Below are 72,089 nucleotides of genomic sequence, written 5' to 3'. Positions count from 1 at the left end.
GCCAAAGTCATTGAGGTTTTTTTTTTGCACAGCCAGAGTTCTTGAGCTTTTTTGGGGGAGCCAAAGTTGTTGAGCGCCAAAGCCTCTCTCACACTGCTGTGCAGCATTTCGTCACCCCCCTCGAAGGTGACACCCAAGACAGTCTGCACCCACCACACCCGCCTAGCTCTGCCTCTGCGTGCAATGTTTTGCCGTCGTTTTTTAAGTGTCAGAAAGAAAAAGAAGTCATTTCTCCCTCTTGAAGACACCCACCCACCCTTTGCTTTGAAGTATAGCTATAGCATAGGTGATAGCAGCCACAGTTTTAAAAAATTCTGGCACAATTTAGACAGCGAGCTTTTCCTCTGCTCAGCCTCAAGGACTTTTTTTTTGAATTTTGTCTACCTTACCATAGAATCCCAGAATTGTAGAGTTGGAAGCATGACCCCCTAAAGCAGGGGTGGGGGGCTTGCGGTCCCCCACAAGTTGTTCAGCTGCAACTCCCATCATCTCTGACCCATACCCTCCAACATTTCTTCGATGAAAGTAGGGACATCCTATTCCATAACAACAATAATAATTTTATTATTTATACCCCACCCACCTGGCTGGGTTGCCCCAGCCCCTCTGGGCAGCTTCCAACATATATTAGGTAAAGGTAATGGGACCCCTGACCATTAGGTCCAGTCGTGACCGACTCTGGGGTTGCAGTGCTCATCTCACTTTATTGGCTGAGGGAGCCAGCGTACAGCATGACTAAGCCGCTTCTGGCAAACCAGAGCAGCACACGGAAACGCCGTTTACCTTCCCGCCGGAGTGGTACCTATTTATCTACTTGCACTTTGACGTGCTTTCGAACTGCTAGGTTGGCAGGAGCAGGGACCGAGCAACAGGAGCTCACCCCGTTGCGGGGATTCAAATTGCCGACCTTCTGATCGGCAAGTCCTAGGCTCTGTGGTTTAACCCACAGCGCCACCTAACAAAACATTAAATATTCAAAAACCTCTCTATACAGGGCTGCCTTCAGATGTCTTCTAAAGGCTGACAGTTACCTATCTCCTTGGCTCGGGGGTTAGATAACTCTATACTAGGCATAGGCAAACTTGGCCCTCCGACTACAACTCCCATCATCCCTAGTTAACAGGACCAGTGGTCAGGGATGATGGGAGCTGTAGTCCCAAAACAGCTGGAGGGCCGAGTTTGCCTATGCCTGCTCTATACCCTCCATCATCAAATCAGAAACTGGAGCGGCTTCTGTAAATCCGGGACTGTCCCTGGAAAACAGGGACACTTGGAGGGGCCGCTGGCCTATGCCGGCGGGGGCTGATGGGAGCTGCAGTCCAATGCCCTGTGGAGGGGCATAGGTTCCCCACCCCTGATCTAAAGATTAGAGCAAATAAGAGCCGAGTCTAAGATTATACAACTGCCCCGCTGAAAGCCATGCCGAACAGCATAAGGTATCACTGCAGAGCCAATTGCGCAGGGTGTGTGTGTGTGTGCATGCATGCCCACCTTTCGCTTTTGCTCTGTTCCCCACACCTTTGAGCCCTTGCTGCTGGCAGCCGGGAAAGCCTTTTGCAAAAGCAGCTGCCAGTCGCCTTCGACAAGGCAGGCAGGGAGGTCGTGCGCATTCCCACTGCTGCCCACACTCCGGCTGCATTTGCGACGTGTTCTGCCGCTTAATTGCCTGCAATGGTCTTGATTTACTCTGATGGCATCCAGACGAGGGGCCTTGATGGAACGCGCCTCATTAACCATTCTGCAAAGCACTTTGTATCTTATCAGTCGGCAATGAAGCTGCCCGAACACCAGGCAGATTTGCAGCGTTATAAGGACATGAATAGCTGGGATCTTACAAGATGGTTGCGGGGAGGTGGAGAACAAAAAGGGACTCTACATAGTGCTTTTTTTTAAAAGAAAGATTCACCTTGGCTGATCCGAAGGAAGAGAAACATCGGTGTTTTTGATGAGCTCTTCTCGCTTGAAATGGATTAGCCCCAAATAACCCATCAATTCCCCCTCAAAGTCAGGAAATAGCTTGGGTTATTTCCACAGCATCTTTCCTCCCACCTTCAAACTGCTTTCTCCTTTCTGTCCCACAGCTGGCAGTTGCTAAAGCAGAGCTTATCCACCTCCAGATGTTTCGGACTACAACTCCCATCCAGTGGCGTAGCGTGGGTTGTCAGCACCCGGGGCAAGGCAAGTAATTTGCGCCCCCTAACCTGTGGATTTGCGCCCCCTAACCCGTGGATTTGCGCCCCTAACCCTAACCCCCAGATGTTGTGCCCGGTGCGGCCGGCCCCCCCTGCACCCCCCACGCTACGCCACTGCTCCCATCAGTCCCACAGAGCACAGGCTGTGGTAGAGGAATGGCAAGCAAATAAGCAGGTGGAAAGGAAGAACCGAACTCAGGAGGGTCATTCCCAGACGGTTGGAATCAGAGTCTGGGAACAACAAACTTCAGCAACATCTCAATGGACCTGGGCCTTAAGCCATGGCTTTTCCTTTGGGTTTGGGGGCAAATCGTGCTTCATCTGATTTGCAAAGTGTGGCAAGCTATGGTTACTGTGAACCAGGGAGAGCACATCAGGGAGGAAGGAGAGGTGAAGGATCATGTGTGCAAGCTCATTGCTTGTTCTAGTTGGCCAGATCATGTTTTGGATGTAACATGTCAAGTGGGCCAAAGGCTGCTTCCAGGCAGTGGCGTAGCATAGGTTGTCAGCACCTGGGGCAAGGCAAGTAATTTGCGCCCCCTAACCCGTGGATTTGCGCCCCCTAACCCTAACCCCCAGATGTTGCGCCCCATGTAGAGGTAGCCCCATGTAGAGCGCGTTGCAGTAGAGAAGACATCCCCAGTCCTACCTGGATATACCAGGGTTTGAACTTGCGACCTTCTGCATGCAAAGCAGTTGCTCCACCACTGAGCTACTGCCCTTCCCTGCAAACAAATCAGAATGAATGCTCAGTCAATAGCTGATGTCGTCTAACCTCCCTGCAAACAAATTGGAACGAGGGCTCAATTAACAGCTCATCTGGATGGAGCCGAAGTCTTGGGACTTCCTTTTCCTATTTGCAGGTTCCTGCTGGAAGGGTTGCCAATTTCATAACAATAAAAATAACATCAACAATAGACTCAGTTCTCATTGAACTGTTTTTGGAGGTCCTGTAGAGGATTCCCCAAATATTTTTTTGGGTGTTTCTGAGTATGATAGAACATTCGTCTTGTGAGCGGGTGGTATCATTTAGGCTACATAAGGAATGACATTCAGAGATTTGAGTTTGCTTCTTAATAAATATAAATATATGACATTTTCTCCAGGGAAGTCAAGGCAGCATCTAAGATTCTCCCTCTCCTCAGTTTTATCTTCCCAGCTGGGACTGGATTTTCGTTGTTCAGGAGATGAGATTAAAGGCTCTTTGAAGGGGAACTGCAATCAGAGTCAGTCCCAGAGGCAAGTCGGCAGGATGAGCTCATGGTTTCTGTGTCCTTTGTATCTGAGGATGTTCTGCTGCCATCCTCTGACTCCGAGGACCCTATTGCAGTGGCCCTCCGTGAAGTCAGAGTCTCCCCTGCTCAGTCAGAACAAAAGATTGCCAGAGCTGACTGGTTCTTACCTATCAGGTTTAGTCCTGCTGGCCACATGACCCAGAAAGATGTCTGTGGACAAACGCCAACTCCCTTGGCCTGAAACAAGATGAGCTCCGCACCCCATAGTCAAATTTGACTGGTCTTACCTTTTTACCTTTACCTATCAGTAAAGGTGGAGTTTACAGTGGAAGCAGAACTGCTGCTCCTGAGACCTTCAGCCAAAGGCCACATTTACACCAGACATTTAAAGTCCTATCATACCATCTTAAGGAGTCTTGGCTTTGCCCAAAGAATTCTGGGAGATGTAGTTTGTTAAGGGTGCTGAGAATTGTTAGGACACTCTACTCTCTCCCTCACAGAGCTACAATTCCCAGGGTGGTTTAACAACCAACCCCTTTTCCCAGGGAACTCTGGGAATTGTAACTCCATAAGGGGAATAGGAGTCTCCCAAGAACTATCAACCCCCTTAATAAACTACAGCTCCCAGGGTTCCTTAGGGGAAGTGACGACTCCTTGAAGTGGTATCTGACCCTCCCTCACAGCAGGCTGCCAGTAATGGAAAAAACAAGAAACTCTTATCAAGGTATTTTATTCAATATTCACAGAGATAGACGTAGGAAGCAGTCTCTCAGATAATGGCATTGCTCTGAGTAAAGTCCCACCCCCTCCGTCTCTCCTATTGTATGTCATCCCTGTGTCAATTGATCTGTGCTTTCTGCCTCTTAGCTTTCTGTTCTCCTACTTTCATTGCCGGCCAGATACTATGTGTGTGTGTGGGGGGGGGTGGGGTCAGGGACGCTTTCTGAAGACACTGAGTCTGTCAGCTGTCTGTCCCCTGGTTCTTCTTCTTCCTGCTGCTCTCCCAATATTTCCCAGATTCTCCCTTCTGCAGCCTCTGAACTATGACCTTCTGCAAATCACTGTCGAAAATCTATACTGTCCTCTCCCCGAGAAGGTTCAGGAGGAAGGGGGCAGTCCTCACCTTTCCTCCTTAGGCCAGTCCCTAACATCTGGACACATTTCGAAACCTTTCTTCTGCCCCTGCATGAATTTGCAATGTTCGGATTTCAGGCGACAACAATATATTCCCCCCTTCGACAGTCTCACACCTGTTCATATTTCAACTTTCATGCAGTTGTTACACACTGCTCAATTCTGCTTACAAGTTTGGAGAGCTGGGGGAAAAACCATTCCTATCCATTGATTTTTTTTTAAAAAAGAAAACCTCTAACACACCAGAATTTCTCTTTTCTGTCTCCTCTCTCTCTCTCTCTCTCTCTCTCTCTCTCTCTCTCTCTCTCTTTTTTTTTTTTAAAAAAGCAAAGCAGCTCTGCTCAGACAGAATAATCTTGTTAAAAAATCTCAGCGGGGATTGAACATAATTAATACGAGCAAATTCTTTTTGGAACAATCCCTCATTCACCTGCAAAATAAATCCACAGCTGTCACACAGTTCATTTCTCAATCACAAAGGGTGAGATTGCACCCTCCCCTTCCCACAGACTGAAAAAAAAACAATAAATCAGGGCCATTTCCCTCCAATGCTGCCAGGCCAGATACAATTAACACAGACAAAAACTGCAAGTACAATAAATCCTCCCTGATCCCAACAGGTCATTGTGCGGCTGTTTGCTGGGAGGAGGTGGTGGAGGTGGGAAAAAAGGATTTTCTCCCTTGTCAGAGCTATTCGTTGTTCCGAAAGAGCAGCGATGGGCAGCCATTTAAAGCCCAACCTGTCCTTTCTGATAGTTACTTCTTCCGTTGAATGAAGTGGCGCCACAGCTGCCTGACCCTCTCTGTTGCTTCACAGATGAAAAGCAGGTTAAAAATAAAGGTAAAGGACCCCTGGATGGTTAAGTCCAGTCAAAGGCGACTATGGGGTTGCGACGCTCATCTCGCTTTCAGGCCGAGGGAGCCGGCATTTGTCCACAGACAGCTTTCTGGGTCATGTGGCCAGCAGGACTAAACTGCTTCTGGCACAACGGGACACCGTGACAGACGCCAGAGCGCACGGAAACACCATTTACCTTCCCGCCGCAGCTGTACCTATTTATCTACTTGCACTGGTGTGCTTTCGAATTGCTAGGTTGGCAGGAGCTGGGGCAGAGCAACGGGAGCTCACCCCGTCACGGGGATTCGAACCACCGACCTTCCGATCAGCAAGCCTGAGAGGCTCAGTGGTTTAGACCACAGCACCACCCGCATCCCTTTTAAATGAAAATATAAATCTGCACATAACATGCCTCTTTTTCTCCCATGGATCATGATGTGCATTGCCTCGTCCATAATCACACATTGCCGAAGGCTTCACTCCATGTCTGTTTTGCTGTACATTGGGAAGACAACAGAGGCGGCTGGTCCATCAGAGCCCAGCAGGTGGCGCAAGCAGTCAGCTTCCTCTTCCTTAGTCTCTGTGTTGTCCTTATGGAGCTCAATAGGGAGGATGATGGAGACAACACAAGAATTAGTGGGCTCCACCTATCAGTAGCTCTGGCGCCACCTACTGTTGGCCTTCCTGGGGCCTGTTGCAGCCACAGAAGAGGCTGGCAGGGCCGGCTGTGGCTGCAGGTAGGCCTGGTGAGGCCTGTCACAAGTTCTGGAATACTGAGGGGGCCCGACCACTCCTTGAAAATTTTGGGGTGCCTCAGCCCCTTGGCCTTCCCCTAGATGGCATGCCTGCCGCCTGCCCTGCCATCACCAGTATCAACCCTGATTTCCGGCGAGATCTTGTGCAATTTTGGTGAATTGAAGCTGCTTCTCTGCCAGTGGCAGTGGCAGGTTGTAAAGGTAAAGTTAAAGGTACCCCTGCCCGTACGGGCCAGTCTTGACAGACTCTAGGGTTGTGCGCCCATCTCACTCAAGAGGCCGGGGGCCAGCGCTGTCCGCAGACACTTCCGGGTCACGTGGCCAGCGTGACATCGCTGCTCTGGCGAGCCAGAGCCGCACACGGAAACGCCGTTTACCTTCCCGCTAGTAAGTGGTCCCTATTTATCTACTTGCCCCCGGGGGTGCTTTCGTTGTCAGGCGCTGGGACCGATCGACAGGAGCGCACCCCACCGCGGGGATTCGAACCGCCGACCTTTCGATCGGCAAGCCCTAGACGCTGAGGCTTTTACCCACAGCGCCACCCGCGTCCCTAGTGGCAGGTTGTGTAGGTCAGCATTTCCCAACCTTGGGCCTCCAGCTGTTTTTGGACTACAACTCCCATAATCCTTAGCTAGCAAGACCAGTGGTCAGGGATGATGGGAATTGTAGTTCGAAAACAGCTGGAGGCCCAAGGTTGGGAACCACTGGTGTAGGTCACCCATAGGGGAGGGATTCACCACACCTAATGGCTGGGCGCCATCCGCCACTGCGTGTGGAACCTTTTTGCAGCTCCTTTCTGAGCATAACTCCATACCCGCCAACACACCTGATGAAAATAGGGACGTCCTAAGGAAAAGCAGGATATTCTGGGATCAAATCAGAAACCAGGACGGCTCCTGTAAATGTGGGCCTGTCCCTGGAAAATAGGGACACTTGGAGGGTCAGAAATGGGCACACTTGTCCAAGTTAATTAGGCCACCCGTACAGTTAAACTGCACCTCTCGAATATTTGCATACCGCGCAAAACAGAAGCCACCGAGAAGGAAAAAGGCGATTCTCAGTGCTGCAAAAGAAGACAGAAAGAAAGAAATAGTCCTGATATTGAGTAATCGCCCCAACAGGGAAAAGTAATCAATCAACCATGTGACAGATCTATTATGTACACAACACATCTTGTTATAAGTACATCTTATAATATATTGCAGGGTGATAAAACCATGATATATAAAAGACAGAGCTATGGCAGTGTAGTTATAGCGCGCATATAATTGATCTGTCACAAGGGTTATTTTAATTTATTTTTCTCCTGTTTGGGTGATTCTTCAAAATCAGAACCAGGGCCTGCTCTCCAAGACGCAGAAGACCAGCCAGAAGAATAAGGGGATAAGTATAAAAGGGCCATAAAACACAAAGCGAAAACCATATTGGTGCCAAGCACAGGAAGTTAAGGAACCCCTTGGGGGTTCCAGCAAGGGAGACTGCGAAGAGATCTAGGATGGTGTGATAACTAAGAGTGCCAGATCTAGGGGCAGATGTAGCTGCCCCCATCTTTTGACCTGACCTACCTGGCTGGGCTGTTGGGAAGATGGAAGGGGAGACTCATGGACCTACATGTCCGGGGAGAAGGAGAAAGAGACATACTGATAGCCCTCTTGCCAGGAGTTTATTATTTGCAATATTGCACTACCAAAGCAGCACACAGATTCCCTGCTGGCATCTGGTACTGATTTGTTGGTGCTGAATGCCAGGCCTTTTTTCAGGTTTCCCCCCTGAGTTCACAGGAACTCAGTTCCGGCACCTCTCAGGTGGGTTTGGGTACCTCTCAGGTGGGCACCATTGCCATTCAAAAAGAACAAGGGAGGTGTTTATAGTGGGCCCTGGCACCTCTTTTTCTAGAAAATAGCACTGCCGAATGCCACATACAGTGGTACCTCGTGTTACATACACTTCAGGTTACATACGCTTCAGGTTACAGACTCTGCTAACCCAGAAATATTATCTTGGGTTAAGAACTTTGCTTCAGGATGAGAACAGAAATCACGTGGTGGTGGTTCGGCGGCAGCGGGAGGCCCCATTAGCTAAAGTGGTACCTCAGGTTAAGAACAGTTTCAGGTTAAGAACAGACCTCTGGAACGAATTAAGTTCTTAACCCGAGGTACCACTGTATATTTGTGCATGTTGATGTTTCATTGTGATAGCTTTCTTGCTTTTCCCCCCTGAGCCAAGGAGATACAACCTTTAGAAGACAACTGAAGGCAGCCCTATATAGATTCTGGCCCCAGAAAAAGTCCTTTTTTGGTGGGAAATCGTGGTGTGAAATCTCATGAGATCATGGCATCAAAAATGGCCGCTGTTCTTTTGTGAGAAAAAACGGGATGTCCCTTTTTTTCCAGGACACCTGCAGGATACGTGAAGCCTGAGAAACCATTGCTGCAGCTCGAGAACTCACCAGTTCTGCAGAAAACCCTCTCCTGCCTGACAGAGGTAATGGCACAAAGTAGCAGTATTAGATTCCTTGGAGTCCAAAGTGTGTGTTTGGAGTAAGCACACTTGAAATGCTTGCGTGACTGATGCCGGTTTTACTCTTACTCTGGCTGTATATCGTGAAAGCAGTTATACCTATTAATTGTTGGCTGATTTTTATCATATGTGGTGGGACTGCAGTAAGATTAGAAAATTTTGGGAAATGATATACAGTATAATGAGTTGAAGAAAATGTTCCAATTAACATTTGTTAAAAAACCGGAAGCATTCTTGTTAGGGATTGTTGGGAAAGACCCGCCAAGGAAATTTAAGAATATCTTTATGTATATGACAACTGCGGCAAGAGTCTTAATAGCACAAGGATGGAATAATGAAGAAACCCCGACTAAAGAAACTGTGGCAAGAGAAACCGATGGATTACGTGGAACTGGCGAAATTGACACACAAACTGTGGGACGAGGACAACTGTGACTTTAAAGAAGAATGGGAACCTTTTACAAAGTACTTAAAGAAACAAGAAGATGAATCGCACTCCTTGGCAGGTTTTGAATAAACACTCACAAATTTATTATTAATAATACATAGACAAATAAGTTAAGGATCTTTACAATTTTACAATATGCAGAGAATTATAAGTATGGAAAAATCAGAGAGAGGAGCTGAGGGAAGTCCAGGGGGGAGGGGAGGGTGGGGTTTTTGGGGGGGTGGGGGGAGGGAAAAATTAGGGGGGAACTTTTGAGTGATATGTTTTATTGTTAAAATATGTTGTTATGCTCAATAAAATTCTTTTTTAAAAAAATTGTTGGCTGATAAAGGCAGCGGAACCCATGCTAGAAAACAAGGTGGTCACCCGAGTCGTTCCCTCATTCCCAGTGGCTGTGCATGGTCTTTTGCTACAAGGGCAAGAGATGGGAATGATGGCATTGTCATGCTCAGGGGCCAGGGGAGAATGGTTTTTTGTTAGGGTGAGCCCATTACTAAAGCGGGCCTGGATGCTTTGCAACAATTAATGAGCATCTGAGGAACGCTGGGATGGAGATAGCCAGAGGTGAGACTGGTGTGTGTGTGTGCAGAAATCCAAATCTACTTATTTATCTATTGGATCGACCTATAGAGAGTCTTGGGTGGATCTGCTTCACCTTCCTAGCAAAGCTGTTTTTCCTTGTCAGGATTGGACTCTTTCAAAAATTCACTTTGATATATCCCTCTTGTCTATCCCACAGTGGATTTTTGTGTGTGTGTGTTGTGGGGAGGGCAAGGGGAGGAGAGAGACAAGGAACCCCCTGTTGAGATCTTAAAGAGTTACATTCATTAAAATCTTTCTCCCATGGATACCAAACAGCTGGAGAAGCAGGTTTTAATTACAGAAACAAAGGGTCGGACTGCACAGAGATTTCAAGTGCTTTTTTGGTTCGGGGACAGTCTGTTTGCCTGGAATTTTCCGAACAGAAAACTGCTGTGAACAAACCACCACCACTTTAAAAACATTTACATTTACTTTCTTTAGCAATTTATACTGCTACCTTTTCTAATCATTCGAGGCAGCAAACAATCAAGGGAGAGGCAGACAAGATCTTCCTCTCTCACACAAAAATATTCAGGAATGTGCATATGAAGTATTAGTGGTGAAAATAATAAAGAAAAGTGGCAGGAAACATACACTGTCAACAGAAGGAGTGGCAGCCACTGCTAGACCCACTTGAATTTAACCCATTAAAGTTGATGAACATGACTATCTTTGGCTCATGCATTTCTATTGGTCTACTCTGAGTAGAACTAGCATTGAAGAGCACTGATGGTGAACTGCAACTCCTGTCACCGCTGGTCATTGGCTATGATTGCTAAAGCTGATGGGAGTTGCAGTTCAGCCAAATCTGGAGGACCAAAGTTTCCCCATACCTGTTCTAATGAGATCAAAGACCTACCTAGTCTAGTATGTTTCCCACAATGGTAACCAGCATCCTGTGGGAAACTCTTCTGAGCCCAAGGGCTGCATTCTCTTATTGCAACAAGCCACTGGTGGGTGGAGCCAGAGGCAAAACATGCAGACTTTACCTTTGTACAGTCACCTGGTTTCTGCGCAGACTCACCTGGCCCTCTCTGGCCTCCACCCAAGCAACCAAGAGGCAATTTCAGAGTTCAAGGATACAACCAAACCAGGCTAAATCACATGAGGAGAGTGCAAAGAATGGCTTGGAAAAAGAGGGTCTACCTGGGGTGTACCATAAAGAAGGCTGATCGCCGAAGAATTGATGCTTTTGAATTATGGTGCTGGAGGAGACTCTTGAGAGTCCCATGGACTGCAAGAAGATCAAACCTCTCCATTCTGAAGGAAATCAGCCCTGAGTGCTCACTGGAAGGACAGATCGTGAAGCTGAGGCTCCAATACTTTGGCCACCTCATGAGAAGAGAAGACTCCCTGGAAAAGACCCTGATGTTGGGAAAGATGGAGGGCACAAGAAGAAGGGGACAACAGAGGACGAGATGGTTGGGCAGTGTCCTCGAAGCTACCAGCATGAGTTTGGCCAAACTGCGGGAGGCAGTGGAAGACAGGAGTGCCTGGCGTGCTCTGGTCTATGGGGTCACGAAGAGTCGGACACGACTAAACGAATAAACAACAACAAACCTGGGGTGTGTTCTTGGGGGAGCACACAGGTGGCACTGTGGTCTAAACTACTGAGCCTCTTGCAGATCAGAAGGTCATCGGTTCAAATCCCTGCAATGGGGTGAGCTCCCATTGCTCAGTCCCAGCTCCTGCCAACCTAGCAGTTTGAAAGCATGCCAGTGCAAGTAGATAAATAGGTACTGCTGAGACGGGAAGGTAAACAGCATTTCTGTGTGCTCTGGTTTCTGTCACGGTGTTCCATTGTGCCAGAAGTGGTTTAGTCCTGCTGGCCACATGACCTCGAAAGCTATCTGTGGACAAACGCCAGCTCCCTCAGCCTGAAAGCGAGATGAGTGCCACAACCCCAGAGTCGCCTTTGACTGGACTTAACCGTCCAGGAGTCCTATACCTTTTTATCCTCTTGGGGGAGAGTCTCGAGGGCCTGATGGAGAGGCTTGGAGGACTGTATTTGGCCTCCAGGTTTGAGGTCCCCCAACCCCAGCCATAAACAGAGCATGGAGACAAAAGCTACTCCTAGTTTTGCACCCCAGAAGCTGGTATTCAGTGGTGCAGTGCCTAATTTAATTAAAACCCCAATTAAGCATGTGGTCAGGAGGGGGAGGAGGAGAAAACAATGTTGATGGCTGCATCTTTAATTAGGGACTTTGTATGGGCCCTCAATTTTGTCTGAGGCCCAGATCAGTCCACATCAGAATGGAGCTTGCAGTGGAGAGACTGAACTCCTGGACTCCTTAGTGAACTGGAGGTGCTTAACCACAAACTTGCTCAGCAACCCCCTCAAAAAGCCCTGTGATGCATGAAGGGCCAAAATAATGGGAACACTAATTTGCCAAAGGTAGAAGATGAAACAGATACTCTCCCTGGTAAATAGAGACATTTGGAGAATATGGTGTGGCTATCCAAGGTCTTTTGCCCAACCCTGGAGTTGAATGTGACGGATCCTCTGTCTTGGGGGAGTTTCCTGTTCCTGCCTCTTTCCCCTCTCAACTTGTATTGTCTTCTAGATGAAATGTGTCAGGCTGTATTAGCAGAGACTTACCTGATTCCCATCCAGGGAGCTTCCGTTGCAAAACAAATAGTCCGGCATCAGCAAAATGTCCGGAATAATAATGATTTGGATGTATCATTTATTGTTTTAAGTCTGTTTGAAGAAAGTTCTGTTAGCAAAGCTTTGAAACCATATCTACAATTGTTATTCCAAGAGGAGCAAGTTTTTATTCATCCTATTGCTTCAAGCTGCACAATATTAATATCTGTAATATAATTGGTAGGAATGGGTATGTCAAAAGGAAGGCCTAAGGTGGCTTTGTGTTTTATGGAGGGCAGCCTCCTATTTGAAGGGAATATTTAGCCTGGAGAAGAGAAGACTGAGAGGTGATATGATAGCCATCTTCAAATATCTGGAGGGCTGTCACATGAAAGATGGAGCAAGCTTGTTTTCTGCTGCTCCAGTGGGCAGGAACCAAAGCAATGGATTCAAGTTGCAAAAAGGAGATTTCAGCTAAACATTAGGAAGAACTTTCTGACACTAAGAACTGCTTGGCAGTTAACAGGTTACTTTGGAAGGTGGTGGGCCCGCCTTCATTGGAGGTTTATAAATAGAGGTTGAATGGTCAATTGTTGGGAATTATTTAGGTGTGATTCCTGCATCGCAGGGGGTTGGACTAGATGACCCTTGGAGTTTTTTTTACAACTATGCAATTCCATGATTCTATGAAGAGGAAAGGAGTCTTCTGTTTGAAGGGCTGGCTGATCCAAGTCTGGAAAAGAACTGAGAAGAGAGTGCAGGAGGGGCGTCAAAGTTGCTCATTGACAGGGACTCTGGACTGAGCAGGCAAAGAGGTCACCTGGTCATGCAGTCTTCCCTCATATGAGATGGATTGTATTTCTATTAAAATCATCGCAATTGTTTCTCATTGTACATCCATGCACATATATGGGCTCCTTTGGGAGGAAGGGAGGGATATAGTTTCAACAAGAGGAAATTTATACCTACAAATTAGTATTTGTAAATTACCGTATTTTTCGCTCTATAAGGCGCACCAGACCACAAGACGCACCTAGTTTTTGGAGGAGGAAAACAAGAAAAGAAATATTCTGAATCTCAGAAGCCAGAACAGCAAGAGGGATGGCTGTGCAGCGAAAGCAGCAATCCCTCTTGCTGTTCTGGCTTCTGTGATAGCTGCGCAGCCTGCATTCGCTCCATAAGACGCACACACATTTCCCCTTACTTTTTAGGAGGGAAAAAGTGAGTCTTATAGAGCAAAAAATACGGAATATGCAAATCGTACAGACTTTTGCTGATGGGTAAATGGCCCCCCTAGGGAAGGCTTTGACTCTCAGGAAGGAGAACAAAAAGTAGCAATGGGTGTGTTGAATGGAAGGTGAGAGCAGAGGTGAATTATCTGGTAGACTCTGCCTTTGCAAGATGCAACATGGGACTCACAACACTATTCAGAGCTGGGGATTACTCTGGGTGCAGTATTTTATTTATTTAGATAAAATCTTGGACCACTTCCCCAGCTTGCTTAAGAGTTCTCAAAGTAACTTTTTCCCCTGGAAATTTTTAAAAGCATCCATTAAATCAGAAAACTCTTAAAACTGCTGAATGGCAAATTAAAATAACAGCAGTCAGCAAAGGGGAAAGAAACCACACACAACCCCTTTTAAAAACACAGTGTTAATCAATGGAGAGAAGTGGAAGCTTTTCCTCTATTATGTACTATGCACTCTGAGTATATTTCATCCTCCCTCCTTTAAAGAAGGGTCTTAAGGATTGCAGGAACAGAAATAGCAGCCCAGCCCAGCTCTTTGAATGGGCTTATTTCACTTACGCACTTATTTTCAGCTTGGGTGCACAATGGCTACTCATCTGCTCCCCTACCCCCCTCTTTTGGTGCCTCCTTGGGACTCCTAAGTTGCTCAATGGCATAGAGGTTGGGTCAAATGTGTGAAGGATCCTGGGGCTGCCTGGAATGTACCGCATAGAACAGTGGTAGGTAATATGGCGCTTCTCCAATTATTGTTGGGCTCCAAATCCCATCAGCCCCAGCAAGCACAGCCAATTGTCAAGGATGATGGGAGCTGGAGTCCAAGAACATCTGAAAGGCCATAGGCTCCCCATCCTGGGTGCACATTGAACCCAGGATCTCAGCTGAGATGCTTGTATGTGTACATAAGGAGCACTGGAGCATCTGGAGAAGACATGCATGCAATAGATGTGCTGAATTCACACAAGGGTCAGAAAATATGGCCGGAGATCATGAAGAAAGATAAATTAGCTCTGCTCAGTACAGCATCTCCCTTTGAAGAGCATCCCCCAGCACATGTTCAAACATCCCTCCACAACTACAAGGAAACATCTTTCAACAAACAAATGGATAAACAAGCAGTAAAGTTAAGAATCTCACCAATTAAAATTCTGTACCAGATACTCGATTCCACATGGAATTCCATGCTTGCAGAATCACGTAAGATGAACAGCTTCACTAATAGGCAATGGCACAGCCGCCAGCTGTTTGTTCATAGAGGTGGTCTTTCATGTACGATGCACCAGGATATAGGATTCAGAACACCTGCCTACATGTCTCAAAAAGCCATTTTAATTATGAAGGGGTTCCCGCTCTGCTTTACTGCTTCCAGGACTGGCCCAAGGCAATTTTCTGTCTGAGGCTAAAGACAAGATGGAACTTCTTCCCTCACCTTCCACCTACAGAAGCTGACCAGAATGTCAGTTGAATCTTACTTTTTGACGCCTGCCACAGTGCTGTGTCTTCTTGAGGGGATCTGGCTTAATGTAGGTGGGGCACACAGGTCTGTTGTCCAATGCGCCATTGCCACTTGACATCTGCCACCTGAGATAGTTCCTTTGTTCTGCCTAATGAGAGGGCTGGCCCTCTACTTTTATAGCCAGTTGGTCAACACTTCTAGCAAGCTCCTTAGGACTGGTGCTCCTGATTGGGTACTCCATAGCACAGCTGATGCCTGCTGAAAGTGGGATTGGTGGGAAATGCCAATGTTGATTGGCTGTTATTTCAAGCCCACAGAGTTCCTCACTGAAGCCTGCTCAAAGCGTGGCTTGGGGTAAGTTGTGATGTAAGAAAGCCTTGTTTCCAGCCCTGCCCTGTATTCGTCGCATGCAGCACCACTTCCATTCTGCTGCAGTCTGCCCTCTGCCAAAAACAACATTATTTGTCTCACTGCCTGTGGTGGCAAAATTACAGCAACTTACATATGTAATTGGGACATGGGTGGCACTGTGGGTTAAACCACAGAACCTAGGACTTGCTGATCAGAAGGTCGGTGGTTCGAATCCCTGCGACGGGGTGAGCTCCCGTTGCTCAGTCCCTGCTCCTGCCAACCTAGCAGTTCGAAAGCACGCCAAAGTGCAAGTAGATAAATAGGTACCGCTCTGGTGGGAAGGTAAGCGACGTTTCCGTGCGCTGCTCTGGTTCGCAAGAAGCGGCTTTGTCATGCTGGCCACATGACCCGGAAGCTGTATGCCGGCTCGCTCGGCCAATAAAGCGAGATGAGCACTGCAAGCCCAGAGTCGGCCACGACTGGACCTAATGGTCAGGGGTCCCTTTACCCTTTACCTTTACGTAATTAATCACATATATTATGTAAGTTACATTGTGATCACCTCCTTCGACCCCTGGAATTTCAGTGCAAAGGGGAAATGATGCAAATTGAGGGAGGGGGGGAACCACAACCCATTATGTATCGTTTGCTGATTGAAAGCAGCAACAACAGGAAATACTAATTGGATTCGCCAGATTGAATTCTGTTCTGGAGAAGGGGCGAATAAGGGAACATTGTCACTTTCCACTCCGGTTTCTTTTTTCATCCGAATTCCCCAATATCCCTTGCGGTTAGCAATCCAAAGGATCTTCAGCTACATAAAAAATAAGCTTGGGTCATATAGTGTCACGGTGAGAGCCAGTGTGGTGTAGTGGTTAAGAGCGGTGGAGTCGTAATCTGGTGAACCAGGTTCAATTCCCCTCTCCTCCACATGCAGCTGCTGGGTGACCTTGGGCTAGTCACACTTCTCTGAAGTCTCTCAGCCTCACTCACCTCACAGAGTGTTTGTTGTGGGGGAGGAAGAGAAAGGAGATTGTTAGCCGCTTTGAGACTCCTTCGGGTAGTGATAAAGCGGGATATCAAACCCAAAAAACTCCCCAAACTCCAAAAGACGGTTGCCCAACCCACCTGCCAAAATGGCCCCCTGGCCAGAGTCTGCTTTGCATCCCTCTCCTGTAGAGCCTTAGACTGCTGGGGAAAGAACCGGGTTGAGAGCGCTTGGGAGGGCAGGGACCTTCAGTCCTCGCAACTGCTTCATTAGTAGGCAAGACCTACTGGGAAGAGTTGCTGTGCTCACTAGGCCTGTGCTGTTTTGATTTCTTTGAATAAAGTGTTAACTTCACTGACACTGGTGTTTTTTATTGACCTACTCCTGACTCCAGCTGAGATCTGTTAACCAAATAAGCCAAGGATTAAACTGGGTGTATCCTCTACATGCAAAACATGCGCTCTGTCACTGAGTAATGTCTGCTTTGCACAAAAACAGACATCAGCAGGAGTACCTTAGCTGCTGACACATCACTAAAAAACAGGGAATGCATAGGGGGGAAAACACCACCAAAGAGGAAAGAGATTTGCATAAAATTTGCACAAGTTAATTCATATGTATAGCTACAAATTTAGAAGCAATTGTTATAATTCATTTAGGAATTCAGTGTATCTCACTGTAGTGCAGAAGACTGGCCTGTGTGCCTGCCTCTTCCATTTGCTGTCCAGGTTCTAACTGTGGACTGGCAACTTCAAGGCCTCTGATCTCACCTTTTGCAGTTGCTTATTGTCAAACCAGACTTGGATCAGATAGTCCTTCAAATAGAGAGAACCCACTGCTTGACAAATGGTGGGGAACTTCCAGCCTGAGGGTCTAACTGGGCCCAGCAGGGATCTTAATTGACCTGCAAGGCCATTTCCCCCAAACCATGCCCTCCTGCCACACTCCTGGCATCATCTATGACATCTGGCGTGCAGCAGGTAAAGGTGCAGCTACAAAGGAACAACTGGGAGTTTGGAGCCTGCTCTTGATTATTCATCAGCAAGCTGGGTTCACTGACAGTGCTGATCAGCTGATTGACAATGACAGTGAACCACACTTCAAACTGCGAATGGACATTTCCCCTCTTCCCTTCTATCTGCCAGTGTGATGGCCTGGGATTCCGATTCGGAGGATGAAACAGAGGAATCCCGGCCTGCACAGGAGTCCCCGCCTCCAGGGCCGGCTGAACTGGGGCCAGGCCTAGATGCTGAAGAGCCTGCACCTGTGGCAGTGCATCAGGAGCTGGCCCCAGGTGAAGCCCTTCTGGCCCCAGAGAGGCTTGACGACTCAGTGGCCACAGGTGGGCCTCCTCCAGGGCCCAGTAACCCTTCGGCCTCTCCTGATCTGCAGAGGTTTAGAGCAGAGAGGCGAAGGGAACTGGTTGCCCCCAGGAGGAGTGCTCGCCTTAAGGCCAGAGGAGGCGGGGCTCCTGGGGGCCGGGACCGCCCCTGGCCTTAGAAGAGGATAAAAGCCCAGTCAGCCCGGCCCCAGGTTGCGGGAGCAACGTCGTTGTTGGCTTCGGACCTTCCTGCGTTCTTGATCCCTGCTCGGCCTCCTGTTCCTGACTATCCGGTACTCCTGTTCCCTGCTCGGCCTCCTGTTCCCGACCATCCGGTGTTCCTGTTCCCTGCACAGCCTCCTGTTCCAGCGTTCCTGTTCACCGCCCGGCACTCTGCCTCGGACCTTGCCCCTCTTCGTGTGGACTTTGCTACACCCAAGGTACCTTACCCCCGGGACCAGCACAGTTTGCTCCCGCCACCTCCCGCACTCCCCCTTCGTCGGGGTGCGTTCGGGAAGAGCCAGAGGCCATGGCTGAACAGGCGGCTGCACTGGTGGCTTTGGCCCAGGAGAACCAGGCCTTGTCTCACACCGTGCAGCAGCTCAGTGACGCGGTTGAGGCACTTCAGCAACGCTTGGAAGCCCTACCGGCTTCTGGGGCCGACGCCCCGGCTCCGGGCAAGTACCCAGTGGCTTTGCCTGAGAAATTTGATGGAGCCCCGGCCAGCTTTCCCATGTTCCTGGCCCAGGCCAAACTGTATATTCAGGGGCGAGCCCGGAACTTTCCTGACGACCGTACCAAGGTGCACTTTTTGATTAGCTTGTTAAAGGACCAGGCGGCCAAGTGGGCGTTGCCGCTACTCAGGCAAGACTCCCCCTTGCTGGCAGACTATACGGGGTTTTGCAATCGTTTGGAGGCCGCGTTCGGCAACCCCCAGAAAGAGAGTCAAGCCAACCGGGCGATTCGGCATTTGAAACAGGGCAAGTCCACGGTGGCCACATATACCACGGAGTTCCGGCTGTTGGCACAGGACTTGACCTGGAATGACTCGGCACTGCGGGACCAGTATCTCGAAGGGCTTTCGGACGAGGTACTGGACCAGTTGGCCACAATGGAACGCCCCACCACGTTGGACACTCTCATTCAACGGAGTCTACAAATAGGCGACCGGTTGGAGGATCGTCGTCAGGCCCGGGGTCGCCGACACTTCCAGTTCACGGCACCAGCTTTTTCCGGCAGCCCCACGGTCACAACTGATTTAACGGAGGAGCCTATGCAGCTCGGGGCAGTGCGGCCACGCCTATCCCCCGCAGAGAAGGCGCGGCGTCGGGATGGAAATCTCTGTCTTTACTGTGGCGGAAGTGGACACTTCGCTCGGTCCTGCCCTGAGAAACGCCAGCCGCAGGGAAACCGCCAACCCCAGTAGCTGATGGCCCTAGCTACCGGGGGTCCCAAACCGTACAGAATGGGCCCGCACCAATGGACTTGCAACATCTTATGGTTTCGGTACGTTTATACCCTCCAGGTGGGCCCTGGATCCTCACCCATGCTTTGGTAGATTCAGGGGCAACCCGCTCCTATATGGACGCTGCTTTTGCCGCCCATCATCAGGTGCCACTTCGGAACAAGCCAGTACCGGTCCAGGTGGAAGCGATTGACGGACGACTTCTGCGTTCAGGTGCCGTTACTCAGGAGACCCAGCCTCTGGTCCTGTGTCTCCAGCAGCACCGGGAGTCGCGAACTTTGGACATTGCCTCTATGCCCCGCTTCCCCCTGGTGCTCGGGATGGACTGGCTGGAGGCCCACAACGTTCAGATTGACTGGGTCAAACGGACCGTGCACTTCCCAGACCCATGTTCCCATGCTCAATCCGGAACGCTGGCGGCCGCGCCCTCAGAGGAGGCAGCACCCACGCTCCCAGTCGTGTACCAGGACTACCAGGACGTGTTCGAGGAACGGGGGGCAGACCAGCTGCCGCCGCATCGGCCTTTTGACTGCGGCATAGACCTCCAACCCGGAGCGCCTTTACCAGTGAGTCGCTTATATTCCCTAACAGAGCCAGAGCGCGAGGCTTTGCAGGACTTCTTGCGCAAGAACCTGGAGCGTGGGTTCATTAGGCCTTCCACCTCGCCCACCGCGGCGCCGGTGCTTTTTGTTAAGAAGAAATGTGGGGAACTCCGCCCTTGCCATGATTACCGAGCCCTGAACAAAATTACCGTCCCAGACCGGTACCCCTTGCCCCTTATCTCGGAGCTGCTGGAGCGGGTGCAAGGGGCACAGGTGTTCACCAAGCTGGACCTCCGGGGGGCCTACAACTTGATTCGGATCCGAGCCGGGGATGAGTGGAAGACAGCGTTTGGGACCCGGTACGGACAGTTCGAATATTTGGTTATGCCTTTCGGTTTGTGCAACGCGCCTGCTGTGTTTCAACGCTACATCAACCACGTGTTTCAGGACCTGTTAGACAAGTACGTGGTGGTGTATTTGGATGACATACTGATTTACTCCCGTGACCCGGCTCGCCATGAGGGACATGTCCGGACCGTGCTGCAGCGCTTGCGTGAGCACCGTTTGTACGCAAAGCTCAGCAAGTGCGAGTTCCATCAGCGGACTGTGGACTTCCTTGGTCACCGGCTCTCTCCAGATGGGGTGCAAATGGACCCGGGGAAGGTGACAGCGGTTCAAGAATGGGCGGCACCCCGGAACCGCAAGGACCTACAGCGTTTCCTGGGGTTCGCCAATTACTACCGGACCTTCATCGCTGATTATGCTCATCGCACCACCCCGTTGACCCGGCTACTGCGCCCAAAGACGCCGTTTTCCTGGGACAAGGAGGCAGAGGAGGCGTTTCAGGGGTTGAAGGCCTGTTTCCAGAGGGCACCAATCTTACAACATCCTGACCCCTCTCGACCCTTTGTGGTGGAGACCGACGCTTCCAGTACGGCTCTCGGTGCCGTCTTGTCTCAACAGATTGGTCCTGAAGCGCCACTCTTACCCTGTGCCTTCTATTCCCGCCAGCTCCTACCAGCGGAGCGTAACTATACTGTGTGGGAGCGGGAACTACTGGCCATCAAGGTAGCCTTTGAGGTCTGGCGCCACCATCTTGAGGGGGCACGACATCCGGTGGAGGTGAGAACCGACCACCGGAACCTGGAGTACCTCCAGACCACCCGCAAGCTGAACCAAAGACAGATCCGGTGGGCGTTGTTCTTTTCCCGGTTCCAGTTCCGGATCCGCTACATCCCTAGCTCTCAGAATCAGAAGGCGGATGCCCTGTCCCGGAAACCTGACGACAACGCAGACACGGTACAGCAAGCAGAACCCACCACGATCCTACCTCCGGCTGCATTCCTGGCCACCCAGGAGGCGCAGCCACTGCAGGTTCGGGTGCGGGAACAGCAGCGGGTCGACGCTTGGGCCCAGGAACGACTCCGGGAGCTGGCTGAAGGGTCCAGCCCACAGTATCCGGGGCTGGTCCTGCATCAGGGCCTTCTGCTGCACCACGGTCGTTTGTACATCCCGCCAGGGCCACTACGGCTGGAGGTTCTCCGGATGGCCCATGATGCCCCAGCAGCGGGGCACTTTGGACGGTATCGGACCACCCATCTGGTCAGTCGAGAGTTTTGGTGGCCCCGCCTGAAGGCTGACGTGGCTCGCTACGTCGCTGGTTGTGATGTCTGCCGGCGCGCCAAGGGACCTACCGGGCGACCCCCCGGCCTACTTCAGCCATTGCCAGTTCCACCGCACCCTTGGCACACGGTTTCGTTGGACTTTGTAGTGGACTTACCCTCGTCTCGTGGCTGTACCTGCCTTCTGGTTTTCTCCGACCATTTCACCAAGATGGTGCACTGCGCTCCCTGTCCATCTGTACCCACAGCCAAGGAAACTGCTCAGCTGTACCTTCAGCATGTCTTCCGCCTGCATGGCCTACCTGAGCGCGTGGTGTCCGACCGGGGCGTTCAGTTCACATCCCGGTTCTGGCAAGCACTACACCAGACCCTCGGGACGGAGGTCTGCCTCTCGTCAGCCTACCACCCACAGACCGATGGCCAGACGGAACGGGCGAACGCGGTGCTGGAGCAGTACCTCCGGTGTTACTGCAGCTACCAGCAGGATGACTGGGTCGACCACCTGGCATTGGCGGAGTTCGCCTACAATAACGCGGTGAATGCGTCCACCCAGCAGACCCCGTTCCAGGCCAGTTATGGTTATCATCCACGGCTGTTTCCAGAGGTGCTGCCGACATCCGCAGTCCCGGCGGTGACGGAGTGGCTTCAAGAGCTCCAGTCCCAGCAACAGCTTTTGGTGGAGCAACTGCACCAGGCCAAGGAAGCGTACAAGGCCCAGGCCGACCGCCACCGCCAGGTGGGGCCGGAACTTCGCGTCGGTGACCTGGTTTGGCTCTCCACTCGCCACCTCCACCCCTCTCGACCTTCGCGGAAGTTGGACGCCCGCTTCACCGGCCCGTTCCCTATCGTAGACCAAGTCTCTCCTGTGGCATTTCGTCTCCGGTTACCCGCAACCCTGAAGGTTCACCCGGTCTTCCACAGGTCCCTTTTGAGTCCGGTGGCCCCACCCGACGAGTTCCACCCGAACCGTCCCCGACCGCAGCCAGTGTTGGTTCGGGGAGAGCCTGAGTACGAGGTGGAACGCATCCTGGACTCCCGATACCGCAGGGGGAAGCTGCAGTATCTCATTGACTGGAAGGGGTACGGACCGGAGGACCGTTCCTGGGAACCAGCGGCCAACGTCCACGCACCTGCCTGCCTCCGAGAGTTCCATGCGACGTACCCCGGCAAGCCGGGTCCGGACCCTCGGTTGAGGGGGGGGCCTGGGAGGGGGGATGGTGTGATGGCCTGGGATTCCGATTCGGAGGATGAAACAGAGGAATCCCGGCCTGCACAGGAGTCCCCGCCTCCAGGGCCGGCTGAACTGGGGCCAGGCCTAGATGCTGAAGAGCCTGCACCTGTGGCAGTGCATCAGGAGCTGGCCCCAGGTGAAGCCCTTCTGGCCCCAGAGAGGCTTGACGACTCAGTGGCCACAGGTGGGCCTCCTCCAGGGCCCAGTAACCCTTCGGCCTCTCCTGATCTGCAGAGGTTTAGAGCAGAGAGGCGAAGGGAACTGGTTGCCCCCAGGAGGAGTGCTCGCCTTAAGGCCAGAGGAGGCGGGGCTCCTGGGGGCCGGGACCGCCCCTGGCCTTAGAAGAGGATAAAAGCCCAGTCAGCCCGGCCCCAGGTTGCGGGAGCAACGTCGTTGTTGGCTTCGGACCTTCCTGCGTTCTTGATCCCTGCTCGGCCTCCTGTTCCTGACTATCCGGTACTCCTGTTCCCTGCTCGGCCTCCTGTTCCCGACCATCCGGTGTTCCTGTTCCCTGCACAGCCTCCTGTTCCAGCGTTCCTGTTCACCGCCCGGCACTCTGCCTCGGACCTTGCCCCTCTTCGTGTGGACTTTGCTACACCCAAGGTACCTTACCCCCGGGACCAGCACAGCCAGCTTGCAGATAGAAAACTCCCACTTCTAGGCATTGTGTGAATCCCAACCACGCCTGCAAAAGGACAAAGAAGGGCTCACTGTCAGCGCCAATCAGCTGATTGGTGCTGGCAGTGAGCCCCTTTGAAGTTGCCACCTGATGCCATAATGATATCAGGTAATTGATAGGTGGGTGGGCCCGATTACCTGTCAAAGTGGTCCACAGGGGTTGGGGGTATCAGGATCCACCCTGCTGACCAAATCTAATTGCTCACCTCTGAAACAGAGGGCTGTCTCCTGAAAAGCAGGATGCGTCCTCATTGTAAGCAAAGCAGCAACAACAAGCAAAGCCACAGCCCATTTCTGTAAATCCCACCAGCATCCTAAGACACACTGAGTTACTCCAGCTCTAGAGCTGAGCAAGTCCTGGGGGGAATGTTGAGAAGGTGCCCCTCCCTTCCCTCCCGCTGCGTCTCCCTCTGTCGCATTTGATAAGTGTCAAATCAAGGTTCTACCGAGTCTGTCAAGGTCACTTTCAACATGTCACAGTTCGGCGGGCAGCCTCGCTCCACTTCGTTTGCAATTTTCTTCCTTTCGTGTTTGTTTATTTGGCTTTTAAGTAGCCAGGCGCCCACGGAAACCGAGGCCTGCGCTTCCAGCTCGAGGAGAGGCTAGCAGGGCAGGAGGAAAGAGCGGGCTGGGGGTGAGGAGGCCAATGGAAACATTTGCTCGGCAAGGACCTGCTCCCATCTCCCCATCTCCCTTCAAATGAAAGTGCATGTGACGGAGTCGGTTGGCGTTTCGTGCTACTTGAGAGCCGGAAAGTCTCAAAAGAAGTGCTGAAGTTTGTGTCCAGAGGACGGAAGCAGCTTGAATTGGGAAGCCACTTTTTGCCATGCTGCACCATTTTTGGGAGACAGGAGGCGGGTGGGTGTGGAGGACTCCCTGGTCCTGAATGGGGTAACTGTGCCCCTGAAGAACCAGGTGCACAGCCTAGGAGTCATTTTGGACTCACAGCTATCCATGGAGGCGCAGGTTAATTCTGTATCCAGGGCAGCTGTCTACCAGCTCCATCTGGTACGCAGGCTGAGACCCTACCTGCCCGCGGACTGTCTCGCCAGAATGGTGAATGCTCTAGTAATCTCCCTCTTGGACTACTGCAATGCGCTCTACATGGGGCTACCTTTGAAGGTGACCCAGAAACTGCAATTAATCCAGAATGCGGCAGCTAGACTGGTGACTGGGAATTGGCTGCCGAGACCACATAACACCAGTCCTGAGAGATCTGCATTGGCTCCCAGTACGTTTCCAAGCACAGTTCAAAGTGTTGGTGTTGACCTTTAAAGCCCTAAACGGCCTTGGTCCTGTATACCTGAAGGAGCATCTCCACCCCCATCGTTCAGCCCAGAAACTGAGATCCAGCGCTGAGGGCCTTCTGGCAGTTCCCTCATTGCGAGAAGTAAGGTTACAGGGAACCAGGCAGAGGGGCTTCTCGGCAGTGGCGCCCGTCCTGTGGAACACCCTCCCTTCAGATGTGAAGGAAATAAGCAGCTATCCTATCTTTAAAAGACATCTGAAGGCAGCCCTGTTTAGGGAAGTTTTTAATATTTAATGCTGTATTGTCTTTAACACTTGATTGGGAGCCGCCCAGAGTGGCTGGGGAAACTCAGCCAGATGGGCGGAGTATAAATAATAATAATAATAATAATAATAATAATAATAATAATAATACTTATTATTATACTTATTGGCCCAGCATTGGAGGTGTGGAACCTGTGGCCCTCCAAGCGTTGTTGGATTCCAACTCCCATCATCTCAGACCATAAACCATGCTGGCTGAGGCTGATGGGACTTGGAGTCCAATGACATCTGGAAAATCAGAGTTTCCTCATCCCCGGTCTATATTGACAGGAACAGCTCTCTGGGGGCTCAGGCAGAGATGGGTCCTTGCCGCCACCTGATCCCTTTCTCAAAAGGAGGGCTGTTAACACATTTCCAGGTAATCCTGCCTTGGGGAAATGTGAAACAGAATCTTAAATAAAGTGGTGCAGAGGAACAGAGGAGGCTGCTCTACCAGACCCTTGGAGCAGCCACCTTAGTGTTGTCCATTGTGACTGTCAGCCATCCTACCCAGAGAAGCAAGGGGATTGAACCTGGAGCCTTCTGCATGTGCAGAGTTACTCTGCCTCTGAACTCTGCCCATTCCTTATGCTCGGTAATGTGCAGTAGGGGAGCAAGCCACATCACAGCTCCAGTCATCTTTATGAACATGGTATCCTCTTAAGGATCCACCATCTGTGGATCTGGTCTGGCTTCAACAAGCTTGATGCTCCATTTGGTGCTAAGGCAACAGTGCATGCAGTTAGTCTACCTTTCTTGCTTTGACCCACGTCAATAGGAGCAGAGAGAGGACATCTGCCCCCAGTTGATTTCCATTCTCTGTCACTAACACCACCCAGGCCACGTGACTCTTTCGACTTTTATAACAAGGCACCTTTATTACAGTGACAGACCAAAGAACTCCTTGAACTCATTCGGAACCTGAGGACAAATGGAGGACACATCAGCAATATATATAACAAAGAGAATATATCATTGTTCATCTCCCGCCACCTTTTTTTTAACTAGGGAAACTGCCTGAAGTGGCAGGGAACAAATGACCTCACAAAGGTGAACAGGGGTATTTGCACCAGCTGTACCCCCAACAGTGACATTTCTCAGGCTTTTGCCTGATTAGCAACAAAGTCTAGTTTGTGGGACGCGGGTGGCGCTGTGGGTAAAAGCCTCAGCGCCTAGGGCTTGCCGATCGAAAGGTTGGCGGTTCGAATCCCCGCGGCGGGGTGCGCTCCCGCTGTTCGGTCCCAGCGCCTGCCAACCTAGCAGTTCGAAAGCACCCCTGGGTGCAAGTAGATAAATAGGGACCGCTTACTAGCGGGAAGGTAAACGGCGTTTCCATGTGCGGCTCTGGCTCGCCAGAGCAGCGATGTCACGCTGGCCACGTGACCCGGAAGTGTCTCCGGACAGCGCTGGCCCCCGGCCTCTTTGAGTGAGATGGGCGCACAACCCTAGAGTCTGTCAAGACTGGCCCGTACGGGCAGGGGTACCTTTACTTTTTACTAGTTGTGTTTGAGTTTCAGCTGCCTTTGTTTGTTATTGTGAGGACAGGCATTTTATTTTTATTTTAAGAAAAAGCTTAAGCCTGTGTATGGAATCCTTCTCTGAACCCAGAAATATTATATTTGAAGGAGAGTTCCAGGTCCCCCCCTTTACCTTATCTTTATATTTCAGGAGAACCTCATATGTGTTACAGGATTTGGAGATCAATTCATCGGCATCCAGATCTACGATGTTATTGCACAGCTGTAACAGAGAAGAAAAGTGTCAGTATATCATGTTAGGATATTTCCGTTCCACCTTAAAAGGGAGCAGGATGTTTGTGTCACAGCCTGCGTATTTTCCTGCTTTCACAGGATGTGTCTGTTGTGTCTTTGTTTTCGTTTCTCTCTCTATGCCGGAGCACTGAAGCAGGCAGTCATGTTTTTCTTTGTTCTGATCAATGCAGAAATAAACTTGTAAATAATGCTCTCCTAAGTGCATCTTTCACTGTTCATTATCTGCTGATAAGAGTGTGCATCGGCTCTGGAATGTGGCAAGCTATTTCTGGAGCTCGTGTCGCTAATTGCTGATACTGCGTGTACAGGAGATCAATGGACGTCCGGAGACGACGAGGAGTCATGATGGACTTTGTCTCCCTGGCAGTATCCCAACATATCAGTCAACCAGGCTTGCTGTTTCACAGATTATATTGCCATTTTTGTTTGGTTGCAAATGTATTGCAGTCTCTGATATGAAAATATTAGAATATAAGAAGAATGTGGAGTGATCAGACTAAAAGTTAGTCGGCTCCAGCACCAGTGGGAAGAATCAGTGGTGATGCCCACCGTCCTGCAGGATGGCACCGCCAACCCCTGGAGCCTCCCGACTCTGCTGTTGCTCTTCCTTGCTGTCATTGAGTCTTGTTCACACATTACACCAAACACAGGTCTATGTGTTTGCATAAAAGGGTTAGACTTGTTGATTTGTACTACTCAACTATTGTGTGCCCAGACTGTGCACTCATTGATTGTTATATCTGAATTAAACTCAGAGCTTAGAAAGCTATTATTTAGGGACTAGTTTTCAAAAAGTTTAAAAAGGAACGAATATTGCTTCCTTCACAAAATGAACTAGTCCATTCACATTCAGTTCACAGTTCAATTCAAGTTCATCCAAATGATCTTTGGCATTTCCCCCAGGATCCAGGCTGTTACAATCTGCTGGGCTGATGCATAAAGCATATTTAAGAATATTAATAAAACATTAAAACATACACGCAGTGGAATGAGATCTGTTAATTATCCCCAACTATTACAAACTTCACGGAACAATAAAATTGTAGAATTGGAAGGGACCACGAGTATCATCTAGTTTAACACCCCACAACGCAGGAATCTTTTTTGCCCAATATAGTCTAAAGAGTAAAAAAGCACATGTAAGAGAATGAACTTGAAGATGATCTTGAAGGTGACTTTTATCATGAGAGTAACCAATTGGCAGCAGTAGAGATCAAGAATCTGTGGCCCTCAAGATGTAGCTCAGGGTTCAGCAACCTTTTTCAGCCGTAGGCCCGTCCACCATCCCTCAGACCATGTGGTGGGCCGGACTATTTTTTTTTTGGGGGGGGGGGAATGAACGAATTCCTATGCCCCACAAATAACCCATAGATGCATTTTAAGTAAAATCACACATTCTACTCATGTAAAAACACCAGGCAGGCCCCACAAATAACCAGAGATGCATTTTAAATAAAAGGACACATTCTACTCATGTAAAAACATGCTGATTCCAGGACCATCCACGGGCTGGATTTAGAAGGCAATTGGGCCTGATCCAGCCCCCGGGCCTTAGTTTGCCTACACCTGATGTAGCTGGACAACAATTCCCATCATCCCTAACCATTGACCAGGCTGGCTGGGGCTGATGGGTGTTAGAGGTCAATAATATCCAGAGGGTTACAGGTTTCCTACCCCTTGTTTATAGCATGGTTGCTGAATATGGTTAGGTCGTATTGATGCATTATAATCTTTGTGGCAGGCAGCAGCAAAAATCTAGAAGTTCCCTAGGTATGCTCCGTTGCTATCCTTCCAACCCTACAACTTCACCATTCAACATTTATTTATTTATAAGAGTATGTGTATGCCGCTGTATCATAAAATATCAGCACAGCATACAATGTTCACCAAGATTTTTGTAGGTAGCCTATGTGGGAATTCCAGGGTACCCTGGATTATAGTCTTGGTGCTTAAATTGCATCTCATGTAACTTTTAGGTGTTCTGATAGCCTGACTCACCATTAAAATGTCGTCTCCATTCATGTCTTCTCTGAGGATCTGATCTCTCACTGTCTGCAACATTGTGTAGGCTACAATCACTTGAAAGTTTCTGCAAGGCAGCCCAGTCAGAAACACCTTGGAGGAGACCAACACAAGCAAGAATTAGGGGTGAATGGATCAGTCTATTCCCAGTATGTGCCAATTATATGTGTGCTCATTCATACGTCTGTTCCATCTCTGCATTCATCTGTGATTTTTTTTTCATTAAAAAATCTGAGCTCTAATTTTGTATAGACACAGAAGATTTCCCCTCAAAAAGTTAAAAGAAAAGTAAAATACCACCATTATCAATATTCTGGAGGGTGTTGTAACAAATGTTGCTTGCACATGATCTATTGTTCTTGTGTGAACTATACATTTTGAATATTATCTCCAACACATTTTGTTGTTATATAACCTCTAAAACAGCTTGTCCTGTGTTTGTGTATTTATTATGACATTTAAAAATTAGCTTATGTCACAGTTTTAACAAATCTTTGCACTTATTTAACATTCATTCCCATATTTTCATATAATGGGATACATTATACCATAGAATCCTGTGCCAAATTCCTGGTTCCCATTCTTTTATAGAAGGTGATGATGATGAAGAAGAAGAAGAAGAAGAAGAAGAAGAAGAGGAGTAGTAGTTTGGATTTGATATCCCTCTTTATCACTACCCTAGGGAGTCTCAAAGCGGCTCACATTCTCCTTTCCCTTCCTCCCCCACAACAAACACTCTGTGAGGTGAGTGGGGCTGAGAGACTTCAGAGAAGTGTGACTGGCCCAAGGTCACCCAGCAGCTGCATGTGGAGGAGCGGAGACGCGAACCCAGTTCCCCAGATTATGAGTCCACCACTCTTAACCACTACACCACACTGGCTTGTCCCCTCACCCCAATAAGAACATATGGAGAACCTGCAGGATCAGGTCAATGGCCCATCTAGTCCACATCCTGTTCTCACAGGGACCAATCAGATGCTTGTGAGAAACCCATATGCAGAACCTGAGTACAAGACCACTCCCCCTTGCTGTGGTCTCCAGCAATTGGCATTCAGAAAGGCCTCTGACCCTGGAGCGAGGGAGAAAGAAAGAAAGAAAGAAAGAAAGAAAGAAAGAAGGTTAAGGACCCCTGGACGCTTCAGTCCTGTCAAAGGCGACTATGGGGTTGCGGCGCTCATCTCGCTTTCAGGCTGAGGAAGCCGGCGTTGGTCCACAGACAGCTTTCCAGGCCATGTGGCCAGCAGGACTAAACCACTTCTGGGACAATGGAACCCCGTGACGGAAACCAGAGCACTCGGAAATGCCATTTACCTTCCCGCCACAGCGGTACCTATTTATCTACTTGCACTGGTGTGCTTTCGAACTGCTAGGTTGGCAGGAGCTGGGGCAGAGCAACAGGAGCTCACCCCGTCGGGGGATTTCGAACCACCGACCTTCTGATCGGCAAGCCCAAGAGGCTCAGTGGTTTAGACCACAGCGACAAAGCTAAAGAGGTAAATAGGGCTTGGTGAGCTGGGAGAGTCTGTGGCAGAGAGAAGTCCAGAATCAGAAGCAGGTGAGGAAGGAGTCTAAGAGGCAGAGAGTCTGGCTGGTGAAGAGGCACAGGTGTCTCCTGCTGCTCCTGCGACAGCCTCCTCTCCTTGCTGGTCTCCCAGAACCCGCGGAGGCATGAAGCAGGAGGAGCAGAGGACAGGCATGCTGGCGCAGTCTCAGATTGCTTGCAGAAACCCTGGGAGAGGAGGGCACTTAGGCAGCTATGTGAAGACAGGGACCTCCAGCCTCCACAACTGCCTCATAGGAGGAAGACCTACCAGAGAGAGTTGGTGTGCTCATTAGGCCTGGCACTCCTGTGCCGATCCTGATTTTTCTAATGAAGAGTTAGTTTCACTTAACTCTGTGTCATTTACCGCTGGCCAGCTCCTGACACCACAAACAACACAAGCAACACAAAGACCAGTATACTAGATAGCACTGCAATTCTTATTGCATAATATACAACAAAAACAAATTGTGTACACTTGTAAATTCCAGCAAAACAGTCAGATTATCCGGGATCACTGTCTTACGTTGTTATTCACTTACTACTTCGGCACTATGAAGCCTAGAAAGTTTTACCACTTAGCCCACAGGATAGCATTTATCACTTTGTTTCAACTATAGACTCATTATACTTCTACGGACTTTCAAAGATTGACAGACGTGTGTTCATTTGATTTCAAATATATTAGAGAATTTACAAGTGTACACAATTTGTTTTTGTTTTTGTTGTATATTATGCAACTCAGGTGGCACTGTGGGTTAAACCACAGAGCCTAGGACTTGCCGATCAGAAGGTCGGCGGTTCGAATCCCAGCGACGGGGTGAGCTCCCGTTGATCGGTCCCTGCTCCTTCCAACCTAGCAGTTCGAAAGCATGTCAAAGTGCAAGTAGATTAATAGGTACCCCTCCGGTGGGAAGGTAAACAGTGTTTCCGTGTGCTGCTCTTAGTCATGCTGGCCACATGATCCAGAAGCTGTATGCCGGCTCCCTCGGCCAATAAAGTGAGATGACCGCCAAGTCGGTCACGACTGGACCTAATGGTCAGGGGTCCCTTTACCTTTACCTTTATGCAATAAGAATTGCAGCGCTATCTAGTATACTGGTCTTCATGTCGCTTGTGTTGTTTGTTAAGTTTACAACACAGGGGGTTGTTGTTTTGTATCGGCTCCTGACACCGACAGGGTTTTTGCAGGGGTTAAATGAGGAGCGGGAGACCCATGTAAGGAGCCACCTCAGTGGTTTAGACCTCAGCACCACCCGTATCCATTATGGCTAGTAGGCATTCATTGGCCCGATCTTCCATGAAATTGTCTAATCCTCTCTTAAAGCCATCCAAGTTAGTGGCCTCACTGCCTCCTGTGCGAGCAAGTTCTAGAGTTTAACTGTGTTGCACTGTGTGAAGAAGTCCTTTCTTTTCTCTGTCCTGAATCTTCCATCATTCAGGTTTATTGTTGTTGTTGTTTAGTCATTTAGTCGTGTCCGACTCTTTGTGACTCCATGGACCAGAGCACGCCAGATACTCCTGTCTTCCTCCCGCAGTTTGGTCAAACTCATGTTAGTAGCTTCGAGAACCCTGTCCAACCATCCCGTCCTCTGTCGTCCCCTTCTCCTTTTGCCCTCCATCTTTCTCAGCATCAGGGTCTTTTCCAGGGAGTCTTCTCTTCTCTTCTCATGAGGTGACCTAAGTATTGCACCCTCAGCTTCAGGATCTGTCCTTCCAGTGAGCACTCAGGGCTGATTTCCTTCAGAATGGATCGGTTTGATCTTCTTGCAGTCCATGGGACTCTCAAGAGTCTCCTCCAGCACCATAATTCGAAAGCATCCATTCTTCGGTGATCAGCCTTCTTTATGGTCCAGCTTCAGGTTCGTTAGATGCCCACAAGTTCTAGTGTTGTGAGAGAAGGAGAAAACCCTTCTCTATCCACTTTCTCAATGCCACGCATAATTCCATAAATTTAGCATGTCACCTTTTCCTCGCCTGTTCTCTAATCTCAAATGCCCCAAATGCTTTAACCTCTTCTCGTAGGGGAGTCACTGCATTCCCTGGATTATTTTGATTGTCCTTTTCTGAATATGTGGCTACTAAAATGCTCCCTGCAACCCAAATATTTGCCACTTGCTGGTTGTTGTTGTTGTTTTTTAAAACAGATCTGGACAAAAGTTTTTATTTAAGTATGTGTTCTTTATCACTGTACATATTTTAACACATTTCAGCAATTTTGGGCACACTTTGCTACATTTTGAGCTGAAAATTGTACCGAAAGATTCAGAGAAGTGTAAGATCTGAAGGATTATTCCATCTCACTCAGCACATTGGTCTGGGAGCTGCTGCAGATCAGATCAATTTGCACCGGAATGCACAGAAGCTGAATTCTTCCAGCGAACCTCACTAGAATCAGTGGATGTCATGGGGGAGCGGGAGCGGGAGAGGGTTGAACCGCTTGAAATCTCTGCTTAGCATTTATTCTACTTTCTCTTCCCCATCAGTCATTTTAGGTCGACAGCAATGTGTGCACCCAAGTGTTGTTTTGTGTCAGACATGCACTATGTCTGAAGGAGAAAGGATGACAACAAGGTGATATGAGCCACACTGCGATGCCCAGTTATTATAGAAGATGCCTGCTTTGTAACACCAGAAGATCACACTGCAAAGAATCTTATCCCTGACTTATCAGGATCTGTATAGAAGGAGTGGTTCAGCACACCATTCAAGGAAGTGTCTAGTCTGACACATAGCTGGTTGCCAGCAGGAACCACAAGGCACCTAGAGCCTTAGAAATGAGTCAATTTCCTCTGTAACTTCCTTTGTTTTTCTCCTGATTTGTTTTGCTCTGCGTGCCGCTCATCCCAGATTCTGGTTTAACTAGGAAAACGGCAAACACCAATTTCAGAATTGGAGCATGCCTCATTCACAGCTTTCCGTTCCTTCAGAGAATTTGCATCTCTTAGACCCCTCCCCTGTGCACAGGTGCATTGACAAAACACTGCAAAACGGCTCTCTTGGTGTGGTTGCACATCAAGAATGTTTTTTTGGGTGGGTGGGGGGTTTTGGTCTTGTGCATTAGTAAAACACCACACCAAAAGAATCTTCATTAGTTATTGCATTGCAACACAGAATTACATGCGGAAGGTGCAACTCTTTGCCCACACTTTTGCCATGTAGGATGTATATTTTAAGAGCTCACCTTATTTCTAGGATGCAATATGTTTTAAACTGCTTTTAATTTTATGTTTTAATTGTTGTAACCTCACCTGGGACCTTAGGGTGAAGGGCAGCTTATTTATGATTATTGTTATTAATAAGGCTTTTTTGTTCCACCTTTTATCTAGGCTTGCGTGTGAATTAACGATGAAGGTTGGGGAGGAAGATATGAATGCAACAAAGTCACCGAAACTTGTAGCAGAGTGTGCATGCAGTGTGTGGCACATGCAACGTTTGGAGAGTTTGAAAACCAAGAAAAAATGAGATTTCTTAATGCATTGAATCTACTTTGGAAGCAAAGCCAGGCAATTCCAGAACTCTAAAAAGTAGGGACAAAATTGGAAGATGAGAATCCTAGGTGTGGCTGTGACTGTTGTGGGTTTATCCTGCCACAATGAGGCCCACCTTCAAGATTTGGAGGAGACCAGATAACTTACTGTTCAGGTGCTTTCCCTTCCCCATATTTTCCTTTCCCACTCCATGCCCTGCCCAAAATTAGGATACTGAGTCACTGCAGCCTTCAGGAAATGAAGCAAAGCCCTTTATGAACAGAAAAACTCAGATTTCCTGTGGAGCACAGACTGATCTGGGCTGAAAGGTTTTTTCACATGCATATTTTTAAATAGAGCTTAGCTAAATCCAATTCTGCCACATAGCCAGTACAACAGAGAAGGTGACCTTTGGTTATTTCTTAAGCAAGACAGAGGTAAGCTAAACCAGTGCAGGGAAAACTAATTTGGCATTATTTGGTGGACGAAAGAGGGCAGGGACAAGGTTGCTTCTAAGGCAGGCTTCCTCAAACTCGGGCCTCCAGATGTTTGTGGCCTACAACTCCCATGATCCCTAGCTGGCAGGACCAGTGGTCAGGGATGATGGGAATTATAGTCTCAAAACATCTGGAGGGCCGAGTTTGAGGTCTGCTGTGGCTCAGGGGATGAGTGGTCTCAGCTGGTGCAGAAGTGGAAGCTGTTAGGGGAGGGGGTGGAGCCTAGTGAAACTTTCAGGAACATCTGGATAGGTGTGGTGAACTACTGGGCTGCAGGTGGTAGCTTCTCAGTGGATTCTTCATGCTCTGGGGTTGACTCTGCCCATTCAGACTGGTCATTGGATCATTTTGGGCAGGAGACAGTATAAAAGGACTCCTGTTCAAGATGAGCTTTATTTGAGAAGGAATGTCTTCTTGTGCTCTAGTGTGCCCATGTTTCTTTGGTGGTTGTTTGGTTCTGGCTTGCTCCTCAACTCTGCTTTCCAGTGAGTCCTTCAACCCTGATTATTGGCTGGTTCCATGGTTATTAATTCAAGGTTTCTGGCTCATCCCAGACTTCTGCCTGTAACCCAACTATGACCAGCCCTGTCTTTAGCATATGCACCGCAACATATATGAAGAGGCAACATAAAGAAATGGACTCATTGGCAGGGTTTGAGTAAACAATCACAACTGTATACAACAAAAAATAAGACTATATGTATTGAGAAAATTTTGGGGAAACAATATGCAGGGTGAACAATATGGAAATAAACCAAAATAGGAGTATGAGGGAAGTCCAGGGGAGGAGGGTCGAAATATGAAAAATTGTTAAAGATATATTGTTAGAAGAAATATACATGGAAAAATCAATAAAAATTATATATATACAAAGATCTGTCCAGCACCCCCAAATTAACTTTTATTATGCTTATGTCAGACACCACGCTTACACCTTATCTCTTCTTGTGAATGACAAGCGCCGTCATTGAGTCTGAAAAGCGCTGCCGTTGTGAATGACAAGCATGGTGCGTCTTTGGTAAATGAGCACACAAAGTCGAAAGTCCTTTAGTGAAACAGTAGGTATACATTTCAGTAATACCTAGGTATATATCTATTTTGTTTTTCTAGCTTGATCAAAATTATTTATTATTTTGTAACAGGTAGACATTTAAGAGCTTCGGCGACTTCAGCGGCGGGCGCCTGGTGCCCCCCAGAATTCGGCACCTGGGTGCCTTGCACCCCTTGCACCCCCGGGTAAAGACGGCCCTGACTATGACATGGGCAAAGGATTGCACATAGCTGGAACAAGCTCGACTTAAGGCATGTAGGAAGCTTAGTATTTGTCTGCACTGATTGGCAGAGAGACCTTCTACATGCAAAGCATGTCACGGCCGCTGTTTCTTTAATACAAAAGGAACTGAGTCAGCATGAGTCAGCGGCCTACAATGAATTGGCAAAGCCTGCATGACGCATACAACCTTTCACCTGTGTATGCCTGTATATATAGAGTGGTCATTGGTTGTGTGTGCGGTGGGTTGGTCAGATGGTAGAAAGCTGGTTGCGTTTGATATGTATAAAGCTGTCGGTCGTGGTTGTAGAAGACGACTTTTAAGAATAAAAGCAGCATTCTGCAAAGTACTCGTTCTCAAGGACCAGGCAAAGGAGGCAAAGTGTTATGTACTGAGTTGAATAGGATCCAAAAGGCAGCAGTCTGATTGGTCCTAGAACAATAGGATTCAGACTGCAGCAGTCTGATTCGTCCTAGAACAATAGGGTCCAGAATGCAGGCAGTCTGATTGGTCCACAGGAGCACCAATCCAGCTCCAGGTGGAAGTGAATCTGCAACCTGATTGGCCTACAGGTGAATCCCGGAATTAGCCAATCACATGGGGCCCATTGTGTAAATAATGTATATAAAGCAGACATTCTGGGGGAACTTCCATTCCTCCTCACCGCTATGAGCTGAATAAAGAGCATGAAATCTACTCTCGACTCCGAGTATATTTCACAAAAGAGATCCTTTTCAAACATTGACAAAGCTGATGCCCCACCACTGGTCCACAGTCCTTCCTTTGCTTGGTTTCTTGGTGCTAGAGACTGACAGACATTTGACGGAGGTGGTTACAAAAGAAAAAAAAGAAACCTCTTAAGCCATAAGGAAATGAGCTTGTCCCTTTGATTCTGACCCTTCACCCTGAAATTTTACTCCTTCCACTAGAGACCCATAGAAGGACCCTGAAACATTAAAAGATCAGGTCAAACTCTGAGGTTTGGCAACCCTAGGAAGGATATTCAGCATTTGCAATAAACTGCTTGAAGCCCGAAGACCCCTAGAGGAACTGGCTAGGAGGCTGACCTGCTACAACAATAACACCAACGCAAATCCTAATGGCCTGGATTAATTGAGCTTCTTTGGAGATAGCGAAGAACTTTCCTTTCCCAACCCAGATGGAGCTTTGCCCTTTCACCTCCCTTCCACATAATTACCGGCAAACGGCTGGTGTGCAGAAGCCGACTCAGCAGGAAGGACAAACACAAGGGAAAAATTCTCTGCACATATTAATTGAAATAATAAAAGGCGCCAGGGTACAGGAGGGGCGGCTGAGGCTGCTAAACAAATGGCTGCTGTTCGGCGGGGTCAGAACATCCTGCTACAGCAGCAGTCCTGGCCTCCATTTGGGATTCGACTTAAAAAGGCAAAAAAAGAAAAAAGGCTTTAAGAGGAGCTGTGGCACAACCACTAATGCGCACCAGCTGTGTAGCTGGCAGGAATCACTGGCCAGCATCAGGGAGTCAACTGGCGCAGCACCATGGAGAGGCTGCTTCTCGTCTGGCAAGGCTGCCAAGCCCCCTAATTTTTGCCCAGAGAGTCAACAAAACGGAGAGAACTGCCAGCCGTAGTGAAACAGATTTTGCATTTGAAATCCACTGTGGCATCCGCTGCACGGAGAAGATTTTGCTCACTGGAATCTGAATGCAGGTTTCCAGGACTGTGCTGAGAATCTGCCTCTGCCTCCCTCTCTCTCTAGATATATATTCTCATTTAATTATGCATTTGCTTTAGGAACTGCCTCTCTATCACTGTTGCTCTTAGGAATGACATGTGGAAGCAATCTAAATCTAGTTAGCCAGCATGGTAGCAAGCAAAATATGCCAATGCATTAAGATGCGCAGATGAAGCTGCCTTATACCAGGCGAGACGATTTGTCCATTTAGTCACCCAAACAGGTACTGAGGGGTGTTTTATATCCAGCATCTCTTCAGGAGCATAAACCTCCAGCCATGCAAATAGCAAAGACCACTCACCTCCCAAAGTCTCCAGACATCGTCAAAAGACTTGAAAACTCGCTGGAAAAACAGGCAGAACCAAGGGAACAAGGACTGTACCACTCGACCTTTCTCTTCTAGAAATATTAAGGAAATGGAAGTTTAGTACCCATGAATCTCAACCCAGAGGGACTGGGCTGATTGCCCTAACAGAACAAATAGGTACCTCTGAGCTCATCTAGTTCAACTTCCTGACCCATGTAGGATCTGCGGTGCAGTGCAGGATGCGACAACAATATCCCTGATAGGATGCCCTGTCAGCCAGCATCTGCTTAAGTACTGACAGCAAAGGAGAGCCCACCACCCCTGGGAATGCCTTCCTATTGTTGCTTTGCGAATCAATGATGCTGATGGCATCTTGGAACAGTGAGGTACAAGACTTCCTGTCCTGCTGCCTTCTGTGTTGAGGACAGAAGGTAGAAACATAGAATCGTGTAGGTCATCTACTTAAGCTTCCTGCTCTATGCAGGAAATCCAGAGCTACAGGATTCTCAACAGATGGCTGTCCAACCTTGGCTTGAAGACCTTCAACCTTTTAGGCAAATTATTCCATTATCCAATTGCTCTTACCATGAACACATCTATCTGTAGCTTCCCTTTAGGGAATTATAGGGACAGAACTACCCAAATGGTATAGAAATTTATTCATGTATGCAACTACAGCTGCAAGAATGTTATTTGCCCAAACATGGAAAGATGAAGAAGTCCCAGTGAAAGAAGAATGGATACAAAAACTTATGGAATATGCAGAAATGGTGAACCTTACCGGAAAAATAAGAAATCAAAATAACAAACTTGTTAAAAAAGAATGGAAATGGTTCGTGGAATACAGTGGTACCTCTGGTCACAAACTTAATTTGTTCCGGAGGTCCATTCTTAACCTGAAACTGTTCTTAACTAGAGGTGTGCTTTCGATAATGGGGCCTCCCGCTGCCGCTGCGCCGCCAGCACACGTTTTCCGTTCTCATCCTGGGGCAAAGTTCTCAATTCGAGGTAACTCTTCCAGGTTAGCAGCGTTTGTAACCTGAGTCGTTTGTAACTTGAGGTAGCACTGTATTTACAAATAAACTGTAAACAGATAAGAATGTTGGCAGGATTGTTGTAATAACCTGCAGTTTTATAAGAGTATATATTTAAAGTAGATGAATAAATGAGTAAATTAAATTAATTTGGAATATGCAGAAAATATAAAAAAAATAATTTAAGGAACTGCAGAAAGAAGGTCAAGGAAGTTGAGTTTTGAAATGTTAAAACGATTGTAAAATTATTGAAATGTATAAAATTGGAAATAATAAATAAAAAAAGCAGGAAAAGAATCTGTCACTTTAATAAGGACTCTTTGCCCACATATCTTGGCCTGTATAACTTCTGACCCTTAAAGCCAACAATATTTTTCACTACCCATATATTGTGGCCTGCTAGAGTGGTTGGCAATCCCAAAACTTTTGCAGGCATGTTGATGTGGCATGATATCTGAAGAAACTGGCCAGGTGGCAGAACTTACCCAAATGCTTTGCAAAGGTTGGATCCATAAATGCAATCAAGGCTCTAAGCATGATAAGGTTTTTCTCCACCCCAACGTTCATAATGCAGCTATTCTCCTGGAAAACAAGAATCCTGGGCTGTGAAAATATTCAAAGGAGCATGATGAGGCCAGATGGTGCAGGCTGGCTGCGTCCTGATCTTGCATAGGTCAGTCCACATGATGGGAATAAGTCCTCCCCAAGACACCCAGGAAACCGAAATATATAGTTGTTCCAGGGACACATTTGTACTCTGCCCAGACCTGTATGGGAGGAGTCCCTATTGTGGATATCTAGCAAAATGCTGGATGTGGTAGCTTCTGTTCCCCAGCACAGAATGCAGAACAGGCAGTCCTATGCCTCTGCTTCAACAGAAAGTCCTTTGCCTCATTGATCCAAGAGATTGTAACTGGAGCTGTGCACTGCCCCGTGTCTTCTATTTTGTTTAATAAAGAAAATCCCCAGCATTTATTTGGAGTTCAGAAACCTTCCTACATCAAGCAAATGCACTCTTTAAAAAGACTTCCACCCCAAGCTTTCCATCCATCAGGACCCACAGGATGGCTTAATAAATATATAAATGAGTTAAAGCACATGGACCTTGTTGTATCAGAATACATATCTATTGATAGGATCCAGCTTGCTGTTTCACACAGTGGCTGGGCTTGTGGAAGTCCACAAGCAGGGTATAAGCACCACTGCCCCCCTGCTCCCCTGCTACTCATCAACATACTGGCATTCAGTGGCATACTGTCTTCAGATATCTGAAGGGTGGCTGTTGTTGTTATTAGAACTGATATACGGAGGCAGTTCACAAGCAATAAAAGCACACAGCCAAATAATGAGTATCAAACCAATTATAAAAATACAGCTACCTGTAATTAAAATAAATAGTAAAACAACCACATTAAAACATCTATAATTAAAATACATAACATAGAAGCCAATTAAAATACATAGTAAAGAAGCCTATTAAAACAGTGTAACAGCAAAAACCACAATCAAAGCCAGGAATTCCAGCCAGGAGGTCAGGAGAATGCTTGTGTAAACATGTGTATTCAAGAGCCGGTGGAATGCCAATACTGATGGGGCCTCTCATATTTCAACATGCAGTAGGAGATGGAATGGACTTATTACCAGCTGTTCCAGGACTAGAACTAAGGAGTGGGACTGGCTAGGAAGTCATTTTCAGCAAATCTTCCTAATAGTAAGAGCTTTCTACCAGGGGAATGGATTGCATTAATTGGGGATGGGGGCCCCCCATTGGTGCAAGCATTTAAACAGAGGCTGGATAGTCATCTCTCGGGGATTCTGTAGAATCCTGCACTGCAGACCATGCACTGAGCAGAGGGTTGAGTACAAATTCCAAAGTCCCTACCAGCTCTAAAGTGTTTCGACTCTGGAGACTGTGTAGACCCATAATGGCTAACAGTACCTGATAGAAACCATATCTCTGACTATCAGTTGCTGGAGCTCACAAGTGAAGAAAGCCCTGTTGCACCTGGGCCCTGCTTGTGGGCTTTTCAGAAGGTTACAACAGAATCCTGGACTAGATCCAGCAGCACTCTTCTTGTGTTCTTACCAGCTGTTGTACAGTTATTGAGAAACAAGGAGGAAAGGTCTTCTGCACAACAGCATACAGACCGCGGAACTCTGCCACCAAGCGCACTATCACTGATGGTCTTCACAGAATGTACTTTTCAGCAAGCATTTAGCATTCTGTTTGAGTCTTTAGTCTCCCTGCTGTATTTTGATTTCTTCTGCTGCTCAGCTCTTTTATTGGCTCCATTCTGATTTTTGCAAATTTCTTGAATAGTTAAAAATATTGCAACCTGCTTTGGACACTTCTTCTTGCAAAGGCAAGGTGCAAACCAACCAACCAACCAACCAACCAACCAACTTACTGTTTTTTGGAGGAAGAATTGGAAGAGCCAGTAGATCTCATGCTCCTTCTCCACAAGTAGGCGGAAAAGCAAAAGCATCTCATGGAAGCCTTGCTGATATTCTGCCAGAGAGCAGAAAGAGTATGGCATGGGGAGATAGAGATGAAACTTTCTGCCCATCACTCTTGTTCTATAATTATTCTAGTTCCCCATTTTTCTAACCAGATAATTCATGGTTACAACTTGTCCCCAATTACAACCTACACTCAAGCACCACTGATGTGGTGTCTCTTATCGTCCTTCCAGGCCAGAGGACACTGCTGTACCAGCCTCCTCTGATTCTGAAGACTTCCTCCCCCAGGAGAGCCCACATCACTCCCATGCCACAAGTGTGGGATAACCAGTCTCATATAACCAACAAGCTTAAGTCTAATTAATGCATGAAGGGGTTAAAACCATAGAGTAAGCTGTCCTGCCAGACTTAGCCCAGATCAACCAGGAAGTTTTAAACTAAGGGTAAGGTAAAGGTAAAGGGACCCCTGACCATTAGATCCAGTCATGGCCAACTCTGGGGTTGCGGCGCTCATCTCGCTTTATTGGCCGAGGGAGCTGGACAGCTTCCGGGTCATGTGGCCAGCATGACTAAGCTGCTTCTGGCGAACCAGAGCAGCAAACGGAAATGCTGTTTACCTCCCCGTCGGAGCAATTCCTATTTATCTATTTGCACTTTGGCATGCTTTCGAACTGCTAGGTTGGCAGGAGCTGGGACCGAGCAACAGGAGCTCACCCCGTTGCGGGGATTCAAACCACCGACCTTCTGATCAGTAAGTCCTGGGCTCTGTGATTTAGCCCACAGCACCACCTGCATCCCTAAACTAAGGGTACAGTAGCCTTTGTAAAAAATTCAATAGCACTTTGCCTGTCTACCATGAGGCAAGCAGGCAATGTAATTGTATTTAAACAACAACTATATATGCCAGAAATCTGGTCTGGGGAAAATGGGAGGAAAACCAGGAAAAACTAAAATAGTGTGGGTTGGCAATGGCATCAGAATTAACCTCTACAAAGGCCAGATACGAGGGGATTTTCTGTTCATCTACTTACCAGCTTTCACATTGCACACATAGTTCAGCAGAAGGATCTTTTCCAGCTGGCTCTTGTCTACAAGTGTGTTGCCCTGTGCATCTTTGATGTAAAGCCGCTGAACATCAGATTCTGTGGAAAAAGAAATGGCCACATGGAGCTATTGCCACAAACCAAGCCAGAGTACAAGGAGAGAAAGGTGCTGCAACCCCTCCGAGTGATACTGCCAGCTTGCTGCAAGCAAAGACCTGGATTCAATCTCAACCATTATAATTTATGCTGTAGTAGATGCCAGTGAGCCAGGCAGTACATTCACTTGCTGATTGGTCTCACAGCAGGCATTAAAACATCTCATTTGCACATTAGTATCTCCTCTTTCTCCTTCTAATTCATTCCAACAGTCTCCTTTTAATCTTTGGATCTTTTCATGAATGTCACCTACTGGGCTGTTCAGTAATGGCCCCAGGGTATTTTGTTTTTTATTTGTGGGGTAAGTCAAGCTTCTCTCAGTGCCCCCTTTTTTTGAGTGCCCTCCCTGCTGTCGCAATTGCTCAGGAAGCTCCCAGATTGACAATGGACCCAAGTGCGGTGTGGGTCTTGGTAGGTTCCATACACCCCCAACTCCAAATGCCCATATATTGACTAGCTTTTAGTACATTCTCCAGTCATTATGCACAGTAGAGTAGTGTGGGGGGTGCAGGGGGGGCCGGCCGCACCGGCCGCAACATCGGGGGGGGGGCGCTCGCACTCGCAGCTCTCTGCCCCTACCTGGCTCACTCACTCTCTCTCACTGCAGTGCTGGCTGTGCGAATCCAATCCGAGCCGCCGGGTCGCCGCCCACTGTGGAGGGGAGGGTGCCAGGTGTGCGGTGCGGTGCAGTGCGGAGAGAGAGCGAGGGACTATCTGGGGGAGGGGCAGTGCAGCGGGGGGGGGGGCGCAAATTACTTGCCTTGCCCCGGGTTAGGGGGTGCAAATTACTTGCCTTGCCCCGGGTGCTGACAACCCACGCTACGCCACTGCCTAAACTGCATCTAGCCCACTGCACAATCTGTGTCTCAGTATTAATAGTGGAATACAATTAAGAAGAAGTATATTAATAGTGAAATAATTATTAACCTCTAACCTAAAATGATTTTTATTCATAACAAACTTAATAATGCAAACACATGCAACCAGTCCATGCAGAATGTAGGCACCCTATATATAGAAATGAGCAAAGCAGTGATATTTTAGGGAGCAGGCTAGCAGGCGGGGCCCTTTACTTACACCGCAGGCACCTACACAACACAAAACACTGTTGCTGTATGTAGGTTTTTTTTATTTGTTTTTTATCTTTTATTTTGGAAATGTAAATCCAGGTTTTTTCCCCGTTACATTTTTTGGGGCCCCCAAGAGAGTCGGGCCCTAAGCTATAGCTTGTTTAGCTTATACGTAAATCCAGCACTGTTCATCCCCACAGACTGTTCTCCATGAAAGGTGTTGAGTAGAGCTCTGATAGAGACAGACCCATGAGACAGAGATAGATGTAGGGAGAAGAAAAGGGCTGGAATGGACCTGCTGCTACTACAACCAGAAGTCCTTCTCCCTTATTGCTACGGCTGAAGTTGATCGCCCTACTACCACTTCCAGAGACAGACACAGGCGAAAGCTGCAGATTCATTCCAAATCCATTCCAGCTGGGTTGCAACTCTCTATTCCTTCCTCACCATGATTCCCAGTTAGTCAGTTTGCTTTAAAAAACACATTAGCACATGGCTATGTTAGGGACACAGGTGGCGCTGTGGGTTAAACCACAGAACCTAGGACTTGCCAACCAGAAGGTCAGCAGTTTGAATCACCGTGACGGGGTGAGCTCCTGTTGCTCGGTCCCTGCTCCTGCCAACCTAGCAGGTCGAAAGCACGTCAAAGTGCAAGTAGATAAATAGGTACCACTCCGGCGGGAAGGTAAACGGCGTTTCCGTGCGCTGCTCTGGTTCGCCAGAAGCGGCTTAGTCATGCTGGCTACATGACCCGGAAGCTGTACGCTGGCTCCCTTGGCCAATAAAGCGAGATGAGCGCCGCAACCCCAGAGTCCGCCACGACTGGACTTAATGGTCAGGGGTCCCTTTACCTTTTTATGTCAGCAACCAATAGAGTTGTTGTCTTTCTCAGAAAAGCAAGAGAAGTGAAAACCGCTCATTTATGTATGCTAATTCATCCACACATCTAGAGGTTAAAGAGTTCATAGTCAAGTGCAGAAACTGATTGTAAAAAAGGGGGGATCTAAAATAAAAGGCAGTGAGGCGATTTAAAACAAGACAGGAAATTTCAAAAATCTAATGGTGAAGGTGAGATGTCTTGAAACCCCAAGTGCCCTTGAAGTGCGCATCGTTGAGGAACTGCTATCTAACACGTTATCTTTTTCTATAAAAGTGGGAAATGATTTCATTTTAGACCAATTCCTGGGAGAACGAAGGGCAGTAATAAAGGGGAACATTTCCCTGGGTATGTGACCTGCTTAAGGAATCCTCTGCCGAAATGGAATATCTATTACTTCTGAAGGTCCTGCCTGGGTCCCACCTAAGCTGTAAATCTTTCTCTAGGCTCCCTTGGCCAGATTTATGACCATTACATTGATTTGTAACATTAATTCCGTGGTATCGTTTAATATTCTTTTTGTTATACAACTGGGAGACGCTTGCATGGGAATCTGAATATAATCATAATAATCACTTACGTGCTGCCTTCCTGTCATTTGTGAGAAAATATACTCTTTGGTGCTTTTGTGGCCTTGGACTTTGGGAACATCATTTTCTAACTCTGACCCCAACTGCACTATGCATTTAAAGCAGTACCATACCAATTTAAACAGTCAGGCTTACCCCAACGAATCCTGGGAGCTGAGAGTTGTTAGAAGACCTCTATTTCCCTTACAGAGCTACAATTCCCTGGGAAGAGGGGACTGACTGTCAAACCACTCTGAGAACTGTGGTTTTGTGAGAAGACTATAGGGAGTCTCCTAACCACTCTCAGCACCCTGAACGAACTGCAGTTCCCAGGGTTTTTTGGGGCGGGGGGAGCCATGCTTGTTTAAAGTAGTACAATACCGCTTTAAATGCACAGTGTAGGTGGAGCCTCTCTCTCATCTCACATATGTGTGCATTAAAAAGGTAAAGGACTCCTGGATGCTTCAGTCCAGTCAAAGGTGACTCTGGGGTTGCGGCGCTCATCTCACTTTATTGGCCAAGGGAGCCGGCGTACAGCTTCTGGGTCATGTGGCCAGCATGACTAAGCCGCTTCTGGCGAACCAGAGCAGCGCATGGAAACGCCATTTACCTTCCCGCCGGAGCGGTACCTATTTACCTACTTGCACTTTGACGTGCTTTCGAACTGCTAGGTTGGCAGAAGCAGGGACCGAGAAATGGGAGCTCACCCTGTTGCAGGGATTCGAACCGCCAACCTTCTGGTCGGCAAGTCCTAGGCTCAGTGGTTTAGACCACAGCACCACCTGTGTCCTTTATGTGTGCATTACATTTGTATAATTACATTTTGCTAACCCTTTCCTGCCCCTTAACAAGCTCAGGGTGCTCTATTTCAGGTATGGGCAAGCGAAACAGCCTTATGCACACAAAACAACGAAGAAGAAGTAGCCCAAGAGTAAGGGAGAAAAGAGACAAAGCCACACTGCTGATACTCATGTGCGAAATATCATGTGAGCAGCAGCCACATGTTTTGAACACCATCGGAACACAGAAAGCTGAGTCAGAGCATTGCTCCATCTAGCTCAGTACTGACTACAGCAACCGACAGCAACTCTTTGGGGTTTTCAAGCAGGGGTCTCTCTCAGCCCCACTGAGATTGAACCTGGGGCCTTCTGCAAGACACAATCGCTCCTTTGCAAATTTGGCAATGCTATATCTGTATTAAAATACTTGTAGCAGAGCTCCAATCATTTAAGGTATTGTGGAAGACTGGTCTTCAACTAGTCGGTCATGTCTGATCAAAGGTGGGTCACAGCAGGAGCTCAACCACCAGGCAAATACAGTGGTACCTTGGGTTACAGACGCTTCAGGTTACAGACGCTTCAGGTTACAGACTCCGCTAACCCAGAAATAGTACCTAGGGTTAACTTTGCTTCAGGATGAGAACAGAAATCGTGCTCCGGCAGCACAGCGGCAGCGGGAAGCCCCATTAGATAAAGTGGTACCTCAGGTTAAGAGCAGTTTCAGGTTAAGAACAAACCTCCAGAATGAATTACATTCTTAACCCGAGGTACCACTGTATAGGGTAAACGTTTCAGAAAGGGGTCCTGGGTCTGAAAAGGTTGAACATACCTGTTTTAGAAGAACCATACTGGATGAACAAGATACAATTTGGAAAAATCAAACAATCTGCTTTAGGGGGATCTACAGCTGACAACTGCAAGAAATTACCCATTTTCATTCTGATGAAGTATGAACTTGGATGCAACCCAGCAGATCTTATGTAATACTTGAAGTGTTTGAAAAAATTGAAATTGTCACGCAACAGTAGCCATCATTCATGTGTGTGTGTATGTTCATGTCATATGTAGTCTTAAACTGTTATTTGTAAATCATTTTTTATGCTTATCAAGTGCTTTTTGAGATTCCTGTGACCTTACATCTTGTATTCTCAAACTTATTCACAATTTTTAAAAATCGTGTTTATCTAAACAGATTTTTATTTCAAAAATTCATTTCAATAACCCAGTCCAGAGGAGAGGCTGAGCCAAACAATGGCTAAGCCATGGCCGTTTGGACAATGTGCTAAGCCAAACTGTGGGTTAGCTCACAAAAAGGCAATGGGAGGACTCGAGAAACAGCAACTCAGTCATAACTCTGGGAGACCACACATTTGTACTAAGCCATGAAAAGTAAGACAAAGTGTGTTCCTGTGGTGATGGAAACCACTGAATCTGCAATGAAGATGACTTCACCATGAACGCAGAAAGGGTTGTCTTCTCTCCATAGTTTAGCAGAGGTGTGCTGATGGTGAAAAGAATTATCAGACCACTCAGAGTTAACGGTATATTCAGTAACACAGTTTTTCATTACTAATAGGGCTGTAATCCTGTAGAAACGAGGTCTCTTTTCAAGCCAGAGACAACCAATCATGGTGGTGGTGGTGAGCCTGTGGCCCTCCAGATGTTGTTAGACTCCAAACCCGTCAGTCCCAGCCAGCATGGCCAATGGTTAGGGATGTGAGTTGCCCTGCAAAATGTCGAGATGGCCCCAGAATTAGGTGGTTGGAGGTGGCCAGAGATACTTTCCAATTTAACAGACCTTTCTTAGAAAGCTTTCAAAACAAAGACAAGGGTAAATAAAAGCATGTTTATGCTAGACCTACAAGAGATGTGGCTGGGGAAGGGCCATAGTTCAGTGGTAGAATCTGTACTTTGTCTAGGGGTCAGTCTCCAGCAGCTCCAGTTAGAAAGGTTCAGATAGCAGGTCATGAGAAAGACTTCTGCCAAAGAGTTGCTGCCAGTCAAATAACATCATCACCACCATCTTCATCATCACCATCAATTTATTATCTATACCCCCCCCCCCATTTGGCTGGGTTTCCCCAGCCACTCTGGGCAGCTCCCAACAGAATATTAAAAACACGATAAAACATTCAAACATTAAAAACTTTCCCAAACAGGGCTGCCTTCTAGTGGGCTAGATCTGGGGTAGGCAAAGGATGCCTGCCATATCTTGCTGACCACAACTCTCATCATCCCTGACTATTGGCTGAGGCTGATGGGATTTGGAGTTCAACAACATCTGGATTGGAGGGCATCATGCTCATTACGCCCAGCCTAGATGGAGCAATGGTTTAACCTAGGATCAGTAAGTTTCCTAATGCCCATTGATTGCATTTCAGCCACCTAGGTAAAAACCCAGATCCCATTTCATAGAATAGAATCATAGAATCATAGAGTTGGAAGAGACCACAAGGGCCATCGAGTCCAACCCCCTGCCAAGCAGGAAACACCATCAGAGCACTCCTGACATATGGTTGTCAAGCCTCTGCTTAAAGACCTCCAAAGAAGGAGACTCCACCACACTCCTTGGCAGCAAATTCCACTGTCGAACAGCTCTTACTATCAGGAAGTTCTTCCTAATGTTTAGGTGGAATCTTCTTTCTTGTAGTTTGGATCCATTGCTCCGTGTCCGCTTCTCTGGAGCAGCAGAAAACAACCTTTCTCCCTCCTCTATATGACATCCTTTTATATATTTGAACATGGCTATCATATCACCCCTTAACCTCCTCTTCTCCAGGCTAAACATGCCCAGCTCCCTTAGCCGTTCCTCATAAGGCATCGTTTCCAGGCCTTTGACCATTTTGGTTGCCCTCCTCTGGACACGTTCCAGTTTGTCAGTGTCCTTCTTGAACTGTGGTGCCCAGAACTGGACACCGTACTCCAGGTGAGGTCTGACCAGAGCATTTATTGTGAAAGCTCCCTTCATTTTGACCGCTGCCCTCCTGACTACTCACTGATGATGTTCCGCACCTCCATGAAATCCCTGTGCTCCGTCTCCAGCAGAGGTTGGATCTTTTCACACATGTTGCACAGAGATTCGTAACTTTTCCTGCAAGGAAGTGGGGAAATACTCACTGCACAGAACAGAATATAAGTCAGTGCCCTCTGGTGGACCGCTCTTCTGTTTGAATTTCTTATGGTGCCCAAATTGAAGTGATGTTGTGGGGGCATTGTGGGGATATTAAAAAGGCTGCCACTATCAGCCAGACCTGCAGCTGGGACTTCTGCCACTGCCTTAGTGAATTAAGTGCTGACACTGGGTTTGCTTGTTCCTTCATCTGTTTTCCCAAGACACACTTCTTTGGCCTCCTGTGGGCAAAGGCAGCAACAGGGACAGAACCATAGCTGTCAACTTACAGATTTGAAAATAAGGGACCAGCAGCCTCGAAAATAAGGGATCAGCAGCCAAAATAAGGGATTTTCGGAGCACAGGTATGTTCAACTTCTGAGCCCCTCCAAGCCAAAGGCAGAAAGCCCAGCCAGCAGCCAAACAAAGCCTCAAGCGGTGGTTCCCACAGCGCAGCAACCTGGCAAAGGGGATGCAGCAAGGAAAACCACCATCACCTCTCTGCTGGGAAGCGCTGAGCAAAGGCAACGCGGCTGATTTGATCGGCTCAAGGCATGCAAGCTCCACCCCCCAGTCGTTCTTAGACTCCTTATTGGGTGAGCAACGCAGACAAGCAACACAGTTGGAGCCTCTCTCCTCCCTGGCCGGCAGGGAGGGAGGGAGAGGAGCTGCTTCCTTTGAAACCCGGGAAATTTAAGGGACATTATCAATAAGGGACAGCAGCGGGACACGGTGCTGGGATAAGGGACTTTCCCGCCAAATAAGGGACGGTTGACAGCTATGGGCAGAACAGGAGGTTGTACGATCACCATAGGTGCATCTCTTTCCCCCAGTGCCTTAAAACTTTTAAAAGCAGACCCATTCCTCCCCTGTACAAAGGTCTGTCAAACTGAATGCAACACTCCTTAGGAAAGGAGTCAAGCTGGATGCATTAGTTGAGATTGCTGCATTGCAGGCAGTTGTATTGCAGGGCCCCTTCCAACTTCACAATTGTACAATTCTGTGATTCTAACTCAAAATGCTCTCCGATTTTAACGTTCACGGGATATTTTGGATTTTAGTTGATGTGAAGTTCTTTTGAGGACTGCCCCAAGCTCATATGTGCAGCAGTGGCTGGTGCCCATTGGCTGGTGGGGCAGAAGGCAGGGAGACCAATGGTAAGTGGAGCCAGATCCAAGGACAGGCAGAGCCACACCCTGATTGGCTGTGGGTAAGAAGACAGGCTGGTGGGCGTGGCTGAGGCAAGAGTGAGACATTGCTCCATTTGCCCTAATGGACCAATCTGTGCTACGTGTGTGTGTGTATGTGTGCATTTGTGTGTGTGTAGTGGGGGGGGGGGAGAACAGACCTGTTTCATGTTCTTACTGTCATCTAAGACAAGACTCTATACAAGAACTTTATAGTCTCCTTCCAGGGAGGAGACAACAGCCACAGGAAGCTCCTGCCTCCACCCAGCCACAACTAAGTCTAGTGCCATCTAGAGACTAAACTGTATATTGACATTATCCACACACCGCCTCATGCTGTCAACTGTCAGTCTCTCGTCACAGGAACTCCTCCAGGAGTAATAGCCTGTGAGAAACTTCCATGCTTCTGATCTCACAGTGGGATCCAAACCCTGCAACAACAACAAAAGGAGGGGGTGAGGCCAAAAAAGGTGTGTCAGGTAGCTTACTCATCCATCTCCCTCACCCCCCCCACCAACCACAAGGGTCTAGGCATCCCCAAACTCGGCCCTCCAGATGTTTTGGGACTACAACTCCCATCATCCCTAGCTAACAGGACCAGTGGTCAGGGATGATGGGAATTGTAGTCCCAAAACATCTGGAGGGCTGAGTTTGGGGGTCCCTGGTCTATAGTCTGGGCAAGAAGTGAAAGGCTATGTAAGAGGTTGAATCCTGATAAGACAGAGGTGCTGTGGTTGAGGTAGTTCCTGTGTCCAAAAATTAGGTGGATGACCTATCCTGGGAGGGCTTGCATTCCCCCTGAAGGAACAGCTTCATAGTCTGAGACTACAGCTGGATTCCCCCATTTCACTGGGATGAAAAGTCAGAGAATTCCAACGAAAACAGAAACAGGAGCAGAAATTGTCAATGTTCATTTATTTGTCCTTTGTTTGGAATATAAATCAACCCAGCCAATACATTGGGTATTCACTGTTGTTGCATTCAGTCTGCAAATGATTACATCCTGTTCACCCTTTGCATTGTGTTTCCTTTGCGATGGCATGAATGAGTTGGAATAATAAAATAACAATGTAAATTATGTCGTGTGAATTGCGCCATAGCAGACGGTGAAAAAATAACGTCCTTTCCAGTGAAAGGTGAACTGCAGTGGAATGGAAACAGTGCTGCATGTACTGAATAAAGGGATAAAGGGTGGAATGGAAAATGATGCCTTCTTGCATCCATACCCTCAACAGCTTAGCTGTGTTTTGATGCCAGCAGAAACTAACCAATAGAATACTTTCACCCAAAGCCAAATCAAAAGCACTAGAGAATAATTAAACTTGAGTAAGCAATCAGTGGCAATCAAACTGCTTTTCCAGGTAGAAAAGCAGCAAGTTCAGAGGTTGAGAATAAGCACTCTCCAAGTCCCAAAGACAGATGCTGTGGTTTAGATGAGAAGGGAAAAGGATGCAGATGTGGAATAACTTGGCAATTTTGATAAAATTACACGAGAGACAAATGGGATCTGCCAAGGTCATGGCACTGGCTAAATTTATCAAGGCAAAGACTAACATTTATGACAGACTGTGGAGCTCTTGAGGGGGGAGAGAGAACATTTTCACAGCTCTCTTCAGAAGTGCTAGGTTTCCCTGGGTTCATCTGGGCTTTTGGTGGCTGTCTCCTTCCCTCCAATGAAGGTGGGAAAGCACTTCTCACCGACTGAAGAAACAACTTTAGAAGATGTAGACTGCTTGAAAAACCCCTTGCATGGTGGGTGAAACTAATTTTCCAAAGACGTAATAAGGAGATGCAAAATGTTCAAGCTTTTCATCGGATTAATTGGCGGATGGATTGCTTGGAGATTACACTGTTGGATCTCCCATCATTCCTGGCCATTGGCTTATGCTGGCTGGGCTTTATGGGAGTTGAAGTCCAACAACATCTAGAAGGCACTTACTTGGAAGCACGTCTCACTGTCTTTAATGTGAATTATTTCAAGGCAATGTGTAGAGGGTTGGATTGCAAAGGTTTCGACCACACCTATGGTTCTCCAGATGCTGTTGGAATTCAGCACCATGAGCCACAACCAGGGGTCATGGGTAGAGATGACAGGAGCTGAAGGAGTTCAACAACCATCCATGGTTCGTTCTCTCTCTCTCTCTCTCTCTCTCTTATTATCTTTTCTGTTTTACAATTTAAAATACCCATTTAAACATCCTTAAAATATCAATGGCTTCCCTTCTTCTCTTTCCATGGTTCATTTTACATATCTTAAATCCCTGCATATTTTACAAAAACTAAACCATTCAGTATTCCATTACAATGGTACCTCTGGTTAAGAACTTAATTCGTTCTGGAGGTCCATTCTTAAGCTGAAACTGTTCTTAACCTGAAGCACCACTTTAGCTAATGGGGCCTCCCACTGCCGCCGCGCTGCCACTGCGCGATTTCTGTTCTCATCCTGAAGCAAAGTTCTTAACCCGAGGTACTATTTCTGGGTTAGCGGTGTCTGTAACCTGAAGCATCTGTAACCTGAAGCATCTGTAACCCGAGGTACCACTGTATTACATTCATCACAACTTATTTACACTGTTCAATTTATCTTAATGCTGCCAACATTTTCAGGTGTACACAATTTCCCCCCATGTATTCAATAAACCTTACCAGCAGGAAGGTAAACGGCGTTCCGTGTGCTGCGCTGGCTCGCCAGATGCAGCTTGTCACGCTGGCCACGTGACCCGGAAGTGTCTGCGGACAGCACTGGCTCCCGGCTTATAGAGTGAGATGAGCGCATAACCCTAGAGTCTGGCAAGGCTGGCCCGTATGGGCAGGGGTACCTTTACCTTTACCTATTCAATAAACATTTTCTAATATTCTCTAAACATATGTTCTTCTTGTTCTCTTATTCTTTATGTTAAGTTTGTGAGTTCTGCATATTCTGTCAGCTTAATTTGCCACTCTTCTTTGGTTGGGACCTCACTCGTTTTCCATTTTTGGGCTAACAAAACATGGGCCACAGTAGTGGCATACATAAATAATTTTTGACACCTGTGAATTTCCGTCTGGATTATCCCCACAAAAAGGACTCTGTTATTCTTTGCTTCTTCTTTTTTGAAATGTACTTTTAAACAATTTTTTCAATTCATTATGGATTATTTCCCAATACTCTTTTACCCTTTTACAAGTCCACCACATGTGAAAGAACCACCCATGGTTTACACTGTGTGCCTGTGGACAAGACTCATGCTGCTTAAAACATTTGTGGAGTGTCTGTATGATGATTTCTCATATTTCCAAAGTTTAGACCAGGGGTCAGCAAACTTTTTCAACAGGGGGCTGGTCCATTGTCCCTCAGACCTTGTGGGGGGCCGGATTATATTTTGAAAAAATAAATGAACGAATTCCTATGCCCCACAAATAACCCAGAGATGCATTTTAAATAAAAGGATACATTCAACTCACATAAAAACACCAGGCAGGCCCCACAAATAACATAGAGATGCATTCTAAATAAAAGGACACATTCTACTCATATAAAAACACGCTGATTCCCGGACCATCCGCGGGCCGGATTTGGAATGCGATTGGGCTGGATCCGGCCCCCGGGCCTTAGTTTGCGTACCCATGGTTTAGACTATGAGTGCCATAGTTTATGTAGGCAAAGCAGTATCACCCATGAACAAGACGGAAATTTTTACGGGCTTCAGGAAATCAAAAGCTTTTTTGAAGTAGAAAGAAGCATTACTGTGCCAGGGGGAACATAAGGGGAGGGGAAGCCCTCCCCCCAAAACGCAAGTCTAATGAGGAATGAGCATACTCAGTGGGCAAGGAATGTTGACTGACTGTTGGGATGGGGAAGAAAATGTGGTGGGGGGAAATGGGAGGGAATGGCAGGAATCCTAAAAAAGGAGCACTCCACATGACAACATTTTGTTGCCACTCCCATATGTTATTTAGTTGGTTTAAAATGTAGCTTTTTAATCCAAGTTTAATTGGTTGGCAGCTCTGCAACACTGATGATTATCATCCCCCAAGGTGGATTTCTCCAGTTGTCTCTAGGTTCTGCTGGAACGCCAGTGAACGGAAAATCCTTCTGACCCCAAACCTACATCTGCTGGGCAAGACTGCTTCCATTGCCACGAAAAGAAACTTCCCTGGAGAAGAATCCTTTTCTGAAGCTGCCGGGGCTTCCGATTACCATGGCAACCTCACCTTGGCTCTGTAGATGTGCTAAATGAGCTAGCGGAAGGAAAGCCACAAATCTTTCACATGTATTAGATGCTCATAGACAGCTTAGTCCCACTCGGCCATTCAGGGATGTAGAAACAAGGCCATTGTGTCCTTGCCCCAGTGATGCCTCTAAAAGGCTTATTTCCCCTCCTTATAGGAAAAACCTGAAGCGATGAATCATGTAACAATACTCCAGGAAATCACTCTCCCATGTCAGCCTCATTATATTTTTTACCTTCCTTCTGAGTATTATTCTGAATGTTTGCAAAATAAAAATAAATAAATAAATGCAGGGCTGTAGCAGGCTATGGGGGTATTTGCGTGTGCTTTGGGAGTCTGCTTTACTGAGCACAACTTGGTTGGTTGGTCGAAGTCTGGTTTAAAGATCAAGAACCTGAAGAAGAGAGAGCAGTACAGGTCTTGAGGTTGACTGAGCAGTCCAACAGGTAGAGATGGAGAAATCTGACAGTTTCAGTTCTCTGCATTTCATATTTTCCCAGTCTTAAATGTTAAGAGTAATTGTTTAACTGACATTGAAATGGGAACTGTGTTTGAATGTGTATTGCTGAAGGTTTAACACGGAAAATTCCACTGAATCTAAGAAGAGCTCTCTGGGAACCTGATCAGTTACTAATAAACTGTTAATGTATCTGCTCTGCTACCTCTCACGTGGTGCTTAACTTTAGATCATGTGAGAGGGTTCTTCAGTTGCAAATTGTCATTTTGAAGAGTGTTTCTTTCTTTGAAAGCCACCGATGACAAAGGTGTGCTAATGAAGTCTCTCCTGAAGACAAAACAGCTCCAGGCTAATGGAGGTTGGGTGGAGAGACAGACCTTTGATTTTAGGTCTGTTTGGAGTTATTTCAAATTTGTAAGAAAATGAACCTGTGCTAGATATGCACATGATTCAATGGGGAGTGTGACTTTTTTATCCTAGCTTTCCTTCAGGAAACTCAACACTGTGTACATGGTTCCCCCCTTTATCCTCCTAACAGCCCTGTGTGGGTGGCTGAGAGAATGTGACGGGCCCAAGGTCACCCAGTGAGAGCTTCATTGCTGAGTGGGGATTTCAACCCAGGCCTTGCCAGCTGTAGTTCAACATGTTAACCGATGCCCCATATTGACCCAGAGTAAAAACAGCAGCTTCCAAGAGAAAGGGCACACCATCAGCATTGCAAGGGAACATTTAAGGGTAGATCTAATATTGCATGTAAAAAAATGGCAAATGATAGCAACAAGCATGAAAATGGAAACTGCCTCATCACCTCCAGTCTGTATCCATTGCGCATACGAAACTGCCATCTTGTATCTTTATTTATTTAGAAGATTTATAAACTACTTAGGTAGTTCCAGTCATGACCAACTCTGGGGTTGCGGCGCTCATCTCGCTTTATTGGCCGAGGGAGCCGGCATACAGCTTCCGGGTCATGTGGCCAGCATGACTAAGCCGCTTCTGGAGAACCAGAGCAGCACACAGAAACGCCGTTTACCTTCTCGCCGGAGCAGTACCTATTTATCTACTTGCACTTTGATGTGCTTTCGAACTGCTAGGTTGGCAGGAGCAGGGACTGAGCAATGGGAGCTCACCCCGCTGTGGGGATTCGAACCGCCAACCTTCTGATTGGCAAGTCCTAGGCTCTGTGATTTAACCCACAGCGCCACCCGTGTCCACATATAATGAGAAATGAAATAAAATGAGAAATGAAACAAAACTAAGCCCACAGTGGGGGAAAAAAACACTACACACACACACACACACACACTACAAGCAAAGGTTCCCAGCTACCACTCACCCTCTCCAGGATTTTGGCTGAAATGAACTCTCTTGACTTGAGTAACTGGCCGCTCTCATCAAAATAACTTTGCCATTCTGAACTGTCAATGGGCAACTTCTTCATAGTCTGGAAACAAAGTCAAGGGATTGCCGTTCACCAGGATGCAATGCAAAAGGACTTCAGGATATCCCACCCCATGATGTGGATACCAAACAGGTAGGGATGCAGATATTGGGGGAAGGTGTGTACAGCCACATTCTTTCTTTTTTAAAAATAATATGTTATTGAGTTTTCCAATTTAATAATCCAATAAAAACCACAGTACGACATTCCAAAATACAATACAATCAGAAAAGAAAAGAAAAAAAAGCCAAATATATTGCCGAAGTATATATCTTTAGGTGACTTCCCATGCCCTGAATTTCACGGAATGCTAATAATCTAATATCACATTGCATTTTTTAATTAGTCTTAATTAGTCAATAAATCATTCTGATGTCAATCCTTCACTTAGTTTTCATTTAAGTGTGCTACCACTGGTCTTCATAGTTCTGGTGAAACATTTTCCCCTAATATTGTCCACTTCCAGCAATTCCATTTTTGGTTTCTGCCAACATGAGCCATAATACGCCAGATCCCAGACAAAAAGACACAATTTGCTCCAGGCAGCTGTCCAGAATACCCCTCCATAGTCTTGCACCATCTCCCAACTCCCAAGGACAAAGTACCATATTTTTTGCTCTATAACTCACTTTTTCCCTCCTAAAAAGTAAGGGGAAATCTGTGTGTATCTTATGGAGCTAATGCAGGCTGTGCAGCTATCCCAGAAGCCAGAACAGCAAGAGGGATCACTGCTTTCACTGCACAGTGATCCCTCTTGCTGTTTTGGCTTCTGAGATTCAGAATATTTTTTTTCTTGTTTTCCTCCTCCAAAAACTAGGTGTGTCTTGTGGTCTGGTGCGTCTTATAGAGCGAAAAATACGGTAACTCCAATCCAAGATTTTTCCCCCTTCCTTCTACCGAAGAAACAGCAGCAATGTTCTTTTCAAACCCACTTGTGTGTTTCAAATCGTTGCCTTTCGGGGGAGGTTTACCCAGTAAAACAGCAAATACATATATATCAAAAGAGAATAAAAAAGGCTCACTTCCCCCTGGGGTGCACAGCCACCTTCTAATCATACAATTAAAGTGCTATGATGCCACTGTAAAAAGTCACAGCTTCCGACAAATAAATCTGAGAGATGCAGTTTAAGGGTGCTGAGAGTCGCTAGGAGACTCCCCATAGTCTTGCACAGAGCTACAGTTCCCAGAGTGTGTGAGCAATGCCAGAGGTAGCTCTGTGTGGGGAATAGGGGTCATTGTGGGAAATTAAAATGGCAGCTCCCCGTTGTTCCTAGCATTTCAATTTCTCACAGTGCCTTGGAGCAATGCTACATTGGAGACACTGCAGAATTAAAATGGTCTTTCACCACCCAGGGTTAATTCATGGTCCCAAATGTAGCCATTGCCTGAGGATATTGCTGGGAGGTACTGGCACTGAAGACAGCAATTATATGTCACGGAAAGAAGGGTTTGGACAAAAATTCTTAGGATGAGAAGGATGTTAAGAGAGTGTGAAGTATTAGAAGGTGTGCTGCATAGGTGGCCATTTGTCCTACTTAACAGAGGACAGTTATCTGTGTGAAAGAGTTCTCTATTTGTTTTGCAGCTGTCGAATTGCAATTTTTTAAATTCTTGATTCAGTGCATTGAAACCCAAATATAAATAAATAAATGGTTTCTAGCAGACTGAGATAAACACAATTAAAAGACATCGCCTGGCATTTATATCCTTTTCAGAAGGAATCTGTTAAATTAACAAATATTCAAACACGCATGGGCATTTTATGTCCATTTGTTTTTAGCGCTTGCTTTTATCAGTATTTTTTTTTAAATGAATATTTGAATTGTTCTTTGTAAACTGCTTAGAGGCTTTCTGTGGAGTATGTGGCATAGGCTTCTGTTAAATAAAACCATATCAAATTAGGGCAGGTAAAATACAGATTTAAAACCTACAGTGTAAAACCTGTCAGGGGACTTACTGTACTTATTCAGCTATAACTTGTGTAGATGCATATAAAATTCACAAATGCAAATTGTATGCCAATTTGTGTCCACTTTTTGTGGCAATTCATATATGGCTACACAAACCATTCTTGCCTTGAGCATTGCTTTAAATCCTTCCACAGGGTGATCCTCACCATTCATTGACCGATCTATTGGTATTGCAATAGCTTTCAGCATTCCAAATGGGCCGTGTCATTTTCTACAGTGTACTGCAAAACTGTCATAGAAAAAGTTTGCTGTGGAGTCATATAATAGCCTCAAATATATTTTATTCCCCATGTGGTTTAATGTCTATATGAAGCCTCTGAGTGGAGTCATCCAGAGTTTGGGAGTATGTTGTCAGCACACAACTCTGCTTCCTCGTTACATCTGCAGGTGAGGCAGTAGATGTGCTGGACTGCTGTCTTGCCTCGGTAATGGACTGAATGAGAGCCAACAGACTGAAACTCAATTCAAATAAGACAGAGGCACTGTTAGTAGGTGGTTCCTTAGACCGGATTGTCAGGGACTAGGCAGAGGAGGTATGGCAGAGACTGCCTCCCCATCCTGAGAAGGATGAAGACAGTATAGATTGACAACAGGGGTTTGAGGAAGCTCAGAGGGAGATGAGGGGGAAAGCTGGGAAATAATGGGAGAGCTGGAACAAAACCCAGCTCACATGTTGTCATTAGAAAGCATCCCAGACCCTCCATCTCCCAGAACCTGGCGAGCCTTAAAAGTAGGAGAGCAAAGAGCTCAAAGACAGAGGACACATAGCAACACCTGTAGAGGAGATGAATGAGGAAGTGGGAGAGACGGGGGTGGAAATTCACTTGGGACAACACCATTATCCAAGAGGCTGGGTTCTATAGCCTCTCCCTGTAAGACTGAAATAAAAATGGGTGGTAAGAAATTTTTCCTTTTCTTTATACTTTCCTGGGCAACTAGCTGGGAGCTGCTGACAGTATCCTGACAGGATGGATGGGTTGCCCACTCTTGAGGGGGGTTACACTCCCTCTTAAGGAGAAGATACATAGCTTGAGTGTGTTCCTGGATCCATTACTGTCACTAGAGGCCCAAGTGGCCTCAGTGGCATGGAGTGCCTTCTGTCAGCTTCAGCTGGTGGCCCAGCTACGCCCCTATCTGGACAGAGATAGCCTAACTTCTGTGGCCTACGCTCTGGTAACCTCTAGGTTGGATTACTGTAGTGTGTTTGTTATATGTGGGACTGCCTCTGAGGATGGTTCAGAAACTGCAGCTGCTGCAAAATTTGACAGCCAGGTTGCTCAACAGAGCAACATGGTTTGAACATATCACACTGATCCTGGCCTGACTGCATTGGCTGCCAATTAGTTTCTGGGCCCAGTTCAAAGAGCTGGTGCTAACCTATAAAGGCTTACATGGCTCAGGACCTCAATACCTTAAGGACTGCCTCTTCCTATATGAACTAACTAGGACCCTGCACTTGTCATCCAAGGTTTGGAGGGTGACAGCACAAGAATGGGCCTTTTCTGTGGTGGCTGCCCATCTATGGAATGCTCTCCCCAGAGAGGCTGTTCTGGTGCCATAATTACCTCTTTTTAGGTGCCAGGTGAAAACATTCCTCTTTACCCAGCTCTTCAGCCATTAAATAATCTATGGCTTGTTAAATGTGGTGTGGAGGGCCTGTTGTTGTTGTTGTTGTTGTTATATTATTATTATTATTATTATTATTATTATTATTATTATTATGCTGTATTATGCTTTTATTATGCTGTATAAATTATGAACTTAATTTTGTACACTCCGCTGGGATGTTTGGATAAAGGATGGTATATCAATCAATCAATCAATCAATCAATCAAAAAAACAGAAACAAAAAGCAATTAAAATGTTTATATGACTGCTCTGAGGTTTTATTACAATCAAATAGTATATAAATGTTGTGTGCATATATATCTCTTCTCACTTCCTTCTCAAATTGTACATTTTCCAATTGGGAAACCTGAGCTGGGATATTTGTACTTAGGTTTAGTTACAAGCTTCAAGACTGAATGTGTAATTAGTTACAAACAACCTGATGAGAGGGACTGAGGAAATAAAATCAATGACATCGGGCAGAGGGGGCCATTTAAGCAAATCTCATCAGAATCACAGAAGCTGTGTGGCCTATGGGATTGAAAAAGAAATTATGGGATTTTCAAGGCACAGGAATCTCTTCGGGTCGAAAAATCATTGACGGGGAAATTGAGAGCTGGCCAAAGTCTGCTAGGAGAGAATGCTACATTTATACCTACTGATAACTTGATAGCCTTGAGTTTTTGCAAGGCTTCCCATGATGACAATGCAAATCCAACAGGTGAGCACACAAATAGAAGGAGGGGTGGGATGTCAACATCTAACAGGAAGCCCTTGCTGGCACCATCACCATTACATATACTTGCACTGAATTGGACTGCTGGTCCATTTGACTTATTATGGTTTACACCATGGGTAGACAACATCTTGCTGGGCATCTCTGGCCAATGGTCAGCGAAGTTTCTCTTGATGTTTACCCAAAATATGCTTCCCTGCCATTCTCAGTTCCATCTGCAGCACCACAGAACACAGCTTGATCCATCTTCTTGCATGACACCCTTTGAAGACAGTTATCATGCCTTATCATGATTTTCCCTTCACCAGCTCTTCCAATTGGTCCTCATTATGCTAATAGAGGGGAACTCACCAGTAGAGTTGAGATAGAAGCCCTGAGTCCTACAATATTTTCTTCAGAGGACGTTGGGCCTTCAACCTTTTCTGTAGATATCCCTTTCCGCATTGTCCCACAAAAAATAGTCTTATATCACTCCAAACCAAACAGATCTGAATTCGCTTTACACTTCTTAGAGAAGCCAAAGGCTCCCTTGATCTTCTCCTTTGTCTTTTCATCAAACGAATGAGACTCATGGAGATGAAGTCAACTGATTTCCCCTGCAGAACTGAAAGTGGTTACCATAGTAGCATGAGGTCACAGAGGCATGAGGTCACTGGATAAAGAAAGGATTTGCAGAATGGATGTTCTCTCAAGGGGCAAGGGCATTTGGAGATACTTAGTGTGAGAGATGTTTCTATATTTCTAGAATGGGGTTGGGAAACCTGTGGCCTGATGTTGCTTGACTTCAGTTCTCACCATCCCTGACCACTGACTATGTTGGCTGGGGCTGATGGGAAATGGAGTCCAATAACACCTGTAGGGCCACAGGTTACCCATCTCTGCTCTAGAAAATGGGCAGAAGTGGCTTACTGGTGGGATGAGGTGAGGCATTGTGCTTAAGGCAAACTAGCTGGTGTAACATCAACCCTACCTCCACCAGGGGCAAAGTCTTCTGCAGGCTTGCTTTACCTGGTTGGTGGTGAGTGATGCTCTTGCACATGCAGAGTGTGTGTATCTTGGGCATGTTGAGTTATACAAGTGGGCCCTGCAACAAAATGTTAGAGGGTTCCTGTCCCAGCTTGCCATGTCATCTTCCAAGATTCGCTCCGCCCAACACATACACAGCATTGCATGGCAACCAAGAATGCTCAGTCTTCATGAATCTGCTGTCTTTCTTTTCTTTCAATGGAGTGCCCTTTAGGTTTTCTCTCCTAAAATTGTTTCCATACTTCTGCAAACATTGAGGCTCCACATCCTACAAACACACAGATTTGGTTTGTAAAGGTAAAGGTACCCCTGCCCGTACGGGCCAGTCTTGACAGACTCTAGGGTTGTGCGCCCATCTCACTCAAAGAGGCCGGGGGCCAGCGCTGTCCGAAGACACTTCCGGGTCATGTGGCCAGCGTGACATCACTGCTCTGGCGAGCCAGAGCCGCACACGGAAACGCCGTTTACCTTCCCGCTAGTAAGCGGTCCCTATTTATCTACTTGCACCCAGGGGTGCTTTCAAACTGCTAGGTTGGCAGGCGCTGGGACCGAACAGTGGGAGCGCACCCCGCCACGGGGATTCGAACTGCCGACCTTTTGATCGGCAAGCCCTAGGCACTGAGGCTTTAACCCACAGCGCCACCCGCGTCCCATTTGGTTTGTAGCCTTTTGTTTTTCAGTTTCACCAACGATCCTCTTGCCACTCTTCACCTGAGTATATTTTAGAATCCTGTCCTTGCTCTGAGATCAGGTTCATTGCTGCTGGATCCTTGCGAGTCTCCTGGATGTAGATATCAATAGATATTCCAGCAGATATGCACGTGTGAGAGGCAGTATGCTGCTGAATATCGGTTGCTGAGAATAGCAGCCACTGCACTCAGGTCCTGATCACATGCCTCCCACTAGCACCTGGTTGGCTACTAGATGGGCCATTGGCTTAATCCAGCAGAGTCATCTTATGTTCTTATGGATCATAGAATAGTCTATAGTGACTCGCTTCCTTTGGAAACTGGTAAAAATGGCAACATGGATAAGAACAAATTGTGCGTGAGTTGTGGTCCACACATCCCTATTTGTGTGCCCTTTGGTTGCCACGTCTATTGAGGATATTGACACAAAGCCAAATAAGTTAATACTTTGCAAAAGGGATTCAAGTGCAAAGCAGGAAATTTAGATTCGTGCAATTGAAGTCTTGTTGGCGCTGTGGGTTAAACCACAGAGCCTAGGACTTGCTGATCAGAAGGTCGCGGTTCGAATCCCTGCGACGGGGTGAGCTCCCGTTGCTCGGAACCAGCTCCTGCCAACCTAGCAGTTCGAAAGCATGTCAAAGTGCAAGTAGATAAATAGGTACCACTCTGGTGGGAAGGTAAACGGCGTTTCCGTGCACTGCTGTGGTTCGCCAGAAGCCGCTTAGTCATGCTGGCCACATGACCCGGAAGCTGTACGCCGGCTCCCTTGGCCAATAAAGCAAGATGAGCGCCGCAACCCCAGATTCAGCCACGACTGGACCTAATGGTCAGGGGTCCCTTTACCTTTACATCAACCTACTTTTTGTGTGTCAGGGACTGGGCAGAGGAGAAATGGTGGAGACCACCTCCCCAGCCTGACCCTTCCAGAGAAGAAGAAGACAGTTCAGAATTACAGCAGGGGTTTGAGGGAGATCACAGCTCAGAGGCAGATGATGGGGAAAGCAGGTAAATAATGGGACAGGAGGAGGAGGAGGAGGAAGCACCTGGAGGGCAACAGCTGATAGACACAGTGTCTTTAGAAAGCATTCCAGACCCTCCATCTCCCAGAACCCAACTGAAGGAGAGCAAAGAGCTCAAAGGCAGAAGGAACTTTTCAGCACCCATATCAATGACACACGAGGAAGCGGGAGAGACGGGAGGGTGGAGACTCACTCAGGACAATGCCATTATTCCAAGAGGCTGCATTCCCAAGCCTCTCTCTGTGAATATTGAATAAAGAGCAGATGCCAAGGGCTTTTCATTGTCTTATCTGCTCCTGGCCACCTGCTGCAGGGGTTGGATCCTCTGCTGCCTGACACTGTGGTTAGGGAAGCCACGGGGAAATGTTTCGAGGAGTACAGAAGGAATGATAGGTATTTATACAGGTAGATGCATAAATACCTCACAAGCAAATCAGGATGAGTGTATAATGAAGCAGAATGAATGCTCAATAAAGGCAGGATATAATGTAACTTGTGCATAAACTTTGTGGAAGCAAATTAGGATGATTGCTCAATAAATGCTCATAAATGAAATAAATAATAAGTGGTTCATTTGAGGGAGCCCTAAAAGGAGGTTGATAATGGTTCATTGATGCTTACGGACGCATCTGATGGGCCCCAAACCCATCAGATTAGATTATGATGCCATCACCAGTGAAGCTTTTAGGGCTTCAGGAAGCTTCAGTGGTGAAGTCTTGCTGATACCCTTGCCATAGAAGCTGAAAGAAATTGCAAATGGATTGGAAGAGCATGAAATGAAGAGGAAATGAAGAAGAAAAGAGGAAAAACAGCAGAAGCAGAGGACCTCTTTAAACTCTGGAGACAGTTAATGGAGACGGCAGTGTTGCTTGTTGGTTAATTACCTGCCCTGAGAGTGATACACTAGAAAATGAATTTTTAATGGAAAAATAATGCACTTTGCTAGTAATGTTCATTTCAAGAAAGCAAAATGGGAGAGGATACTAGACCTCCACAGGCTCCACTGGCGCTTCGATCACTGGGTTGCAAACAATATGGGGGGGGGGAGTGATGATGAAGAAACAGAAAATAGCAATATGCTTGCTGATTTAGGCAAGGGAAAACTTCAAGGAAATCATGGTGATAGCTCATTGTCCTTTAATTGAGTTGGATCATTTGTCCATCTAGCTCAGTACTCTATTCATTTGACTAACAGCAGCACTCTAGGGTTTTCAGTCCTGCCTGGATATGCCAGGGATTGAATTTGGGACCATCTTCACCCCAAGCACATGGTCTACCCTTTCCAATAGGGCTTCAGTTTCTTTCTAAAACTAAACACCAATTTGCTCCCAAAGCTCTCTCTTCAGTTTTCCACCAGGAACACTGATGTCATATAGTCACTGGGAATTCTCTGAATATTCAAATATTTGATGTGAATATATCCCAAATGCTCAATATCAGATGTACAACGAGCTTTCATTTGAGGTTGATATATGACTTGAAGGGCAATTAGGACATGATAGCAGACATGAAATAGCATTTAATGCTCAGGTTTGATCCACGCAACGGTACGGACACTATTTGATGGTTGGCGGCATGTCAGACTTCATAAACAGCACCTGACAAAATCAGAGTAGACAGCTGTCAGCTAAATCCAAAGCACTTCATTTAAGACTTTCCAGATCATCTTTGGAGAGACCTGTTGGGACAAGTTGGAAAATCACAGAGATTAATAAACTTGTGGCAGCTTGCAATTGGCTATGACTTCCTAATGTAGGTACAGTGGTACCTCAGGTTAAGTATTTAATTCGTTCCGTAGGTCCATACTTAACCTGAAACTGTTCTTAACCTGAAGCACCACTTTAGCTAATGGGGCCTCCTGCTACCGCCGCACCACCAGAGCCCGATTTCTGTTCCCATCATGAAGCAAAGTTCTTAACCTGAAGCACTATTTCTGGGTTAGCGGAGTCTGTAACCTGAAGCGTATGTAACCTGAAGCGTATGTAACCCGAAGTACCACTGTACAGTGAAATAGATATGGGGACATGCATTACATATGATGGTGCAAATTGTGCTTCCCTGACATCAAGTAGGGTTGGGAATATCCCTTGCCTGAATTCCTGAAGAGCTGCTGTCAGTCTCAGTCAATACTGAGCAAAATGGGCCAATATAAGGCAGCTTCCAATGTTCCCAGTTCCCAGTCTTGCAGGATTCAATGTCTGACCAAAGAAAACAGCTTGCAAAGGAACTAGCTGCCCAGATGTCATGAAAACAATGAAGCCATGGACCAAGCAGAATACTGCCACCAGGTAAAAGGGGAGGTGGTGCTGGTGAGTTTCTTATTGCAAGTTCATGGATCCAGCATATTCATAATAACTCTTTTAGCTTCTCTGACAGCCTCGTCCATCTTGAATGGATGGAAGGCAGTGAGTATTCCTTTCCCTGCCTGTATTTTCAAAAACCTCTTATCCTTAAAAAACAAAACAAAAAACTGCTCTATCAAAGAGATCTATGAAAGGCTCAGTTCTCAGCTGCTGAGCCATCTATTTAAAGTTTACATACCCGGCAACACTCTGGAAGATGCATTAATGGGAAATTGCCAAAGAACTCTCTGCCCACAGGTTTGCACAGAACGAACACGGAGCCATCAAAGTTTAATGTTCCCCAGTTAACAAAATTTAATGTTCTCTCGTAATTCTTCTCCTTCCACTTTTAAATGCTTGAGAGAATTGTTTGGTTATTTAGTGCCGGCAAGAGGCGAGTGGAATGGGGAGGGACTTGTGCGCTTCATCCAGGCACCGAGGGCCAAGCAGCTAACCGCTGCTATCAATGCACAGCTTTGCTGCTGCAGAACTGATAAGCAATTCATTTGCTGCCTGCCTGCAAAAAGTGTCCTAAAGAAAAGCCCGCCGAAGGATTTGGCACAAATCTGATTTCCTTCTGTTTTGACCGTTTTTATCCTAATGGTCTTCCCAAGCGATGCTCTGATTTTGGTTCAGCATTGTAAATAGAGTGGCAGGTTCCTCTCAATATGTATTTTGAAGCCTAACACTGACATTCAGATTATAGCCGGTGTTAGTCCTACTCAGATTAAACCCATGGAAATTAATGGACGTGCCCGGTTGGCATTGACTCATGACAGGGTCTTTTCAGTGGTGGTCCCTTGTTTGTTGGCATGCCCTCCCTGGTGAGGCGTGTGTCTCTATTATTAATGACTTTCAGGAGGAATTTGAAAACACCCCGTTTGATGACTTAAGGACACCCTTCTGGGCAACCCTAAGACTACTGGGTGAGAGAATATGCACTAAAATCCCAACCAGGCAGAGGGCCTTCTCAGTAGTGGCACCTGTCCTGTGGAACGCCCTCCTACCAGATGTCAAAGAGAAAAACAACTACCAGACTTTTAGAAGACATCTGAAGGCAGCCCTGTTTAGGGAAGCTCTTAATGTTTAATAGGTTATTGTATTTTAGTGTTTTGTTGGAAGCCGTCCAGAGTGGCTGGGGAAACCCAGCCAGATGGGTGGGGTATAAATAATAAATTATTATTATTATAACAAATTTTCATGAGGGATTTCCCTTTTCAAAAAAATGATAGCAGATGCAGAGATATGGCTAACTGAACTGAAGACTGAGAAAATGAAAAATGGAGAGAACCAAAACTTGACAAATTCTCTACTCCCTAACTTGGGCCTAAATGTGGCTCAAAGAGATCATTGTGCATTTTTGTGCCATGGTTGTCAGCTGGTCTTATTCAATTCTAGCAAAACCGCTGAAACTCAGCACATTAATATGATTCCCATTGACGTCACTTCCACTTGAAGCATATTTAATGCACATGGCTCCCTCCAAAGAATTATGGGAACTGTAGTTTGCCCCACCACAGCAACCCAATTCTCAGCACCTTTAACAAGCAACAGTTCCAATGGTTCTTGGGTGGGGATGCCATGTGCTTTAAATCTACGGTGTGCATACTAAGGATGAAGAAGTCAAATCAGTAATGATAAAATGGGCACAAGGCATTGGGCACAATATTCAATTTTCATCTTGGGAAAAATTATGGAGGGAAGACTTAAAATTTACAACCTGCTGTGCGTTGAAGGAAAACTATATGAAAATGATGTATCAGTGGTATTTGACACCTGTAAAACTAGCAAGAATGTATAGAGCTGCTTCCAATGTTTGCTGGAAATGTAAGGAGAAAAAAGGCACCTTCTACCATATGTGGTAGACATGCAAGATAACTAAAGCATTCTGGGGAATGATTTACAATGAGTTGAAAAATATGTTTAAAATGACATTTGTGGAAAAAAATAGAGGGTTTTTTGCTAGGCATTTTAGCTACAGAGATTCCAAGGGAGCAAGGATACTACTGGCCCAGAGATGGAAAGAAGACCAAGTTCCAAGCAGACAGGAATGGCTGACGAAGATGATGGACTATGCTGAAATGGCGAAACTGACTGGGAAAATCAGAAACCAGGAAGAGAAGAATTTCAAGAAGGAATGGGAAAAAATTACAATGTACTTAAGAGAACACTGTAAACAGCTAAAAACTTTGGCAGGATTTGAGTAATGCTTGTAATGTACGAAAAACCATGGAAAAATGGATTATTACAGTGGTACCTCCGGATGCGAACAGGATCCGTTTCGGAGCCCTGGTCGCAACCTGAGTAGAACGTAACAAGTGTCTGCATGTCTGCACATGTGCGGGTCGCGTTTTGCCACTTCTGAGCATGCGTGTGATGTCATTTTGAGAGTCTGTGCATGCGCAAGCGGCGAAACCCGGAAGTAACATGTTCCGTTACTTCCGGGTTGCCACGGAGTGTAACCTGAAAACGCTCCACCTGAAGCATATTCAACCCGAGGTATGACTGTATTTCTTTAACAAATTAGAGAAAAGAAGAAAAGCAGTTAAAAAAAAGATTGATAACAGTACCCATGGAAGGGTGGAGGGAAGCCAAAGGATTCAGAGAATCCGAAATGAAGAGGTGAATGATGTGTTTGAATTTAAATTTGTTATGTAAAAGTTAAAAAAGCAATGTAAAAGTTAAAAAGCAGAGACATCACGTTGCCAACAAAGCTCCATATAGTAAAAGCTATGATTTTCCCAGTAGTGATGTATGGAAGTGAGAGCTGGACCATACAGAAGGCTGATTGCCGAAGAATTTATGCTTTTGAATTATGGTGCTGGAGGAGACTCTTGAGAGTCCCATGGACTGCAAGAAGATCAAACCTCTCCATTCTTAAGGAAATCAGCCCTGAGTGCTCACTGAAAGCTGAGGCTCCAAGACTTTGGCCACCTCATGAGAAGAGAAGACTCCCTGGAAAATACCCTGGTGTTGGGAAAGATTGAGGGCACAAGGAGAAGGGGACGACAGAGGACGAGATGGTTGGACAGTGTTCTCGAAGCTACCAGCATGAGTTTGACTCCACTGCGGGAGGCAGTGGAAGACAGAAGTGCCTGGCGTGCTCTGGTCCATGGGGTCACGAAGAGTCGGACACGACTAAACGACTAAACAACAACATGTAAAAGTTAAATTTAAAAAATAAAAAAATAAATGTACGGTGTGGGTGCGACCAGAGGCTTTTCTGTTGGTTGGGGTTCTGTTGAGTTGCAAATGCTGGCAGTGAGTCATTGAGCTTATTTCTTCGAAGCAGACCTGAAGGAATATGAAGAGTGGGGGGGGGGGGGGAGCCCGCTTTTTCTTTGTAATAAAGCTGTCATTGTTACAAAGGCTGACATGCAGTCTCTCTGGGTGAATGTTCTCTGATGGATTCTTTGTCCCCCCCCACCTCCCACCCCGAACTCTTGCAAAGCCCCCAACTGCTTGCTCATTTGCCATCCACGGCGGAGGAATCCAAAGGGAAATCCCTTCAGTCACCAGACCAGCAAATGCATCACAGGTGTCTACTGACGCTGCAGCTGTCGAGGGACGGGCATGCTCTTCAAAAGAGATGTACCCATGCCTGTTACATCTCATTTCTGATTTAAGGTACAGAAAAAGAAAAGGAGGAGGAGGAACCATAAGAAACAACAGCTGCAACACCTGCAGCAGTAGACGTCAACAGTGGTGATCGCAGCAGATGAGACAAGACAGATGGGAACGCCAAGCATCCTCTTAACATGTGTAAAGAAGAACGAGACTGTACTTTATTACAGGGCTGAAGGACCTGGTCTAGAGGCTGAATGCAACCCTCCAGGCATGGCCCTCAGGACTCTGCCTAGCTACCCCCCCATCTCAGAAGATGCACCCACTCTCTCCAGGCCACCCCCCTCACTGTGTCTGCTCCACCTGGCTGGAATGTGTCCTTGAAGGGCTGTGATGCTTCTGGATCAACAATAGTGAAATGTGTTTGGAGGAGCTGCAAATCTGATTCACATCCATTGCTCTTCCTGCTTTTGCCTCTGGCCTCACACACCAATGTTATGTGCCTACCCACCCCCTGAAGGTTGTCCATATTGGAATGTGGTCTTTGAGCTGAAAACGTTTCCCCATCACTGCCTATGACAAAGGAACAGGGGCCAATCCCAAGTCCTGAAAACCCCCAAATCATTTGTAGTGGAGAGATGCTCTAATCGTGTCAAAGTGATTACAATGCAGTTGATGTGTCATCCACAAACAATGGCAGAATGGGCCTGCACTTCTGGTGTGGTTTACCAGAGAACAGTTCAGAAAGATCAGATGTGGGAGAATCAGGAAGCATATTTTGTCTATAATATATGCTATGTTCTAATTGCCCGTTACCTGCGACCTCATTGGCTTGACTGCTGCTATGTCATGGAATGTTCACTAACATAACAGTTGAGGTGCAAACGTCATTTATCTTCCCATTAACTATTTTCTAGCAGTCCCAGGACAGGGGACGGGCTGGTGTGGAGGACTCCCTGGTCCTGAATGGGGTAACTGTGCCCCTGAAGGACCAGGTGTGCAGCCTGGGAGTCATTTTGGACTCACAGCTGTCCATGGAGGCGCAGGTTAATTCTGTGTCTGGGGCGGATGTCTACCAGCTCCACCTGGTGTGCAGGCTGAGACCCTACCTGCCCGCGGACTGTCTTGCCAGAGTGGTGCATGCTCTAGTTATGTCCCACTTGGACTACTGCAGTGCGCTCTACGTGGGGCTACCTTTGAAGGTGACCTGGAAACTGCAATTAATCCAGAATGCGGCAGCTAGACTGGTGACTGGGAGTGGCTGCTGATACCATATAACACCGGTCCTGAAAGATCTTCATTGGCTCCCAGTACGTTTCTGAGCACAATTCAAAGTGTTTGTGCTGACCTTTAAAGCCCTAAACGGCCTCTGTCCTGTATACCTGAAGGTGTGTATCCACCCCCATCATCCAGCCCGGACACTGAGGTCCAGTGCCGAGGGCCTTCTGGCGGTTCCCTCTGGTGGTGAGGTTACAGGGAACTAGGCAGAGGGCCGTCTCAGGAGTGGAACACCCTCCCATTAGATGTCAAGGAAATAAGCAACTATTTTACTTTTAAAAGTCAACTGAAGGTGGCCCTGTTTAGGGAAGTTTTTAATGTTTGATGCTGTGTTGGTTTTAATATTTCGTTGGAAGCCGTCCAGAGTGGCTGGGGAAACCCAGCCAGATGGGCGGGGTATAAATAATAAAGTATTATTATTATTATATCCCATGTTATCAAGGGGTTCTCTCAGGAACCCACCTTATTAATAAATGAGAAAGGATTAGTTAGGGCAGAGATGATTTTTAAGGAGTGAACTATTTCACACCAAAATTTTAAAAAAAATTCCTTCCAGTAGCACCTTAGAGACCAACTAAGTTTGTTATCGGTATGAGCTTTCGTGTGCACGAACACTTCTTATTTCACACCAGTTCACTCTTCTTCACTGTGCTTCTTGGCACCTTGCCTTCTTCCTTTTGTTGATCATATAAGCCATCTAATCACAGATCACAAAGCTACCATGATGATATCAGTTTATTGTCCCAAAACCAAACCGGAGTGTGGTCAATGCTTCCAGCCTCTACTCTGAAAGGGCGAAGGGTTTCACCTCATTTTGTGAGACTGCCAAACTATCTCCATAGTGGGGAAATAAGTTTTCATCTTGCAGCAGGTGGAGTTTTTCAAGATGCATGCTCCTCTTTTTTTCTTGTCAACTCTCAGTCAAAACTAAGACAGAAAACAAAGTGGGATTGGGAAGAGAAAGAGAGGGAGGTGGTGGTGCAGAGAGTTGTTCCACTCACTTTATTGACAGGAAAAGCTTTATCTTTTCAACTCGACTGTGCATTAATTTTAAACAACACTCCTTGTCATTACGGAGAATAGGGAAGCCCATCCATACCAGGATTTTGACTGGCCAGCAGCATCTCCCTGAATATCTGTGGCTGGGAATCTCAGGTGGAGAGAACACTGTTGCTTGAAAGTCTTGCTTGCAGGTTTCCCATAGGCAACTGGTTTAGCCACTATGAGAACAAGATGCTAGACTTGATGGACCTTGGACCTGACTCGGCAGAGTTCTTCTTACACTCTTATCTGTGTCCTTGGCTTCTGAATCCCCTTGGTCACCTTTAGCTGAAGCACAAAGCGAGCCTTCCCTGAGATATCTCTGCTCCTTTGTCATACCCTTTTATGGGCCCATAAATTGTTTAAAAGCCTTTTTATTTATTTAGTTATTTCTCCATCAGCACCCAAGTCAATTTCCTTACATTTATAAAAGAAGCAAAGGTAAAGCCAGAGTTTTATATCCGTGCAGTAAAAGTCAAATCCAAGTGAATTCTTCACACCTTTCAGTTTGGGGGGGGGGCTGTTTTGTTTTGCTTTGGCTGGGGCTGTTTTGTTTTGCTTTGGCTGGGGACACACACAAGCTTTCCATAAACAAAAATGGAAGCTCCTTTAGAGTAATTATGGTGCTATTAATGTGATTACGCTGGAGAAAGTGTCTTAAATTTTCAGGTTGCTAGGGATGAAAGTCAATAAACAGTGGGGAACATTGCTGTTGACCTTTGTTCAATCTATAGTCCAGGAGTCTTTGTAGAATGCTTGTGGCCCAAATAGATATTGTTTCTGGTCTACAACTCCCATCTTTTGCTGGCTATTGGTTATGCTGTGAGTTGGAGTCTAGCAGAACCTAGAGAGCCCCAGATTACCCTGCTGTTAAAATGAAGATCAACATATTATATTAATACGTTCCAATGTAACTACTAAAATGCAGATTTCCTGGTGTCCTTTGTGTCCTTGTGGACCATCTTTTTATAGCTAATTAATAAATACTCCAAACCAGGATTGGGAAAACTGGGGTCCTTCCCATGGTGTCCCTGTTTCCATCAGCTCCAGCCAGCATGGGATGCTGGAAAAGAACATGGCTGTTT

At 46.9% G+C, this 72,089-nt stretch overlaps 1 protein-coding gene across 1 annotated transcript; it reads right to left on the bottom strand.

Annotated features, from left to right (window-relative positions):
• Positions 1-25,593: 25,593 nt before the first annotated feature.
• Positions 25,594-60,669, bottom strand: TBC1D21 (TBC1 domain family member 21). Its single transcript, XM_083413169.1, has 11 exons — positions 60,397-60,669; positions 55,627-55,734; positions 49,949-50,052; positions 48,322-48,416; positions 41,863-41,973; positions 40,780-40,880; positions 38,857-38,953; positions 37,332-37,429; positions 28,513-28,629; positions 26,393-26,482; positions 25,594-25,663 (listed from the first exon to the last, which is right to left on the bottom strand). The coding sequence occupies exons 1-11, from the start codon at positions 60,487-60,489 to the stop codon at positions 25,622-25,624; spliced, it is 1,056 nt and encodes a 351-aa protein (XP_083269295.1). The 5' UTR covers positions 60,490-60,669; the 3' UTR covers positions 25,594-25,621.
• Between the last annotated feature and the right edge of the window lie 11,420 nt (positions 60,670-72,089).

The sequence above is a fragment of the Podarcis tiliguerta genome, assembly GCF_965153285.1.
Source record: "Podarcis tiliguerta genome assembly, chromosome: 14".
Lineage (NCBI taxonomy): Eukaryota > Metazoa > Chordata > Lepidosauria > Squamata > Lacertidae > Podarcis > Podarcis tiliguerta.
Note: the sequence above shows the minus strand (reverse complement) of the source record. Positions and strands in the feature narration are given on the sequence as shown.

Excerpts from the sequence above, each read along its gene's own strand:
- TBC1D21 (XM_083413169.1), bottom strand. The coding sequence starts at position 60,489 with ATGCGGAAAGGGATATCTACAGAAAAGGTTGAAGGCCCAACGTCCTCT. Across the intron at positions 40,881-41,862 it reads TGTGTGCAATGTGAAAGCTG|AATATCAGCAAGGCTTCCAT; the intron begins GTAAGTAGATGA and ends GCTCTCTGGCAG. Across the intron at positions 26,483-28,512 it reads ATGGAGACGACATTTTAATG|CTGTGCAATAACATCGTAGA; the intron begins GTGAGTCAGGCT and ends TCTCTGTTACAG.